A 72,089-nucleotide genomic window follows, 5' to 3' on the forward strand; every position below is an offset into this window, starting at 1 on the left:
ATAACATTAAATTAAAAGTCAAAATTTTACATATTGAATTAGTGCATAATCTCCACCCAGTTGAATGGGATCTCTTTGACGATAAGATTAGGAATTATGTTTCAATAGAAGCATTCAAAAACTGGGTGGAGATTATGCACTAATTCAATATGTAAAATTTTGACTTTTAATTTAATGTTATTTCTTTGTTTATATGCATTAATTAAATCTTCTTTTAACCACGCCGTTTTACAACCGTTCGGAATACAACTCTAAAGTGCACAACTTCATCAGTAATGACAATTTCGAAACTCTACGAACTGACCCTACTAATAAGTTTCAACAACACATCAAAAACGCATTAAAAGTTTGTAAATCCCCAGTTTTTCAAGATCTGTCATATGATAATGTCAAATTCCTCACGAAAAACCCAAAAATCCCAAGACTATATGGATTCTTAAAAATCCACAAAACTAATAGCCCCATTAGACCTGTAGTATCATGCTGTAATTCCCCAAATTACAAATTAGCTTCATTTGTGACTCACTTATTTAATAATTCTAATGTATTTTCCCCTGTGTATACAATTAAGAATTCTTATGAATTAGTCAATAATTTAAAAGATTTGACTCTACCCAATAACTGTAAATTAGTTTCTTTCGATGTTGTAAATTTATTCCCAAATGTACCTGTACCCGAATGTAGAACTATACTGTCTAATTTATTAACAAATTCAAACCTACCAAAAGATCTTTCTGACGATCTTGCCCGAATGTTTAACATCTGTCTTAACCAAAACTACTTTAAATTTAATGATGCTATAGTCCAACAAAAATACGGACTACCCATGGGTCTTCCTACGAGTCCTTTATTTGCTGACATCTTCATGGATAACTTGGAAAAAAATATTTTTAGTTCTAACTCACCTCTTTTAAATAATGTTTTTATGTGGAAACGTTATGTTGATGACGCTTTTTGCATATGGAAAGGTACAGAACGTCAACTTAATTCCTTCTTGTCCCTCCTTAATTCGTTCCATAAAAATATTCAGTTTACAGTAGAAATAGGTACTAATTACAGTTTAAATTTTCTAGACCTATCCCTTTCCATTATTAATAATAAATTCAATTTTAATATTTATAGAAAACCTACTTTTACCGATACAGTCATTCATAGTACTTCAAACCATCCCATTTCCCATAAACATTCTGCCTTCCATTCTATGGTCCACAGACTTGTCACTATTCCGCTATCTAAAGTTAACTTCAATATTGAACTCTCTATAATCAAATCTATCGCCATTAATAACGGATATACTCATACCTTAATTGATAAAATCCTTGCAAAAAAACAACGACTCATATTTTGTAATAAATTCCTGCACAATAGTATCCCCAACATCGCAGTAAATAAAAACCACGGTTGGCGTAGAATTTTATACATTAATAATTTCTCGTCCTCATGTGTTTTAAAATTTCCAACAGAAATCAAAGCCGCTTTTTATACCAATAATAACCTAGGTAAACTTTTAATTAACTCAAAAGATAAAGAAAATAATTTAAGCCATTCTGGCATCTATAAACTTAAATGTAATGACTGCGAAGCATTTTACATTGGTAAAACTGCAAGAAATGTTCAAACGCGGGTAGTTGAGCACTTGAGATGCTTAAACAACATAGGTTTTTCGGAATTTGCAACTCATTTAATCAGAGGCGGATTAACTGTTGAGAGCGCCCTAGGCAAGCACCTCATCGGCGCCCCTCTAGCGACCACATATTATAAATCTTAACAAGTACCTAAAGTAGCCGAATTTGTAGTTAGGTGGGTTTTACGTGAAAATAAAAATTTCGTGGGAGGGGGGGGGGGGTGGCTAGAGAATTTCAAGAAAATAAAATTTGTCCCGAAAAAAAATTCATGGGGGGGGGGGGGTGGCTAGAGAATTGTTTAAAATTGATGTTTTTACGTGAAAATTATGTTTTTAACTTGACTCCCAGTCGCCTTTTAGATTTTTTCAGCGCCGATTCTCGTTCTGAGTAGCCTAAATGGCGATATGGCGATATATCGCCCTCGTTGGCAACACTGCCAGCTATCTTTTTTTTACATACCAAGTTTCATCACAATCGGTTCAGTAGTTTTTTTGCATGAAGAAGTAACATATACCTATACAAACACACACATATACACTTTCGCAGTTATAATATTAATAGGGATAATCAATAAAACATAAAAAATTTAAATGATCAATTATTTATGTAAAGGAATAAGTACTCACTAATAAGTACCTACCTAGAAATGCCTAGGATCCCTTTTTGTTTAAATTACGAATTTTATTTTATGCACTTTTCAAATGTCACTTATGTGTTGTCTTGGTTACACTTAAACAGCATTTATTTATGAACAGCATTGTGTACTCGCTATGTGGCTGACTGAGTGACTAATAAAAATAATGTAATTTTTTAATATAAAAAAGGACGACAAATAAACTTTAAATGTCGTTTCTTTGTACTTCAGAGCAACGCATTGTTTTATTTGTCTTATAAAACGATATTTTTAGTGAAGAAAAATGGAAAAGTTACGATTCACATTTACAGTGTTAGCAGCATTGGGTGGAAAAACCGGTGTGAACTGCATAACTTCAATCGAGTCACCCGATGAACATTTATTTGATATTCCTGATGATTTGAAACTTTCAAGAAAACACACCGCCATAACAACTACGGACGTTTTTACTAAAATTCAGAATTCTCTAAAGAAAAAACATCAAACACGGAAAATATTTACTAACCGGTATTTCAATGGAAGATGCTCCAAGGAACTAGCATCATTGATCCCCTCGGCACCGGTGCATAGTCGGGAAACACACCAAACGCGCGCCCAACATATGTACTCGGTTGACATTTGTCATGTGACAAATGTCAAACGGGTTGCTTCTACGACTCGTTATTGTGTTCAACAGCTCGGCTGTGGAACGATTTGCCGGGCTCTGTGTTTCCTCCTTCCTACAACATGGGTCTCTTCAAGACCCACGTTCACTCCTTCCTCTCCTCAAAAAGACCCTCCACACAGCATCTTCAAAAATGACAGAGGCCCTGAGGGAAATTATTTTCCTCAGAGCCTCTTGTGTTGGGTTAATGTAAAAAAAATATAGGAATTACCTTAACTTTTGAGTTTTAACTTTAAGTTTTAATTTTAACTGAATTTGAGGAAAATTTACTTAGATGAAGGTGGGAATTTACAATTTGGTGAACAATACCTGGACGAAATTAAACATGATACGAGACTTTCTGAAAATAATAATAGTAAGGGTGGTGAAAATAAAAATCTAGGAAAAACAGCAGAAAGATTTTTACTCGAAAAGTTTTCAGGAAAAACATCAAGTGTTAACCAATGGATCAATGATTTATTTATTTATTGTTTGAAACACTTACAGAGTGTTAACTTATTAAATTATTACATTAATATTATTGCGTGGGAATGTGCACAGATATTAACACTCCAATTAAAAATGTTCACAGCATGCGTAAACAAGGTTCAGTTGTTACTAGGCGAAGATGCTAGTAGTGAGAAAAAACAGAAATAATAATAATCAAAAAGAAATATAAAACATGAATATAAAACACGAATATAAAACATGAAATATAAAATATAGTGAGTGTACAGAGAAAGATGAGGAAGAAAAAAAGGAGAATAATAAAGCTAATAACTGTTATTAACAAATTATAACTGTTCTCCATGACATATTATGGTAGAAGATTGTTAATTTGTTTTTTAAAATGTGCGAGACTGTTTGCGAATATATTTATAAGGTCGCATTCAACTGTGTTGTACAGACGACACATTCGAGACAGTGGATTGAAGTATGCAATATTGTTATTAATTATTTCAATATGGAATATATTTTGACTCCTTAAATTAGGTATGTCTATTAGGAACTTTAATATGTATTTATATGTATATATTTTTTTAACCTTACTTATTCACATTTCTTTGTACATATAATGTATAATAGAAAATAGTATATAATAACATAATATAAAATAATAAATTGTATGTAATAACATAATAAGAAAACAAGAAATGAAAACCCACTAAGGCACTGCCTGACTTACTTATAATACCAGTGATGTGTACATCAAATTTATGATTTTGAGAATGAATGTACACGTTTCGAGAAATTAAAGGAGACAGAAAAAATTGAGGTTTTAAAGTATTTACTTGAAAAACAATGCCTAGATTGGTACACTCGTATGTTAATAAAATGTACATTAAACGCACGATGAGCAATATGGAAAACATTTTTTTGTGAAACATACGGAAACAAAGGTTGGTCACAAGTTAAATATGCATTTGCATTTAAATTTCAAGCAGGTTAATTACGGGAATTAAATTTAAAAATTGGTGTATACTAATCACAAAAAAAATTAAACATCTCTGCGTCTACATTTTTGTTTTGCGAAGTTGTCAATAACATCGTCATAGTTTAAAGAGAGCAGTAATTTGGATTCAATGTTAAGTATGGCTAACGAATTTAATCTCCTGTCTGTCATGGTTGAGCGAAGATAATTTTTCACTCTCTTTAGACAGGAAAAACTCCGCTCGCCACTGCAATTGCTGACTGCCGTCGATACGCACATTTTTAAGGCTATGTCAATGTTTGGATAAATTGTTTCAAGTTCTTTTTTTCTTAGAACCTGTAAAATCGCTTTGGTTGTTCGGGGCAGATCTCCATCTCGAGCTATCGTTCTTAAATAAGAACGTAGATGGATACATTCATCAACAAAGCACTTTTCTAAATCACTAGAATATATTGTTACTAACATACTAGCACTATTTTGAACTTCTTCGGTGTTCAAATTGACCAAATTGCTTAAAAACGAAAATTAGGTATAGCAATTTTTTGCTGTACGCATCTCGTCTCTTTTGAAGTTCAACGACAAGTCTGTCTATAATTACTAAATATACTGTCACTCTAAATGTTTCCCGACCAGATAATGAAAAAGTAATATCTTCGGCAGATTCATCTGCTGTGAGTTTTCTCTTCCGTATCCTCTTGATGTCCTTTTCATATTCTCTGACTAATGCGAATTCTAAGGCTTGCTCTTCATATTTATTAAAATTTTCCCTTTCTGAAGAAATTATTAGAATCAGACTGTCATACATTTGAATAACTGTACAAATATCAATATCAACGGACTGTAATTTTTTATTGGTTTTATTCATGTGAACTAAAATAAAACCCCAAAACACGATCATGAAAGCAGTTTCTAGTCGTTCTAATTTCAATCTTATGTCTTTAGCTTCACATACAACAGAACGTTTTTCCTCTGTATTGCTCTCGATAGCAATTAAAGCATTGCAAATTTCTGGAAATGACTCTTTCAAACTTTTGCAAGCATCTGCTCGAGCTGACCAGCGTGTGTCAGATGGATTTTTGACAGTAGTTTTATTTTTTTTATCATTACCTAGGATTATTTGTGCTTGTAGAGTTTGCCATCTTTGAGTTGAAGCTGTAAAAAATGTGTAGATTTCTTGAAGGAGACCAAAGAACCAACAAGCTTCTTGAGCGCATTCAGCGGCACATTCACCCACTAGGTTAAGTGAATGTGCAGAGCAGGGTATATATTCTGCTAGGGGACATATTTCTTTTATTTTGGCCTGTAATCCATTGTAAATGCCTGACATATTTGCGGCATTATCATACGACTGGCCTCTACAGTCTAATATATTAATTTCAATCATGTCCAATGTTTTAATAATAGCATTTGCTATGTCTTGTGATTTGTGACCGACATTTGCGATAAACTTAAGAAAACGTTCAACGGGCGTACCGTCGGTTTGAATGTATCGGATCACGAAAGTTAATTGGTCAATGTGGGAAATATCTGGTGTTGAATCCACTATTATTGAATAATATTTTGGTATCTTGATTTCATGTTTTATTTGTGTTAATATTTTGTTTGCCATCAATTCAATAAATTCGTCACACGTTGTAGAACTTAAGTAATTGGTATATCCCTTTCCCTTGCCGCCATATTGAGCAATATGTTTACTTAAAAACGGATCAAACTCCGCTATGAGTTCCAGCGTCATTAAGTAATTTCCGTTATGAAGAGAGACAAGTTTTTCGTCATGTCCTCTAAAAGGTAAACCACGCGATGCTAAAGATTTTACAGTGGCAACCACTCGTTTTAAAACTTCACGCCAATAAGTCATCTCTTCTAGAAATTGAGCGGCGAGCTCATGATCGACACGACCGTCAATGTTAGATCTACGTTGCAAGCTCAAAATACATGTTTTATGTTCACATGAGTTTTCGTGGCTTTCTAATCTATTCGATGCGTTCTTTCAATCATTAAAACCAACATCTTGTTTTCCAAAACTAGTTCCACCACCGAATAATAAACAAGGTCCACAATAAACTTTACCTGTGCTTGGAGAGTAAATAAGCCATTTCCTTGGAAGTTTTTCTCTATTTAACAACTTTCTTTCAAACATTGTTTTTGTTAAAAAACGTGAGATTTTATCTTCATATATTCTCTTACTCAATGAAAAATCTGCATTTTGATTTTGATTAAATCCATTAATTGCAATGTATTCTTGTGTTTCGTTATTGATATCCCACTTGACTGGGTCACATCCCACGATAAACAGTCTATTTTGCGACTGCCTCACAACTTCTACGGCTGACGGAGTAGGCAGCATGGACAAATCGTGTTGTTTAGAACTAGTAGGAATTTCACATTGAATAGACTCGGTAGAAGACGCACTGTGAATTGCGTTAGAAAATTCCGAATCATCACTTTTTAATTTAGAAAAAAATGTCTCAATATTTTTATTTTTTTTATTTTTTTATTTTTTTTATTTATTATTTAACATTATAAATGATAACAATATGCATATGTTTCGTATGCTTTATAATATTTTGATTTTTTTCTTCTTTTTCCTTAGCCTTCCTTTTATAAGCTGCACCACTAGGTTTCTTCTTCAATTCACTCATTATTTGGGTAATGAACTAAAACGCAATGTACTAATTAATTCACACAAATACCGCTGCGAGTACGTAATCAATAGAAGCGCGCGTAACCGGCGACATCCAAGCTGAAAGTGATGAGTGTGACTGTCACCCCGTCATCCGTTCGGAAGTCCGGTGCCGGCCGCTTATCCCCTGCCCCCGCTGCGCCCTTTGCCCTGCAATCTAGCAACGCCCGCGAACGAATCCACGAGCGAGCGGTCTTCTATTAAAAAATCATGCGATGGAGGCATGGAGGAATAATCAAGAAGGCGAGTATGCTTTGGAAGCTCTGCATCTATACAGAAGTAAATAATCTTTTATATTGTGTAAGCAGGTGCATACTTACTTACAAAATTAAGTTTATATATTTTCATTTATTATTATTCAGTTACAAAGGGGCGCCCGCCGGCGCCCCTTTGTAACTGGCGCCCCTAGGCACGTGCCTACTTTGCCTTAGGGTTAATCCGCCACTGCATTTAATAGATAAAGATCACTCATTTGATAAGCCTTCAGGTATAGAAGTATTACATAGAAACGGGATAGGTCTACGCCTCAACAATTTAGAAGCACTCGAGATAAAAAAATCCCTTAAAGTCAATAAAATCAATTTATTAAATAAACAATTAGATTTAACAAACAGCCCCATTTTAAATATATTTCCATTTCCTGCACCTATGTTTACCCCCTCTCTCCTACCTAAGTCTTCCACCCCCACCAAAGTTGATGTTCTCTCTCCCTCTTCCAGCTTAACTATAAGTACCCATACACCTCTGTAATTAATTTAATATGTTTTTATTAACCCTGATGAAGGTTCGGGTTGAACTGAAACCGGTTGGTTATAAGCATATATTTGTAGTGTAAGTGTAGTATAGTTGGTAGAATCTCGAAAAACGTGTTTACTTATTATACACTTTTTATGGTTGAGTTATGTTTGGTTTGGAGTTATTATGTTTTCAAAAAATAAAATATCTTGGTTTTTGATCCAGGCTGTGATATGTTTTTTGTGAATGTTTGCGGATGAAATCCAACATTCAGTTAGTATTATAATTTTGAATTCTGTTTTAAAGTTGTATAAAAGTATGTCGAGTTCGTTATAGTTTTGATTAAGGGATCTTATGTTTTGGTTAAGTAGTGTAAGAGAGTCCGCAGTGTTAAAAATAGAATCACAATGCTTGGTTTCGTTGGTTATATGATGTTGGTGTGCACTATTTAGGTTAATAGAGAGGAGTTCAGCCATGATGATATGCAAATTCGTACAGTGTTCTAATGAGGTCTGAGTGACCTATATTAGTTATACCATTTTTTTTAAGTCATTCTCATGTTTAATTTGTGCAATTTTTTGTCCCGGTCCTTTACGGACGAGTAATTTGCCGGCTTTAAACCATACGAATTGATAATGTTTGTCTTTTGCAGATTGTTTAGTTTTCCAAAGTAATTCTTTGTAATATGGTGATGTTACTTCACTTATGTAGATTGGTGAGTTTGAATTTAATGTCTTTGCCGCGTTTTTTAAAGATAAAATAGAATCCCTAGTTTTTAGGGTGTGGAAGGTAACACGAAGTTTGTCTGGGGTGTTCTGTCTCCGGTCCTGTGTCTTGGTCACCAGTCGTAGGTCCTGTTGTAGCAGGGGCATTCCTAGGGAGCTGGCTATCCGAAGTACCGCTTCAACAGGTGGTTCTCCCGGCCGCAAATCCACGCCCGCCATCTCTAAACTGTCGGAGAGCTTTTCTTGTTCCAGGTCTGCTAGACGGGTTTCCAGAGAAGAGATTCTAATGTTTTTGTTTTCGTTCTCTTCGCGTAAGAATTGTGTTTCCTTGTGGAGATCCTGTATGTTTTTGAAGTTTGCGAGCAGATCTTCATATTGATTGCATATAAAATCATTGCTTCTCTTCAGATCATTTATTTCTTCCGCAAACATTTTTTTCATTTCGTTAATTGTTTCGTCGAAATGTTTTGTAAGACGCTCAAATAGAATGTTAATTTCTTGATTAGGTTTAGATCCGTCACTTGTAGTACTCGTACTCTGTGGGGTGTCCTTGATTTTCTGTTTGGAAGAAGTATGTGGTTTCTTTGAAGGTGTATCATTTTCATCTGTGTGCAAAGATGTCGTTGTTTTTTTTTGTCTACTCATTTTGTATATTTTAAGTTAGAAATGTGATTTTTGTTTTTAGATTTGAAGATAGATGGGGCTATTATTATTCCAAAATTGTATTAAATTATTAATATTAATAATAATAAAATATGAAAATAACAAAAATTGTCTTGGATTCTCAGGGTTTCGAACTGAGGTTGACAGAAACCAGAGTCCGATGCACTGACCACTACACTAACTGTTGATGTGCCGGAGTCGCGTATTAATCACAATATAATCTATACTGAACTGTAAATGTTATTAACAATTTTGTTGCACCGATCGAAATGTCCACGCAATGTATAATTCTTTAATTTTTCACTTGTAGCAAACACTTTGTGGGTATACATAATTATAATAATTAAAATAAAATAACTTTGTTTAAATACCACTTTATTGTATATATTTATAACCAACCGGTTTCAGTTCAGCCCGAACCTTCATCAGGGTTAATAAAAACATATTGAAAAAATATGTTTTTAAAAAATATGTTTTTATTAACCCTGATGAAGGTTCGGGCTGAACTGAAACCGATTGGTTATAAATATATACAATAAAGTGGTATTTAAACAAAGTTATTTTATAATTCTTTACTTTATTTTTTGCACACTTAATCTAGATTCACTACACTTAATTAGGAATTCACTCAGTTATTGTTTATGCTTCGAGGTTTTCTCAGCCACAGGTATAATTATGATTTGTTAATAGTTATTTTTTATTAATCACTGAGTTTGCAATTTTTCATTGGATATCACCAATTATAATTTATGAGTTTATGCAACTGAATCACTTTTTTACTAAGAAATAAATACGCGTAGACACCCACGGTAGTAGGTTTAATATTTTATGAACCCTTTATTACTTCACTACAGCTTTTAATTATGTTTATTTTGATTTTGTTTATCTCTGTTATGAGTTCGCCTGACTGTCACGTAGGTAGATTGTAACTGTAGTTCTATAGTTATAGTTTGAAAAATTGTCACAATAAAGGTATTATATTATTATATAGCTTATGACTTATCAAAACTGATGGATAAGTTGAGACGCTTACAGTAAGTTTTGACGTCACTGTCGGGATGGTAAAACAGAAATCTGCAACACTGACAGGTCTTTCTGCGGTTGCTCCTCGGGACTTGTTTATTTGTCGCCATGAACAGCTTTATGAAATAATACACTGCAATAATCTATGGAGACTAACATAACATTATTTGTCATTAACACAATGTCATGTTTAAAAAATGCCTGTGTAAATGTGTGATAATGATTCTAGTATTCGACTTCACGAACTGATGAATCAGCTATCAAACTTCACAACAAATTAATATCTCCAATGAATGTATACAAAAATGCAATATAAGAATACATAGAAAACATTACTTGACGCCAAAAATCTAATAGTCACCATTAATTTTTCTAACTAACTTACTAACCATCACACCGTTTCCCCGCAGGGGTAGGCTGAGAGGACGGACCGCCAAACAACTCGGTCTTGGCACACACTTCTTGCCTCATTCACATTCATACATCGTCTAATACATACTCTTCTATTATTCTGACTCTTGACATGGCCTGACTCAAGTATCTGATTCACTTGGTCGTGCCATGTCTTCCTCGGGCGTCCCCGACTTCTGCTACCATTCACATTTGCTTCGTATATTCTTCTTAAACTCCTTTCTTCGCTCATTCGCTCTACATGCCCAAACCATCTAAGAGTCCCTTTCTTGATCTTACTCATTACACTTACATCAGCCTTGTACTCTTTGCGAATCTCCGCATTTCTCACACGATCGTACATGGTGTTACACACATACGCCTCAGGAATCTCATTAATTTTCCAGCTGGTGTAATAGCATTCCGAAAACGAGTATCATTCTTTATTAATTAACGGTCCAATCATTTCCAATATGTACCTATTATAAGTCAGTTGCTATAATTTGGATAAAATTAAAGATTTTTTGTTGATCCTCAATTCTTAATTCTGCCGTCAAACGAACGAAAGCCTCATCAGTACTTCTTCTTTGAAGCCAACTCCTAATCCAACACACTCTGCGGGCCCTTACGTTTTTGTTTGACAAAATTGTGCATATTACCGCAGCGGCAATCCCATGGCAATCCGTTGTGTGCGGAAATGGGTATTATATGGGAATCCATGATCTAACCGTAAGTAAACAAATCCCTGTTGTCAAATATTACTAACTGACAGCTGTCAAAGTCGGCGGCAACGCGTTGTTGTCACGAAGCCATCTTACCAAAAATAGAATTACTGGTGTAGCGGTCTCTGTGAGAAGTTCGTAAATTAAACTTCTGAACAACTTCCGTGAGTTTTTTTGTTATTTGTTTTTGGGGTGTTATGCCGTGTTGCGCTAACTCCTTCTTTAGCCAACGTTTCGGACAGCATTGCAGTGTCCATCATCAGGGCAGATGTATTATCAAAATAACACATCTGCCCTGATGATGGACACTGCAATGCTGTCCGAAACGTTGGCTAAAGAAGGAGTTAGCGCAACACGGCATAACACCCCAAAAACAAATAACAAAAATACTTTTGGCCGTGAAAATCTTTAATCAACTTCCGTGACATTATTTACGATAAGTTGGATGCATATATTGCATATGTAAGCGCTCCTGTGAGTAACTTATCAAAAATTTACGTAAGTCGTAAATTTTACTTACAAGTGTAAACCCAGCCTTCGACTCATCAGCAAAAATCGAAAGAGTACAACATAAGTTTCTAAGGTTTATTAATTACAAGCTTGGAATACCAATCGAATAACTTAATTATACATGTCTAATGGAATTACTAAACCTAAGCGATTTAACTACAAGACGCACAGTGAGTAACTTAGTTTGCCTTTTCAATATATCAAATGGCTGCCTGGACGCCCTCGATTTAACGAGCTTAATTAATTTGCGTATACCTACCCGCGATACCCGTTCAAATGCTCTATATTTTGTTACCAAATCTGCCAATTCAAAGGCTTCATACACTTGGAAACAAATATAGTTCAATCGATGTCTATCGTTTCCAATCGGTTTCCAAATATAAAACCAATATATTAGAACTTTTATAATAAAACAATAAACATCTTGCACCTCTTATCGAATTATTTCCTCAAGATTGACACAATTATAGGTGTAGTCTTCTTACAATTACTACAACTGCATTATTATTTCACATGTAATTACTGTAATCATTTAGTAAACATGTTATTTTTATTTATTTATCAATTTACGAACTGGCTGGCTTATGGAGCCCACTAGTTCGTGAATAGATAATTGAATGAATGAATAAATATATACACTAGCTTTTATGTGTCGCATAGATATTATGTTAATACAACTACTACCTAGTATTACTAAACTTAACATTTTTAAAAACAATTTTCGTCTTTATACTTTAGAAGTAGGCATATTCTTATTTTCTTACAACTGGCTTATACCTACAAACTATCATGTTTCCATTTGCTTTTTGCTTGCTTTTATATGTCAACTGGTGAAGGTTATTTACTATTCTATATTTATAATCTTCACAATATTTTTTTATATAAACTATTTAAAATATGTATGTAAAATGGCAGACCGAACGCCCTCGATTTAACAGGCCACGATAACCAGTCAAACTCTCTATATTTTGTTAACAATACATATTCTTATTTTTGTACAACAGGTTTATACCTACAAATAATTATCGAATGCATTTACTATTTACTTGCTATTATAATATGTCAAATGGATATGGTTATATGTATTATTACTGTTACTATTGTGAACTTACAATCTTCAGAATATTTTTTTTTATGAACTATGTATGTAAAAGCCCAATGGGCGTATAAATAAATAAAAAAGTTGCTCGGGTCTAGGAGCGTCCTTGTTTCATGTTTTTGCGGATGGTACGATGAGACCAATTGAATTTGCGTCAAGAAGTTTAACGAGTGCGGAAAAAAATATAGTGTCCTTGATTTGGAAGCGTTGGCTATTGTTAGAAATTGGAGTTTGTTGGCTTTGCATAGATGTCTCTGTGTGTAGATGCTTGCCTTTCCAACGGACTGAAGTTAATAAATAAGTTGATAGTTTTTTCAATAGATGTCGCCATAAATGCTCCCCTGCTAAAAGTCAATAAATAGGTTGATTTATAATTTTCTTCCTCTTCTGCAATAAACATTTCTGGCGAAATAAGTGGTTTAAATTTCTACCTGGATCCAAAATTATACATTGGTCCTTCGAGCCGGATCCGTATTATCGATTGAATCGCGGATGATAAAAGAACCAGCAAACATCTTCAACATCCAACATCAGAGGGGATCTTCAGAAAAACGGGCAAGTGACCATATCCCATATACCTACCTTATTTTCCCAGGCAGGAGAGCATGATTTATTACACAGCCGTATTTCTTTGTTTGTTTTAAAATTGAATCGGGCTGATTGTTACCAAGTGTTGTTTGAATTGATTTCATACCCATCATCGAAATTGTAGTAAGCAATAATAATTGTTACAACAATATAAAAAGAAGTTAGAATACAAAGCCAGTATTTTAAATTTCTTAAAAGATTTATTACGAGCGGTTATATTTGAAAATCCGTTAGTTTAAATTTCGAAAGTTACCGCGAGTCGGTAAAAACACCAACCCAGCCGCGAAGCAAGCTGACGCATGCGCGGTGGAGATTGTGGAGAGAATAACAATAGTGTCAAATTGTTTTCTTTTTGACAGCCATCGAGCTGTTGCATTTATAAAATTCAGATAAAATTCATTGTTTATCGGTTAGTTAGTAAAGTTCTGTGATCAAGGACAGTGCACGTGTAGTGATTGATTACAAGTGATTATCATTTGACAATACGTTCTGTGAATACCTCCTTTCTTGATATTTAAAAATGGATCTCAAAACTTTGATTAACCAGCGTGGAATTTGCAAGGCGAAATTAACTAGGTTCAATGAATATATAAACGGTGATAATTTGTCGCAATCTGAAATTGAAGTCAGATTGAAGAAACTTGAACCAATTTTAGACACTTTCGACTCATTACAAGATAACATAGAAGCAATTTCGCCGGAAGAATTAACCAAAACAGAAAGGCAAGCATTTGAAAATTTATATTATAATCTTGTTGCTAAGGCTAAAGATAAATTGTTAAATAAAGTTCAGAATACAACATCACATAACATACGTTTGCCTATACTTGAGTTGCCAAAATTTAATGGGAGTTACGAAAATTGGTTGAATTTTCGGGATACCTTTGTTGCTTTAGTTGAAAATAATCCATCTTTAGAAGTTATTCAAAAATTGTATTATCTGCGATCATGCCTCGAAGGTGACGCAGCTAAATTATTAACCTCACTTCCAAACAACCAGGAGAACTATCATACTGCATGGGAAATGTTAACTTCTCGCTATCAAAATATAAAAATTATTATACATAAGCACGTTGAAGCATTATTTAAATTGCCTGAAATAAAATTTGAAAATTCCGTAGCATTAAGGAATCTTATCGATGAATCCGAATTACATTTAAAATCGTTAAATAAGTTAAATATACCCACCGAAAATTGGGATATCATGTTAATATATTTATTGTCGCGAAAACTAGATAGTGAAACTCGACATCATTGGGAAGTATTTGCCACAAAAGAGAATCTACCCACATATAAAGAGTTTATAAAATATTTATCAGATCGAGTTCAGATTTTAGAATTTGCTGGGATTACTGAAGGAAAATTTAATCAAAATAAAACTTTTCCTTTCAAATACCGAAAAGAAGCTATGATTTCTTTAACGCCTCAAATGACAAAATGTATTATTTGCAAAGGCGATCATAAGGTTTATAATTGTAAAAAATTTTTAATATTAAATACTAAGGATAGAATTATAAAGATACGTCAAGTAAATGCGTGTTTGAAATGTTTGTGCTTGGGTCATAAGCTAAAAGAATGTAAAAGTAAATACAATTGTCGTATATGCGAAAATAACTCGCACAATACTTTGTTGCATTTAAAAAAGGAAACAGATAATTCGAAGTCTCAGGATAAGGATTCACCATCAACATCAAATAATGAACCTTTAGTTACAAATCACTCTACGAAAATATCTAATAGTTTTGTTTTGTTATCTACCGCCGTTATTAAAGTGTTGAATAATAACGGAAATTTGATTAAGGCTAGAGTTTTATTGGATAGTGGTTCTCAGTCCAATTTTATAACAGAAGAATTTGCAACAAGGTTGCAATTAAAACCCAAAAGGGCAAACATACCGATTACCGGAATCCAAAACAAAATATTGAATATTAAAAATAGCATAAATTTAAGAATTTTCTCGAACTATTCACCGTATGAAAGAGACATAGAATGTCTCGTTTTGAAAGAAGTAACAAGTCATCTGCCGCAAATTTCTTTACAGAAAAAGGATGCCAACATACCTGATGGTCTTCAGTTAGCGGATCCTGCCTTCTATGAAACAAGCTCCATAGATATGCTACTCGGAGCGGAAATCTTTTGGGAAATTATGAAGCAAGATCAACTTCGAAATGGAGACTCAGGACCCATATTACAGAGAACTGAATTCGGATGGCTGGTGTCAGGACCCATCGTCACAACAAAAATAAAAAGGCCAGTAAAATCTTGTCAACTATCATTAAATATAATCCATAAACAGATTGAAAACTTCTGGAAATTAGAAGAATTCCAACCGGTGAAGCACCGGAGCCATGAGGAGCGAGCGTGCGAGGAGATTTTCAAGGACACTTATAAAAGGAATGACAATGGTCGTTTCATGGTAAGCTTACCACAGCGCCCCTGTGTTAAACAGTTGGGAGAAACGCTGCCCATGGCGGAAAAAAGACTTTGCAATTTGCAAAGGAAATTTTCTTCAAATCCTGACCTGATGAAAAAATATAAAGAATTCATGCAGGAATATATAGACTTGGGTCACATGACCCAGTGCGAAGCACCTTCTAATGAAGATTGTTATTTTTATTTGCCACATCATGCAGTATTGAAAGAATCGAGCACTACCACTAAGACTCGAGTGGTATTTGACGGTTCAGCAAAATCATCCAATGGTATATCGTTAAACGATGCTCTCATGATAGGACCTGTTTTACAGAAAGATTTAGCCGCACAATTGATATGTTTCAGAAAACACCAGTACGCGATAACAGCCGACATTGAGAAAATGTACAGGCAAATATTGGTGCGACCCGAAGACAGAGATCTACAGCGAATAGTATGGAAAAATTTCCCGGAGGAGGAAATTCAGCATTATCGACTTAACACCGTTACCTACGGTCTGGGGCCGTCATCATTTTTGGCAACTAGATGCCTCCAACAGCTGGGAAATGAAAATATATCATCAAACCACAAGGTCAGTCAGATTATAAAGAATAATTTTTATGTGGATGATTTAATTACTGGAGATGAAACTGAAGAAAACTGTTTAATAATTAAAGGACAACTAATATCCATCATGGCATCCGCTGGGATGAACTTAAGGAAATGGCGGTCGAATTTGCCCTCGTTATGTTCGAAGGAAGAAAACATGTCAGATATGATTATTAGTACAGATTCAAATGACAACAAAATATTAGGCCTGTCTTGGAACAATCAGCAGGATAATTTCCTATACACAGTGAAGTTATTAAAAAATCCAATTAATAGCAAACGACAAATACTGTCATGCATTGCGTCCATATTTGACCCGTTAGGATTAATAGGTCCTGTTACTGTTATTGCTAAATTATTGATGCAAAAATTGTGGCAGGCAAAGCTTCAATGGGATGAGCCTATTCCATATGATATGTTGAAGACATGGGAAGCATATGTGAATGAACTGCCTCAATTAAATAATTTAAGAATAGGTAGAAAGATAATATGTCAAGATCATGTAAATTTACAGCTACATGGATTTTGTGACGCCTCAGAAAAGGCATATTCGTCCTGTGTTTATATGGTGTCTACTGACAAATTGGGTAAGAAGTACTCCAATTTGATAATGTCCAAATCACGGGTAGCGCCTTTGAAAAGTGTTTCTCTACCCAAGTTAGAATTATGTGGAGCCGTATTACTGACAAGACTAGTGAATTACATTAAAGATGCTCTATGTACTCCGGATATACCTACTACATACTGGTGTGATTCCCAAATAGTACTGTGCTGGATCAGGGATCAGCCGGTAAGATGGAACACTTTCGTTGCTAATAGAGTGGCGGAAATCCAGGAAACCAGTCAGCCGGAGCAATGGAACCATGTACGGTCGGAAGACAATGCAGCAGACGTGCTTTCCAGAGGAATCGGCGTTTCACAGTTATTAATTTCCAGCATTTGGTGGCATGGTCCAGATTGGCTGACGTTGGATTCAGCGTGCTGGCCAAATTCCAACTCATTTTGTATTGATCCACCAGAGATCAAAACAAGCTCGGCACTGTTGTCTGCTGTGAAACAGGACTGGGACATTTTTGATAGATATTCCAATTTTTCCAAATTACAGAGAGTAACAGCATACATTAATAGATTTATTTTTAATTGTAGAAACCCTTCGCAGCGCCGCTATAGTAAATTGACAGTTAGTGAGTTGGAAAATTCAGTAAACAAATTAATATCTCGGGCGCAATCATACTGTTTCAGAGACGAAATTCGAGCTTTAAATAATGGAGGTAATATACCTAGGAATAGTGCACTAAAGTCATTAGATCCTTTCATTGAAAGGGATCTAATTCGTGTGGGGGGAAGGCTCTCCAAAGGTAAAATGGTAACCGAAGGCCAGCAGCACCCAATTTTGTTACCTTCGCATCATAAATTAACAGAGTTAATTGTAAAACACTATCATTACTTGAACTTACACTCGGGAACGCAGTCATTATTGGCGTTGATTAGAATGAAATTTTGGCCGATTAAAGGAAGGAATATTGTAAAAAAAATAATAAAAAAATGTATAATTTGTTATAGATGTAATCCCAAATCCGAACAGCAGTTGATGGCCGACCTGCCAGCTGAAAGAATAACTGAATGTAGGCCATTTCAGATAACAGGAGTGGACTACTGTGGACCAATATTAATAAAGTCGGGTATTCACAGAAAATCACATAGCGTTAAATCATATATTTGCTTATTCGTATGCATGGTCACTAAAGCCGTGCACTTAGAAGCTGTGCTGTCCTTGAGCGCAGAGAGTTTTTTAAACTCTTTGAAACGGTTTATCTCGCGTCGTGGTAGACCAAGCAAAATGTTCTCGGACAATGCAACCAATTTTAAAGCGGCTAATAATGAACTAAGAGAAATTTATAATTTTTTAAATATGTCTAATGATAAAATTGATAATTATTTATCCACATTAGGAATACAATGGCAATTTATACCAGCTCGTGCGCCGAACTTTGGGGGGCTCTGGGAGGCTGGGATAAAGTCAGTTAAGCATCACTTAAAAAGAATAACCAGTATCGCTTCATTAACTTATGAAGAGATTAATACGGTGTTGTGTCAAATTGAATCTTGCTTAAACTCCAGGCCACTGTCTCCCTTATCAAATGATCCTTATGACCTTAATCCCTTGACTCCCGGTCACTTTCTAATAGGAACTAGTTTGGCGGCGATTCCAGAACAAAATTTGGAACATATCACATTCAATCGATTAAACAATTACCAAAAACTAATCCAGATTGTACAATTTTTCTGGTCGAGGTGGCGGAAGGAGTACTTAGCAGAACTTCAAACTAGAAGCAAATGGACCAATAGGAATCAAAGGCAGATGCGGTCTGGCGACATGGTCGTAATAAAGGAGGACAACGTCCCTTCTTGCTACTGGAGGCTGGGACGTGTGAGCGCCGTTCATCCTGGCGCTGATGGAAGAGTTCGCGTGGCGACCATCATCACGTCGAAAGGCATCATCCAGAGGGCCATATCAAAGATCTGTCTGTTGCCAATAGATGACAACGAGGAGTTGAAAATGTCGACACCCCCACCCAACGGACCAGACGCTGAGTAAGCGCAAAATAAAAAAAGGTTTTGTGCAAAACAATATAAAAAGTTTCGTGATAAAAACAATATAAAATTTTTGTGTATTATCATAAATAAAAATAAAAAATAATAATAATAAATTAAAAGAAGATAAGGAAGAAATAATAATAAATAAAAGGTAAAAACAGTGCATAAAAAAGTGGATAACAATAAAACTTGCGAGTTTGATAAAAAATGTACAAAATAAAAAAAGGATTGTAGATCCGTATATACCAAGAAAAAAAAAAAACACTTTAAAAATGAACGCTTATAAACCGAGATAGCCTGCTGGCTATATGTAATTTCAAACTACACAAATACATCTGAAGAAACTAATTATAAATGTGGTAATGAACTATAGAAAAACACAAACCCTTAAGAAGGATGACCAGGAAACCAGCGCTCCATGTTGTGTTGTCTATATTATTTGTTTTATGTTTGATTATTGTTATGATTTCTGTTAGAACAAGGTTATTGGAATTATCTTAGTTGTTAAATTATAGTATAGAATAGCTTAGTGAATTGCATGAATTTGATTTGAACGAAAGTAATAATTTTAATCTCATAATTAATTTGTATAATTTTAGTTAGTTTGAAATTGTCATTTCGTTTTTAGAGTAGTCTTATGTTTAAACTTATGCTTAGAAATAGGTTACCTATTATTTCAAATATTTATTGTTAATCAATTTTTTTTGTATTAACAGTAATAGTAAATAATTACTATTTTTGTTTCTTCCAAATTAATTTTGGCATATATGTAGATATTTAGCTGCTTAATTTTTATTCTTATGTTTTGGGGTTTGTTTCAGAAAAAATGACCTCCAATCCTTTTTTCGGGGGGAGTTTATGTTAGAAATTGGAGTTTGTTGGCTTTGCATAGATGTCTCTGTGTGTAGATGCTTGCCTTTCCAACGGACTGAAGTTAATAAATAAGTTGATAGTTTTTTCAATAGATGTCGCCATAAATGCTCCCCTGCTAAAAGTCAATAAATAGGTTGATTTATAATTTTCTTCCTCTTCTGCAATAAACATTTCTGGCGAAATAAGTGGTTTAAATTTCTACCTGGATCCAAAATTATACAGGCTATTGTTTTTGGATTGAACTAGTTTTTTCGGTATTTGTTCGGAAGGGAATTTACGCTTTGTGTAGACAATATGCCGTTAATGAGAATTCTAGGAGAGAATAAACATATACCTTTGTTAGCAGCAAATCGATTACAACGTTATGGGATCATTTTAGCTGGGTTTTTATTTTTTATACAAGATCGAGTCCGTCAAATCAGCCAATAATCATGCAGATTTTTTATCGCGGATACCGTTAGAAACTTCTGAGGAAAAATTTGAAGACGATCAAGGGACGGATTTTGTATATTATATAGAGAAGTGCGAGCACTTAGATGTTAAGCGTATAGTCGCTGCAACAGAGTCCGATACAGAAATTCAAGAGATTTTACGGCATCTGCGTGGCGGATGGCCCAAGAGAGTTAATCGGGATAGTTCCTGATGGAAACTTTGGGTAAAAGAACCGAATTATCTACTGTCAACGATTGTTTGTTCTGGCAGCATAGAATTGTAATTCCTAGTTCGCTACAAAGTAAAGTGTTAGATTTACTGCACAGGTCACATTTAGGCATAGTAAAGATGAAGGGCCTAGCCATGGGTTATTTTTGGTGGCCGTCACTGAACAAGGACTTAGAAGGAATCGTTCAAAGTTGCAACGATTGTGCAGCAGTTAGGCCGATGCCGGCTAAGAGTCATTTGTCAGTCTGGCCTAACTCAGAATCAACATGGAGTAGGCTTCATATTGATTATTGCGGTCCGTTTTCAGGGAAAATGTTTCTTGTCATATGCGACGCATTTTCCAAGTGGGTAGATTGCATTGAAGTTCCCAAAGCAGACTCAGTAAATACCATCAATGAATTAAGGAGAATTTTCTCAAATTTTGGCTACCCGGACTGTGTTGTATCTGATAACGGAACCGTTTTCACAAGTCAGGAGTTAGCAGATTTTTTAAGGAGTAATAATATCGAACTTTTAACTACCCCAGTTCGGCACCCTCAAAGTAATGGGCAGGCCGAGAACTCGGTAAAAACAATAAAAAATATTCTGAAGAAGATTGTCGTTAATAATGTACTTCAATCAAATTATAAAAATAGATTATATGAATTTTTAAGTGATTATCGGAACACCCCACATTCTACGACGGGGGTCGAACCGTCCGTCCTCATGTTTGGAAGAATGTTAAAATGAACTTTTAGTAGACTAATTCCTAAAAGGATCGAGGAAGTCAGAGCATCCTCAGTAGAGCAGTAAGCAAATAAGAACATTGAAAAAAGCCAATATAATCAGGTTAGGAATTTTGGTGGGGTAATTTGCAGGAATTTTCGGGTAGGTCAGGAATGTTTGGCGAGAGATTTCAGACAACCGAATAAAGGTTCCTGGGCTAAATGTATTGTCGAGAAAAGACTTGGGAAATAATTATATATGATTAAAATATTAGGAAGTCCTCTTGGAAAAGACACATAGATCAGCTGAGGAAGTGTTCTGTGCATTGGAGAGATGAAACAACAGCAGACCCTACCGCATCTGATATGTCGAAATGCTGTGCAGACGAACTGGAGACGTCATTATTATTGAGGGGTTTTAACCGATGTTCTCCTGATTTCAGGACTCCAGAGGGAATCAGAAGTCCTCCACAACTTCAGCCAACTTATTGGGTTGGAAGGCTTCGTCCTAGACGTCCTTGAAATTACCCCCAGGAAAAATACGGCTACTTGTAAATACGATAACATTGATAACATATATTTATTTTTTTGTGTGTTTATGTATTATGTAAAATATTTAGAGTCACCTGTTGTAAATTGTATAGACTCTTTGTTTTTGGAAAAAGTATGTATTAAATAAAATATCTTAGCCAGGTCTTGAGTTAGCCGGGGGAGGATGTTATGAAGCTTTGTAGATGCACGCACAGATGGCAGTGCATAGAGCTTGCGGGGAAGTCCGCAAGATGGAGCCAGTGGCCAGTTGTCGCCATGGACAATGCGAAGGCTCTCACTAGCCCAGATTCCAATCAGCAAGCTTCTAGTTAGGTTGACTATCGAGTCACCATTATAATACGTGGAGTATTAATAAATCCCTCATTGATATAAAGAATCGTTTATTATTAAACTCCTTCCAAGACGCGTTGGAGTCCTGTTTGTGCGAACACAACATTTCTATATCTAATATAATTAACTTTCATGGTCTCATCTTGTGGCTGTGTTTTACATAACATGTGCATCTTCTCTCGTTTCTCAATACATTTGATGAAGCTTATGTTTTATTAATCGATGATTAATGTGGTCTACGCAGGCATTTTCCCGTGTTGGTAGGAGAAAGGCACTTTTTAGACCTTTCTCCAAGTACAAGTAGTCTATAGTATTTGGATGGTTTTCGTTCAGCAAATCTATATTAATATCTCACATTAATTCTATATTAATTACAAAGCAGAACTTGTTTATAAATAAACTGTTTTTTATAAATCAAATAATAATATGATTGAGTAGGTATATAATAGAAATAAAAAAAAAATAATATCTCCCGTTATGACAACATTTTGAACGTCATTTACTTTTGAGAGAACTGAATTTAAAGAGATTTTTCTGAAAGATGGTGAACGGTATAAGTGACCTTATACATAATATTTATATAATTTCCTATTTTTATTAATAATCAATTTCCTTCTGCAAAGTTAGGCTCTTTAACTGTGATTTTCACTTTTTCCATAACGTAAATGACAACTTCATTATTTTGATAATCGTTTTCAGTGCGATGAACTTCATTTGAGGAATTTCTAATAGTTGGTATCTTTCTTTTATCCAGCACTTGTTATCAAATCATTACACATTTGAAATGGCGGTTTGTTTGCACTCAATCTGTGTATACACATAATAGTTTAAAGATTACAAATCGTGAGTATATTGTTTCATTATAATAGTAATTACATTAAAATATGTTTTATACCGTACCGTGGGTTGACTTTGGCCCTAGGGGTATTCTTTGGCCCAAATTAAAAAATAGTTTGATTGGTGACATCTGTGTCCTAAGTCTCATATAGGCGCAATTTTGATATTCAATCAATAGATGGCATTAGTGACATCATTTGGAGATTTTTTGACTAAACTAGAGTCCATTTTATAGAAGTTTCTAGGTGAAGACAGTCGCATGCGAATTTCGATAAAAAAGTTTCTTCATAAAATCTGTTTGCATCCACTACGTGTTATCACTTAAACAGGTATGTTAACACTTAATATCCGTAGAATATATTGAAGATATGATAGCATACAATATTTTTGTGTTAAAATGTCAAACAATATTTTAAATATTTTTTATACATGATGTTGTGTGTTTTTGACAGAGTTGGGGTTTCTTTGTCCCAACATTGGCCCGGGCCAAAGTATCCCCTAATCAAAAATAGATGTTTTGATGTTGTGAACAAGCTACATTTTATTAGAAACGGCTATGTTATATTCAGTCCAATTGAAAATAGATCTTTTACGTTTTATACAGTAAGCTTTCTTTATTTTATTTTGCAGTTGAAATGCCCAGAAATTACGTCAGACTCCTGGGAGCTCGTAAATATGCAGATTACACCAAGGAAAAGTTGCAAGCATGTTTAAATGCAATAAAAAATGGTGAATTGACGCAGAGAAAAGCGGCTGCAGTGTATAACATACCTCGAAGTACTCTCAAGAATAAGTTAAAAGGATTGCACTCTAATAAGCCCGGCCAACCCCCAATTTTCACGCATGACCAGGAGATGAAATTTGTGGACTGCTGTATAACCATGGGTGAATATGGATTTCCTGTGGATCCGTTTGAACTAAGATGTATTATTAAGCTATATTTAGAACGGCAGGGAAGGAAAGTTAGAAAGTTTAAGAATAATATGCCCGGGTGTGAGTGGATTCGCTCATTTTTGAAACGCCATCCGAGGTTAACGTTACGATTTGCGAGCAATATATCGCAAAAGAGAGCAAGCACCGATGAAAACACCATAAAAAGTTATGTGGCTAACTTATCGAAAGTGCTTAAGGATATTCCACCAAGTAACATATGGAACTTCGATGAGACCAACCTCACCGACGATCCAGGTAAGAAGAGGGTGCTTATCAAGAAAGGCAGCAAATATCCTGAAAGAATTTGCAACACTACAAAAACATCAACTTCTTTAATGTTTTGTGGTAATGCTGATGGAGAACTATTGCCGCCATACATAGTATATAAATCCGACTGTCTTTGGGATTTGTGGACTGAAAATGGACCACCAGGTTGCCGCTACAATAGGTCTAAATCTGGGTGGTTCGATGCGGCAATTTTTGAAGATTGGTTTATTTCCCTATTTTTACCGCATCTGAAAAAGCAACACGGTAAAAAGGTAATCATTTGCGATAATTTAAGCAGTCACATTAACGAGCACATACTTAAGCTCTGCCACGAAAATGAGATATCGTTTGTGTGCCTTCCACCTCATTCAACGCATCTCACTCAACCTCTGGATGTTGCCTTTTTTCGACCGCTAAAAGGCAACTGGCGAAAACTCCTTTCTGAATGGAAAGAGTCTCCTAATGGAAATTCCGAATCAACCCTCCCAAAACGACATTTTCCAGGCTTACTAAAACAGTTGATGGAATCTATTGAGCCATCTAAAGCTGAAAATTTACGAGCTGGGTTCAAAAAATGTGGCGTAGTACCTGTTGACGTAGATATATTATTAGAGCGCTTGCCAAATACTAACCAAAATGTACCATTTGATTCAGTGTTACTTGAACACTTGCAGTCAAAAAGAGTAAGTACATCTGATAATAAAAGAGTGCCACGAAAAAAGAAGATTAATGTTGAAGCTGGAAAGAGTATTTCGATTTCTGATGTTAATAATCCCGTCCAAATTCAACTCGCCCCCAAACGAATTGCTACCGGGATATTAAGTACCTCTTCATCTGAATCGGACGACAACAACTATTCATTGCATGATTCAAATGATTCCGACGGCCCGTTACAATTTTCTGACGAAGAACTGGATGGCGAAGGAAGTCATCCTCAAGCGTCGACGTCAGCTGCCATGGTAGCATCAAACAAATCACCCTATGAAGTAGGCGACTTTGTAATATTTGTGTACGAAGGCGCCTATTTTCCGGGCAAGATTTTGGAAATACGAAAGAATGGTGCGATTGTTAGCTCTATGCAAAAGACATTAAAAAGCTGGAAATGGCCTGACAAGCAAGATGCAATTTTGTATTCCTGGGTTGAAATTGTGCAAAAAATTAACCCCCCCGAGAAGTGTCGTTCCAAAAGAGAATTCTTTCAAGTTCCAGAAATATTAAAATATTGGGAAATTTAGTTGTAATTTTCACCACTGTTACTAATTTTCACCCACAAATTACTGAAATAAGTAATTTAATTAAAAATAACATAGTTGTATACCAATTGTTTCATGATTAATAAAATTTCTTTAAAATAATTCATTGTTTTTTTTATAATTTTTTTTTCCGAACATCCTATGTAAATTTATTATTGTTAAATGTTGACATTTTATGTAAGCATTAAGAATGATCACAGTGATTGCTGCGTTTACTTTAGCCCATTATGAAAATCAATAATACAGCCTTCAAAAAAAAATGGGCCAAAGAATCCTCTCAGAATGGGAAACTTTGGCCCAAACTTCTTTTTTTTTTTTTTTGGTTAAATTTATACTAAAATTTTTTAAATTTATTTAAAACAGTTCATTAACTCTATTTCTATCACTATTCAAAAATTCAAAGCGCTCTCTTAAGAAAGTTGGATTTTATTGAATGTTCTTTGCAATCGGATGATATTTTGGGCCAAAGTCAACCCACATTACGGTAATGAGTTGTCGTAAATTCATATTTCAATGCATAAATATACAGTATATCAAAGTTTCGAACGTCACCAAGTTAATTCACAATCTCGACCAATGCCGGGTACACGCAATCCCTCCTATGTCTCAGGGGTAACGGTACACGTAAGCTAGTTAATGCACAATCTAGAGCAACGCCAGGTACACGTCAGCTAGTTAATTCACAATCTCGAGCAACGTCAGGTACACGTCAGCTAGTTAATTCACAATCTCGAGCAACGCCAGGTACACGTCAGCTAGTTAATTCACAATCTCGAGCAACGCCAGGTACACGTCAGCTAGTTAATTCACAATCTCGAGCAACGCCAGGTACACGTCAGCTAGTTAATTCACAATCTCGAGCAACGCCAGGTACACGTCAGCTAGTTAATTCACAATCTCGAGCAACGCCAGGTAAACGTCAGCTAGTTAATTCACAATCTCGAGCAACGCCAGGTACACGTCAGCTAGTTAATTCACAATCCCGAGCAACGCCGGGTACACGTCAGCTAGTTAATTCACAATCTCGAGCAACACCGGGTACACGTCAGCTAGTTAATTCACAATCCCGAGCAACGCCGGGTACAAGTCAGCTAGTTAATTAAATAAAACCTACTTTATTGCTTATTTGAATTCACACAATCATCAGTTCAGATTTTGAAATTTTCAGAGCAAATTTGAGTTTTTACGCAAGAACATTTCACATCTAAATTTTTTTATATATTAAACGCCCATATGGGCTTTTACACGCATGTGATTAAATTTACATAATCATTCAAATGAATAGTCATAAAAAGCACGATTTGCATTTAAAATTATATTGAACCCATGTAATAATGTAATGTAGAAAAATATGCTAAACTTAGTTATTATTTTGGAGGTATTTATTATAGCTTGCTTGCAATATATTGTAGAGATAGGATAAAAACTTTCGCCAAGTAATATTTAAGGTAAAAAATTGCTTGTGCGGCTCTGAAAAGATTACTTTCATTTATATTTTTTTTAATTTTTTTTTTTTTTTACTGTTCTAATTTTCAATAATGTAATTTTTATACATATAAATCTTGTAATATTGTAGACTGCCTGCTGGATTAAAAACATAAATAAATTATATTAATTTGATTTTGAACAGGTACCTACTAAATAATTTCAAAGAATAATCGCATAATTTCCGAAATATGGGACTTCCCGTTTTCTTGTTGGCATTATTTTTTTTACACCTTAACCTCGAAATATCAAAATTGCTATCAAACTTGCGGTAGTGTCTTAGTCGAAGTTTAGTTTATTCGTTATCAAATCATTACACGTTTGAAATGGCGTTTTGTTTGCACACAATCGCGAGTATATTGTTTGATTATTAGTAATTATGTACAATATAACATGTTTTACAGTGTGTTGACCGTGGTTGTCGTAAATTCATCTTTCAAGTCAAGAGGTGAAGGAGTTTTAATTGCAATAAAACAGAAGTTGTCAGCAAGAAAATTAACCACGAAACACAATAATATCGAACATCTTTTTGTGCAAATAACGACTCCTCTCGAGAAAATTATATTTGGAACGGCCTATCTACCACCACTTTCTGACCCTCAGTCATATAGAAACCACTGTCAAGACATCGAAACAATTTCATCAAAATATCCTCACTCGAAAATTGTTATTCTTGGGGATTATAACTTACCAAACTTAATATGGAAAGCAAATAACTGTGGTCTCATCATAAACGAAAGTGAAAACGATCTTGCACGTGAAATTTTGGACATTGTAAACTTTCTAAACTTTCATCAACATAATTTTATATATAACAGTAACAATCGCTTAATAGACTTAGCTTTATCAAACTATCCTAAAATGTCTGTTGAACTCTCAAATGATCCACTTCTACCTATAGATAATCATCATCCTCCCCTATACATTAAATATGACATGTGATAATGAAAGAAAACCTTCACAAAGCGTCCTAAACTTTAAACGAGCCGATTTCGACTCAATTAACTGCCATCTCTCAAATACAGACTGGTCTTTTTTATCCGATGAAAGCGTTGATGAATCGTTAGATAAACTTTATTTATATTTAGAAAGAGTCACGGAAATGAGAGATCTTGGAATTATTTTGGACGAAAAACCGTTTCACCAATCATATCCATCAAATTGTGAACAAAGGTATGAAAACAATAGGTTTCGTATTAAGAACAACTAAAAACTTTAATTCTTTACAAGCCATTAAACTATTATACGTATCTCTAGTAAGAAGTCTAATTGAATATAACTCAGTAGTTTGGTCTTCATCTTACAAAATTCACATTAACAACATTCAGCGAATACAATAAAATAAAAATTTCTTATTAAATACTCTAAAAATACATACATTAGAACAGAGGTTCCCAAACTTTTTTTCCCCGTAGGCCACTTGCCAAATATTTTTTTTCTGTAGACCCCCCCTGCCGAATATTGAATTTTCCTAAAAGTATTAACGTCCCATGTAATAATCATTTATTTTTTTTGTAAAAAGATTCCCTTCCCTTGCTTGCCCTACAACCGGGTGGCGATACAGTTCCTCTGTTTTTGCATTGTGCTGGGGCTCTATTCTGGAAGCGTCGTCGCTCGTAATCGCCGTCGAAAGTACGTCCGTTGGTCGACTTGGTTATTCTTGAGCTTGGTCGAAGGAAGATTCTTAGACGCCAAACGTCAAAAGTCATTCCACATAACAACGAGTGGGGTAAACCAGTCGAAACGGGCAGCGAGCGGTAGGTTGTTAGCGTATCTATGCAATTAGCTGTCAAAATCTGGCATTATTGTTTTCTCGCGCGAACTTTCGCACCCGCAAAGACATCGTCTATTTTTGTAAAGCCATTTTGCAATTTATAATGGCTGATTTACCAGCGATGTTGGCTGTGATTCACGATGTTGAGCAAGCTGAAGCAGCTGCTTTGAGACCTGCACGAACGTTTCGTCAGAGGGTAGATTCCTTCGCCAATACGACCGATGAAGCCTTCATAAGGAATTTTAGGCTCAACAAAGCCTTAGTGCGTCGGCTGATAGTCCTTGTGTCTCCATTTATTCCACCCCCATCCCGTTCTTCAGCTATAGATGTCGAAACCAAGGTGAGTACAAAAATGATTTAAAATAAACTTTTAATGGTTTCACACGAAAATTAACTTGCTAATTAATCTGTTGCAACTTTGTTTTGCAGTTGTTAGCAGCATTAAATTTTTTTGCCACGGGGAGTTACCAGTTGCCCGTGGGTTGTAATCTGCACGTTGCAATTTCGCAACCCTCCATGTCACGTGCACTGGATGAAGTAGTAAATGCCCTAAACAAACCCGAAATTTTCAACCTATGGGTAAAATTTCCCCCTAATATCCAGGCACTAAACCAGATGAGGATGAAGTAAGTTTATTATAGGAACATTATGATTTATATCACATTTAATACAGCTTTTACACGCACATATAATATTTTTTATTCTAAAATTGTTATATTTCATTAAAGAATGAATTAATTACTGTACTTACTAAAGATCACATTTTGTACTTATTTTAAGATTGGCTGTATCAATAATATTTGTTTACTATTGGTTTTTCGATAAATACAGATTCCCAGGGATTGTTGGGTGCATCGACTGCACTCACGTAGCCATATTCCCGCCAAAGGTGAGGGATCCCGTACATCCGGAATATATATATGTGAACAGAAAGGCGTATCATTCAATTAATGTCCAACTGATTTGTGACTTGGATCTCCGAATCTTACACGTGGATGCACGTTTCCCTGGGAGCACTCATGATGCCTTTATCTGGAGGTCATGTTCTGTGGAACCCGTGCTGAAGGAGCTCTACAGGAGGGGTCAATCCGGGTATTATATTCTGGGGGACTCTGGATACCCATTGCGGCCATGGTTAATGACCCAAATCGATAGGGCTGTACCTGGATCTCCTGAAGACCGATTCAATGCAAAACTAAGATCAATCAGGTCTACTGTTGAGAGATGTAACGGTGTTTTAAAAATGAGATTCCGTTGCCTTTGTAAACATAGAGTTCTTCATTATGCTCCTGAAAAGGCGTCCAAAATTATCAATGCATGCATAGTGCTTCACAATATGTGTGTGGAAGATAAATTTGATCTTCCGGAATACCTGATTGAGGTCTAGATTTAGGGCTGATTGCTGGAGGAATGGCTCCTCTTGAGCCTGGGGCTGTTAACAGAATTAACCCAGATTTAGCGGCTGGTAGAGCTGTTCGAAATACGATAGTTCAAAATTATTTTTAAATTCTTTGTGTTTATACAAGTCTTTTTATCCTTTTATTATTCTGTTCACTGTATATTATTTGTCAATTATTTTAATTATCTGCCAAGTGTCTGGATCGTATTATTATTAACTAGCAGACCCGGCCACACGTTGCTGTGGCTTACCCAACCGTTACAACCAACGCCATCTGTTAATTTGCATACACCGCCCGCTGCCTGAATTGAATCTTTGAATTTCTCGACTTTTCTCTATTGAATAAAATACTATATATTTACACGCATGTATTATACATACAAACCTTCCTCTTACGTTTTACACACAAATATTAAGTGGTGAGGTGAGGCTATATGAGGCTGCGTTACAACAAACATTTCAAATACAATATTTACACGTGATTATAATAAGTGATTTTGAAAGCATCACCATTTTTTGGTTGCAAGCCAACTAATTTATTTAAGGCCGACATAATACCATCTATGTTTTACACTGGCCGTGGCTGATTACCTGACACAAAGAAGGTTATGTTGGAAACTAGACATTTTAAACATTATTTTGAATCCAGTTGCTGTAAAAAATAATAAGCCCCATCTCTTTTGGGTGGGTCTCGCCCCACCTTCAGTATTGTATAATTTCAAAAAGTTTTATATATTTTCTGATAATATAGTAATGTAAAATGTAAGAAAACAATGGTGTGATCATAAAAAAATGTATTTAACATTAAGAATATCATAATTTTTTTAATCAAATAATACAGAAACAACACAGTTTTCAATATACAATGACAATATATTTTGTAATAAAAACTAAAAATAAATAATTAGTACCCTGATAGAACTAATCAAGTCTGATATTTTTCTAATAAATTACAACTCTGGTGTTAATTAGTTAAACATTATAATTATCCATGATAAAAATCGCATTCATTATGCTGATATTGATATTGTCTACTAAATATCTTTGAATAATTTTAAAGAAAAAACATTATATTTATCTCCGATAAAACTAAATGCTACCAAATAGTATCACAATTTATATAACGCAGGAAACATTACACTTTCAGTTGTTCAATTACAACGCTTTCATTATCCTGCTATTAATATTGTCTACCACATATCTTTGGTTAATTTTAAAGAAAAAACATTATATTTATCTCCGATAAAACTAAAATGCTACTAATAGTATCACAATATATTGTATGCTAACCATCTTTGGATAATTTTTAATAAAAAACATTGTCCGATAAGACTAAAATGCTACTAAATAGTATCACAATATATTGTATGCTAACCATCTTTGGATAATTTTTAATAAAAAACATTGTCCGATAAGACTAAAATGCTACTAAATAGTATCACAATATATTGTATGCTAACCATCTTTGGATAATTTTAAATAAAAAACATTGTCCAATAAGACTAAAATGCTACTAAATAGTATCACAATATATTGTATGCTAACCATCTTTGGATAATTTTTAATAAAAAACATTGTCATATAAGACTAAAATGCTACTAAATAGTATCACAATATATTGTATGCTAACCATCTTTGGATAATTTCAGTTTTTCAATTACAATTTTAATTATTTCAATGTATGTTATATTACAAGCTAAAACTAAACAATTAGTATACTTTACACTTTCAGTTGTTCAATTACAACGCTTTCATTATCCTGCTATTAATATTGTCTACCAAATATCTTTGGTTAATTTTAAAGAAAAAACATTACATTTATCTCCGATAAAACTAAAATGCTACTAATAGTATCACAATATATTGTATGCTAACCATCTTTGGATAATTTTTAATAAAAAACATTGTCCGATAAGACTAAAATGCTACTAAATAGTATCACAATATATTGTATGCTAACCATCTTTGGATAATTTTTAATAAAAAACATTGTCCGATAAGACTAAAATGCTACTAAATAGTATCACAATATATTGTATGCTAACCATCTTTGGATAATTTCAAATAAAAAACATTGTCCAATAAGACTAAAATGCTACTAAATAGTATCACAATATATTGTATGCTAACCATCTTTGGATAATTTTTAATAAAAAACATTGTCCGATAAGACTAAAATGCTACTAAATAGTATCACAATATATTGTATGCTAACCATCTTTGGATAATTTTTAATAAAAAACATTGTCCGATAAGACTAAAATGCTACTAAATAGTATCACAATATATTGTATGCTAACCATCTTTGGATAATTTTAAATAAAAAACATTGTCCTATAAGACTAAAATGCTACTAAATAGTATCACAATATATTGTATGCTAACCATCTTTGGATAATTTTTAATAAAAAACATTGTCCGATAAGACTAAAATGCTACTAAATAGTATCACAATATATTGTATGCTAACCATCTTTGGATAATTTCAGTTTTTCAATTACAATTTTAATTATTTCAACGTATGTTATATTACAAGCTAAAACTAAACAATTAGTATACTTTACACTTTCAGTTGTTCAATTACAACGCTTTCATTATCCTGCTATTAATATTGTCTACCAAATATCTTTGGTTAATTTTAAAGAAAAAACATTATATTTATCTCCGATAAAACTAAAATGCTACTAATAGTATCACAATATATTGTATGCTAACCATCTTTGGATAATTTTTAATAAAAAACATTGTCCGATAAGACTAAAATGCTACTAAATAGTATCACAATATATTGTATGCTAACCATCTTTGGATAATTTTTAATAAAAAACATTGTCCGATAAGACTAAAATGCTACTAAATAGTATCACAATATATTGTATGCTAACCATCTTTGGATAATTTTAAATAAAAAACATTGTCCGATAAGACTAAAATGCTACTAAATAGTATCACAATATATTGTATGCTAACCATCTTTGGATAATTTTAAATAAAAAACATTGTCCGATAAGACTAAAATGCTACTAAATAGTATCACAATATATTGTATGCTAACCATCTTTGGATAATTTTTAATAAAAAACATTGTCCGATAAGACTAAAATGCTACTAAATAGTATCACAATAAAGTATGCTAACCATCTTTGGATAATTTCAGTTTTTCAATTACAATTTTAATTATTTCAACGTATGTTATATTACAAGCTAAAACTAAACAATTAGTATACTGATGGAACTAACCAAGTCTGATATTTTCTATTACAATTACAACTCTGGTGGTAATCAGAAAAACATTTTAATTATCCATGATAAAAATAAAACTCGCACTCATTGCGCTGATATCGTATACTAATGTATATATTAAAGTTTCATATAAAAATGTAAAAAATATTATATATACATATAGTTACTAAATAAAAAAAATAAAAAAAAAACTATCTTTGGTTAATTTTAAAGAAAAAACATTTTGCAATAAGACTAAAGTGCTACTAAATAGTATCACATTTTTATCATATAACGCAGAAAACATTTCAGTTTCAGACTAAAATGCTACTGAATATGTAGTATCACAATTTTATCATATAACGCAGAAAACATTTCAGTTTCAGACTAAAATGCTACTGAATATGTAGTATCACAATTTTTATCATATAACTCAGAAAACGTTACAATTTCAATTTATACAGGAAATGATGTTGACAAAAAATGATACATATTTTGAATACAAGTTAACCACCACATTTAGTTTTATTTATCAACCCAGTGTTGATTAAGGTGAAATGTCACGTAAGTTATAATCGACGCATTCACAGATGGCGCCAATTAAATTATTATCATCTGATTGTAACGTATGTGACGTTTAACCTTAAGGGCCACACGGGAGTTGAAGAGTCGGTGGAGGCTCATGGGTAGGAAGTTCCACAAGGGGAGGTGTGGCCTCCGAGAGCAGTGGCACCTCAACAGACTGCCAGCTACTGCAGCCAGCAACAGGCTGAGGTCCTTCGAGAGATCCGTGTGTCCCGTAATCAACACTGGGTTGATCACTTGGAGAATGAGCTCGTCAGTAGCGTTGAGGCTGACTGCTGGCGCTGGTGGTCCGCCTCCCGTCCCGGCCACATGCCGCCTCAAGGAGGCATTCTTGAGTTTGGCCTTCGACCTTAAGTCTTGCCATGTCTGAAAATATTTTAATTTCAATATCATGATTTTAACATAGAAATCAGGCTAAACGAAACACTATGTGAGCGGTGACTGGACAACTCGGAACCTCTTCAGAAAAGTGATGATAAAAAAAAGGTTAGGTTAGGAGGGCTATTTTAGAATTATTTTTTTCATAGCTTTGACTTTTCAAAGAGGACTTGATTCGGCATGGAATCCATGTTAGATGTGAGCACGGTGCTCGTTTTGTTGAATAGAAATTTGTCATAGGCAGAGCTTCATTTGAACGAAGTATGAGGGTAACAAATAGACATTTTAAGTGTACAATACACACAAATTAATGGAAATAAAACAAACCTTTCTCCAGTGTTTGAAATCTTTATTTGCCCCTGCCATGGCATTCAATTGTTCGGCAATCACCTGCCATCTCCGTCGGGATTCCGCAAAGGTAAAAGATGACGAAAATTTGCCACGCATTAGTTCAATATCTGAACTTACCAATTGAATTAGTAATTGTTTTTGATTATTAGTAACGTAACCCGCGGCCATATCTGTTTGTTTGGTTTCACTGTTTGACAGTTTGACAGTCACACCATAGAAATCTGAATAACATCAAGAACATAGACAATATTCACAGGGCTGCCAATATAATCATCTCTTCGATCGTTCGACGTTCAAGAATACGTAAAATTGAAGGATTCGACAAAGTTGGTCGCGACGACGAGTAATTTTTGGTCGCTGCGAGGAGCATAACGAGTAACTATTGTTCTTTGTTCGGGAATAGAGACCCAGACAGGGGCGCCCTTGTGAGGTATTACACCAAATGAAAATGGAGCAGGATAAGCAACGGGAATTTCTTTCTGTAGCTGGCCCTACAGAACTGCCCCTTAAGTTCTTTGTTAGCGCTTATTCCGATCAGTTCTTCTTGTCATATAATATCCGATTCTTCAACATTCCATTTCCACATTCAAAATGTCCTCAAACTTAGGACGGGTTGTTTCGGAGAATTTGAACAATTCATCAAATTTCAACGTTCATTTTCGGGTTCTGTGAAAGTCTAATTCAAGTTCTGTTATTATATCATTAAAGGCTAGTTGCTTCACAAAACTGAAATAAAAACAGAACTTGAAAAATCTTTCACAGAACTTGAAAATGAACGTTGAAATTTGATGAATTATTCAACTTCTCCGAAACAACCCGTCCTAAGTTTTGAAGTCTGTGTGAAGTATATCTAAATGTTGAACGTCATTATTACCCTGGACGATTTTCAAAAACAAGTTGGGGAACTAGGAAAATTCGCGGCTTCCAATGTGCAATGTTTTGGTTCAATATATTGATTCTGACGAGAAAGGAACGTAGACTCTATTTATATACCTCAATAAACAACTTCACGATATATAAACATACAAATATCAAATAAGTAATTTCTCAGTGTATTATTAGTATTACGTAGACTGTGTTATTTGTGTTAGGTGTATTGTATCATTTGCGGAACTCCTAAATGTTGACTTAAGGTAAATGGGGGTCCGCTCGTATGTACCCCCATTTGAATCTCGTGGACCCCCAATTTTTTTTCTTGCTGACATAGACCCCCAGCAAGCCGATATCGACCCCTGGGGGTCCATATAGACCACTTTGGGAACCTCTGCATTAGAAGATAGACGTAAAATAAACGATTTAACGTTCTTATTTAAAATACTTAACTCTAAATTCGACTGTTGTGAACTCCTGCAACTTATAAACATACATACACCGACAGTAACAACACGACAAAATACAATATTCTACAGCAGCACACATAAGCGTAACTACATTGCCCACTCTCCGATACAACGACTTCAAACCATGGGAAATCATTACTTGGGCGATGTTGACATATTCAATACCAACTTGGCAAGTTTTGTGGATCATTTAAAACATTTATTTCAACAATACTCCTAAACACATCATGTAAACCTCTACAAATAGCTGTAATTTTCTGTTTTTGTTTCTTGTGTTTGTATGACTTGTTGCATAGCTTTTATCAAATGTAATTTTATTCTTATTTTTTATGTTTCAAAGTATCTGTCAAATTAAAATTATACTACCAACCATGTAAAAGCCCTCTGGGCGTTAAATAAATAAATATAATAAATAAAATTACTCGTTGATAGAGATATAGTATATCAAAGTGTCAATGTCTATTTTACTAATGGTACAATCGAGTCATTTGATCTCTTGTCTCACTGCTACGCTGACGATCAGCAAGTTTATTTTTACTGCGCTCCAAATGAAATCAATAGTCTCAAGATCCGTATAACTGAATGTCTAGAAGCAATAACTCGTTGGATGTCTTCAAACAAGCTGAAGCTCAATCCATAAAGACTGAGTTTCTCTGGGCAGCCACAAACAAACGTCAACATTTCATAGACAATTCACCTATTACTATTTCCGGCAGCGATATCATCCCAAAAACAACAGTCAAACTTCTCGGTGTCAATTTAGATTCAGACTTTTCGTTTAAAAGTCAAATAAATAGGACTGTAAGCACCGGTTTTTTTCACCTAAGATAACTCAAGTCTGTCCGAAGAAACCTTCCTTCAGAAGCAACAAAACTACTTATCAACTCTTACGTAGTCTCACGTCTCGATTACTGCAACGGCATTTATACCAACCTTCCAAAATATCTAATTGACAAACTTCAATCAGTGTTTAATGCAGCAGCACGGCTCATAACCGGGGTTTCAAAATATTCACGCATTTCAGAACACCTTCGTAACCTTCACTGGCTCAAGTGCCTTGAAAGAATCCAGTACAAACTGTGCTGGATGGTGTTTAAATCCATCAATGAAATGGCCCCACCCTACATCTCTGAACTATGCTTCCCGGAAAACACTGGTCTGAGGCAGTCAACTCTTATCTCTTAGATCTGCAACATCAGCAGCTGTAGGCAGACTGATGGAACCTAAGCGCAAGCCAAATACTAAGTTTGGTGATCGCGCTTTCGGAGTATCTGGGCCGAAGGCTTGGAATATACTTCCTCCGGAACTAAGATCCATAACAAGCAGAACAGAATTCAGGTCTAAACTAAAAACTTACCTTTTTAAGCTGTCGTACCCTTAAATTAAATATACCAATCCTAAGAGTAAGTCCAGTTATATTCAATTTTTCAATTAAGTCCTAAATCCTGTATCTAAATTTCGCCAATAAACAATTAGATAATTTTAATTAAGTGTTAATCTCAAGTGACCTACCAGGTAAGTATTGTACTGTATATTTTCTCCATAAATAGTTAAGTAATAACTAGATCACTGTAGAAATGTATTATAAGTTTGTACAGCGCCCTTGAGGTGTTTTTGCACAAAAACGGCGCTATACAAGTCATCCAAGTATTATTATTATTACATAATTGATAGATTTTCTCTGAAATGACTTCATGTTATTGCAAAATAAATATTGTAATTATGATTTGCTCAAAATTTAGTGTTAAATTCAATGTTTCTGTGATATTATGACTAAGTTATAGGTGATTTTTCCTGTTAATTTTATTAGTTAACTAACTGACGTATACCCGGCGTTGCTGGGGGTTATCCTTGGGAGGTAGACATATACTATAGCAGACTTTTCTGTGGGCTTTTTTAAGATGTACCCGTAGTACATTATTTTTATGAATTTCATGAGATTTAGCCAGCGTTAGCAATAAAAGCGCCTGAAAATAATCTTTCTACGACTTGATTGCAAAACATGGGCTTTTCTCTACATTCTATAAATATAATATGCATTATTATACATATAAACCTTCCGGAAGAAATTCTCTAAATGATAGTGAAAACCCTATGAAAATCAGTTGCGTAGTTTAGAAGAACTAAGCGCACAAACAGACAGTCTCGGATAGAGATTAGCTAATCAAAATAAATCAAAGCTCGCCGTCCCACGGTCCGGAAAGGAATCGATCTAAACCGAGTGCTGTGGATCCTGCGCTGAAAAGTAAAGTTCGCTACGGTTTGCAGTCAGCCATTGTGGGACTTTGACTCTGTGTACGGTTTTCAGTTTATGTCGATTCCTTATCCTTACTTATCTGATGAGACAACGGGCTAAAGTAAGAAGGATTGGATGGTGTTTTATATTTTATTAATTAGTGTCCACGGAGATTTATATTTTTATCATTGAAGAGAAGAATATACTAATAAATCTAAAAGAAACCAGAAACAGAACAACAAATAAAAAGATAACAGTCACAACTAGGAATCGAACCCAGGATCTCTTGTAATAGCGGGCGTCTTAAACCACTTGACTATTGGGACCTATTTCCTGGGTTCGATTCCTAGTTGTGACCATTATCTTTTTATTTTTCTGTATCTTGTTCTGTTTCATGTTTCTCATGTATTAGTATTATTTCTTCTTCAATGATATATTACATTGATGGATATAACCTTCAAATTAAGTTAAAGAAAAAGTTGTTCTTGAATATGTATTTTTGTTTGTGATGAAGATTTCTTGGATGCCAGAGTAACTATGATGTCCATATTAATATTACTGTAAAACCAGCTCGTTGAGTAGTGGAGCTGGCAACACGGTATCGCAAACACGTACTTAAGCACACATTTCACTACTATCAAATTACACATCTGCCCTGATGATGGATACTGTAACGTTGTCTGAAATGTTGGCTAAAGAAGGAGTTAGCGCAACACGGCATAACACCCCAAAAACAAACATCTAAAATAAACTAGTGCCATCTATGGGTGAGATGTTTGACAAACTGTTATCTCAATTTGTTACTGTGAAAAATGTATTCAAAGTTCTCGTTATTATTTACTCTCGTTCACGTGTACACCATCGCTTCCTTTTATAATTGATCTAATTATAAGTAACACAATTATTTGCAAATGTTTATTTTAATCAATTCCATGTATTATTTCTTCAGTCCTCCAAACCGGCGCCCGAATTCTTGTTAACCCCTCAGGCCTCTGCTATATTCTATCAGAATTTCGGAGTACTTCCGCTTTGCAATAAAATGCAAATAAATGGAATATTTATGAATGTATCGGAAAACTAAAAATTGTTTTTGAAAGGTGATGAAAAACGTTTTCCAATTGCAGTCGGAACCTTTGGTTTCATATAGGTGTTTATATTTTAACTGTTCTTTTTATTTATATTTTATTTTATTTTATTTAGGAAACAAACAGTCATTTATATATTTAGCATAAAAAGCAATTATGTATTTACAATATTAAACCAATAATGTTCCATTAATTCTAGTCATTGATTCAATATTTACACCCATACAATATATTTATAAATGACAAAGAAATATAAAGAATATACATTATAAGGAATTACAAAATGTTATAAAAACAATTAAAGACAGTTAGTAGTAATACAGTTTTCGCATGATTATAATAAAAACAATAAAATATACCAAGATGATAGGATTATTTCACAAAATAAAAAATTAAGTCATCAGTTTAGTAAGTTGCATTTTATATGTTTTCAAGTTACACTTGAAAATGTGTACATCTCTAGAGACATTGTGAGTTTTACAGATACGTCCTATTAAAGAGTTTTGCGCATATTCGGCTTTACAGTGTGGTGTTCTAAATAAGTCGTTCGATCTGATGTTGTGTTCAGGGCAACGAAATGCTATCTTTTCTAACAGATATGATGAATCAACAAGACTATTCACGATTTTGTATAAGAATAGGGCATCAGAAATTTTTCTTCATTTATATAATGTGGTAGGGTCAAACCGATGATCGCTAAAGCGATACGATAGGTGTTTAATAAATTTGTATGGAATATTTTCAATACAATCAATGTATGTTTGATATTGAGGATTCCAAATGACTGAGGCAAACTCGAGTTGTGACCTTACATATGACATATATAGCAGAATTAGTGTGTGTGCTATAGTGAAAGGCTTTGTAATGTGTATTATAAATCCCAAATGTTTGTAAGCTTTTTCTAAATGTTCAATATGGTCCTTAAATAACATTTTAGAATCTAACAGTACTCCAATATCTCTGATTGATTTTACTCTTTGTAGGGGTACATGGTTTAATTTGCAAGTATAATTAATCGGCAGTTTTACGTGTAAATCTAATAATGTTACACTTTACTGTATTTAGATGAAGTTGATTGTTATTGCAATATTGTTTATTCGTCTTCTTGTAACAGGTTGCAGTCATCTGTGGAGTCAATAAGTTTATGTAATTTCATGTCATCTGCGTAAAATAGGAAAGAAGAATGACTAGTAACACATTTTATGTTTTATTTTTATTCTGTTTTTAACATCTAGATTTGAATATAAAGCATGGCGTTTTATCTTTCTGATACCGTTTAGATTATATTTCTCACCATGACATTAAGGGAAACAAAATGATTTCAAAACCAGACCTGACGGATTAAAGTACTAAAATATGATATTCATTGAAAGATCTTAGCTAATACTACATGTACTACTAAACTGTTTTAGCTAATACTATATGTACTACTATACTGTTTTAGCTAATACTATATATGTACTACTATAGAGATCTTATATAAGCTATATAGCTAAAGATATTTGACCGGTCAGTGGTTGAGTGGGCATAGCGCTTGGGTCTCACCCGAGCGTCGCGTGTTCGATTCCTCGGCTGGCTAAGTCCTCCATCACAACACAAGCAACATTTTCGGCTTTCTGTGGTGGTAGTAGGAGATTTTCAAACATTGTTGGGTTATTCGTAACCCGGGAATGTTTGTCTTACTTTTAAAAAAAAAAAAAAAAAAATTATATAATAATAATAATAATAAAAACGTTTATTTGACAATAATTTTTACATGTTTGCATATAGTTAGTATACATACATTTAGATGATTATATTGCCATATGTACTACTATACTGTTTTATTTAAAAAAAAAACTAAAAATATCTGAATAATCCATTGACCAACATAAATACTCAACCAGGGCATCAAGTCAAAATATAAGTAAAACTATACAGGGTGTCTGGGAGTACTCGGAGAGGTGATTCTAGATGATGGTAGAAGTAACTATACAGGGTGTTTGGGAGTACTTGGAGAGGTGATTCTAGATGATGGTAGAAGTAATTATACAAGGTGTCTGGGAGTACTTGGAGAGGTGATTCTAGATGATGGTAGAAGTAAAAAAGATATATTATAACTCTTCAAAAATTTTCAAGTGTAAATGCGATAACTTTCCGCACTCTAATTTTTTCCATGTTTTGAATGTTATGATTTGAAATGTTCGTAGGGAGGTATTTGTAGTGATTTTTAAAAACATGTTTATTATTCTGGTCTCTCTGTTAATTTTATTTTTTATTTTTTTCCAGAGTTGCTTTGGGGACTTCAAATAATAAAGGAGGAGCAGAAAAATTACAGGTTTGTCGCCACTATCATTTTTAAAATATAAGAATGGTGCTGCAAAATAATCTAGAAATTAATTCAAATGGTACATTTTTAAAAATTACTATGGCAACACTAAGCTACTCACTCTGTCTTTGAACCTTCAGGCCTCTGGCATATTGACTGTCGGAGAATTGTTGTGTATTTCCGCTTTAAATATTAGAATTTTGAAATAAAACATAAAAAGTTTTGAAAATGACTCACCTTACGTTTTTTTCATCTAAATACTGAACTAAAGTTATTGATATAAAAAAATAAAAAAAATATTCCGTTAGATAAATGTACTATAAAAATTACTGCCACCTCACTTTTTTGTCATTTCACACAAAAATAATCAATTAAAAATTCACAAAGTTTCATAAATTTTTCTCAAACTTCAGTCCTTTGGTTTCATAGAAGTGTACATTTTAATTATTCTGTGTTTATCTTCTATATTTGAATATAAAGCTAAGTATCTTTTCTTTCAAACACCGTTTAGTTTATATTTCTAATTAACACGACAAGGATTACTATGACATCATATTATTTATTTATTTAGAATTTACGGCACAAGTGCCATTTACATACAAAGTTTTTATTTTATTTTTTTACATATACATAGTGCAGTATTAAATTTTGATGAGAAACATTAAAGAATTAAATTTAGTTAAAACATAGCAAATAAAATAACAGTAAAAAAAGAAGCAATGACAATAGCCTGTTATGTAGTGACCTCATTAAAACAAGTGGCGTTAAAATGTGTTATTAGTGCAGCTTTATACTTTACAAGGGGTATATTAAAAGTATCTGCGATTTTAGCATAAAAGTTCCCAAGTGTGTGCAATCTATTTATAACTGAGTTATATCCTGAGACTGTGGTATAACTGTCACAATAATACATACTAGAGGACCTTGATCTAATGGTAGGTACATGAAATTGAATCATCATTAATATGTCAGGGCTATCCAACCGATAATTTATAATTTTGTATAAAAATATAAGATCAAAAATTTTTCTTCTATGACTTAAGTAAAGCAATTTCAATGAGTATAATAAGAAATCATAATCTATTGTTTCTAAAGGAATTCCAAGCCTAAAATTAAAACACCTCAAAAATTTGCGTTGGACTCTTTCAATGGTATTAATGTGATTATTAAAGACAGGTGACCAAATTGTAGAGTTGTATTCTAGAATACTTCTAACGAGAGATGTAAACAGAATTTTTAATGTGTTGATATTTTTAAAATCCTTGGAAATTCTTACTATACAACCTAACATTTTCATAGCCCTGTTAGTGATAGAAGTTATGTGAGATACAAAGCAGAGTTTCTGATCAAACATTATGCCTAGGTCAAGTATTTCGATTACAGCGAATTTAGTCAACATTACACAATGAATAATTATACATTATGTATTGGTTGTTTGATTTTGTGGAACCTCATAACTTGGCATTTGTTAATATTTAGTTGCAGTTTATTACTAGAACACCATTTGAAAAAGTTGTTAAGGTTCTCTTTTTTTTTTTTTTTTTCCAACTATGGTACAATTTTATTAAAACTAACAATACATGTACATAATTTTGCAAGAATCTCTTGCAAGATTATGCAGTCGTACACATCATTAATGACCCTAAACAACTTCATATCGTCAGCAAAAAGTAAAACTTCGACATTGTAGAAAATGCTGGTAACGTCATTGATAAATAGGATAAATAATAAAGGTCCCAGGTGTGAACCTTGTGGGACTCTGAGCTGAGCTGTGAGTTGAGCTGTTCCGAAAAGCGAACCAATTGACTCTACGGATCATAGCTGTTTGTTCAAAAAACCAAATAATTTACCCTAATTAATTATTGTTCTTCATTCAAATTTCAGTTTGACAGTTTGTTGTAAACAAAAGTCAAGGTGTAAAGAAAAAACAACTCAATTGTTTTTTTAAGTTTATAATTTTTATTTACAATCGTATTTTTTGGAAATCACCTCTTCATCAATGACATGACAAAACATATAGACACGCTGTAGGGCTCAAGGTGGTGACAAAAGATACGGTAATTGCTGTACTTTCGATTTAGTACTAAACTGTCACGAGTCGCTTCAGTTTATATGCCGTCTTTAACTTTGCCCAAGTAAGACGCAGTACCGAATTGTGCTAAAAAAATGCCCTCACCAACAACAAATAAGCATAAGAAGGATAACCTACTGGCAGTACGCAATGTCTATCTTTGTCATACCTAACTAACCATATCAGTAGGCTACTCAGTACCCTTTGATCCGTGGCATATTGAGTTAACCAAACTCATCAGTATCCTCGGTGTTTGCTCTGATGCCTTAGTTATTAAATCATTAAATGTATAGTTTCCATTCTAGCTATGGCGCTGCTTTGCCTGCATTGCCGCCACACCATCGCCGTGATGGCCGATCTGTCCTTCTTTGTGGATGTTCGCAACGGCTACCATCTGGGTCTGGGCACCGGGGCGGCCACCGCGGACCATTCAGAGCGCTTCAATTGTCTCCCAGACACTAGCAAGAAATTCTGCACGCATAAGTTAGTCTGCAGCAAGTGCCTGGGACAGGTAGGAAGAATTCTCAAGGTGGACGGCTTCCCCGAGTCCGCCATCTACTTCAGCTGCGACCGAACCCTGCTGCCTCACGCTTTCAATGATCCAAGAGCCATGTCCAAAAAGTGGCGTAATATTGTCCATTTTTATCCCAACATCCCCAAGGTTACACCCGAAATCAACACCGACATTGCTCCCAAAGGCGACGCCACTCTTGGCTTCGATCCAAACAATGTAAAGGAGATGTTGGAATACGGGCGCCCGCAACATCAGATCCCCCGAGAGCACCAGCTGCATTCATTCTTCTTCGCATGCCTCAACGATACAGTCCTCTACCTTCACACCGGTATGGGCAAGACCCTTATAGCTTGCATGGCCATCCGCGCCTTCTGCCTGCGCAACCCCAATAAGGGCGCTTACTTCCTCGTGCCCCGAGTCGTGCTCGTGGACCAGCAAGCCAAATACCTGGCCGAAGAGGCCAACCTCCAGCCTCTCAAGCGCAGCAGCCAGCACGGCAAGGACAGTTGGACGCCTCGCGATGTGGTCGTCTGTACGTCTGACACACTGCTCAACGCATTACTGAGTAATAGCGTGTCTATTTCCCAAGCGTGCATCATCGTATTCGACGAAGCCCACGAAGCCCGCGGAGACTCCTCTTACCAGAAGATTCTTCCCTTCGTGTTCGCAACACCCGAGAAACTGCGACCGCGTCTCCTGGGCCTGTCCGCAACTCCTCTCGTGGGCAATGCCGCCACCGACGGAGATATCGCTATCCAAAACCTGGTCGATAAGTTTCACGCTAAAATATACTCGCCGTTCCTAGATGCTAAATTAGACCTGCCGCAAAACAGCCACTCTATCACCGACAAGGTGATACGCAACGTGTCTCAGTCAGCCGATGAGGCGCGATATCACCGATTTATCGAAGAGTGCATCGTTAAACTTGCCGTCGCGCATCCGCCCATCGCTGGTCCCTGGTCAGCTTGCGGTGGCATCGATAACTTGGGTCAGGCCAGTGGAATTATCCGCAGCATCGAGGAGAATGCGCATTACCGGAAAGACGACACAACCTATTTAATGGCCAGGTATATAGAGAAGTGGATGGATGCCCTGGAGGTGTTGCGAATAAATGGGCCGCAGGACCTCCTCCTCAACATCAAGGACCACTATGAACGTGCCCATGGTGATGACGCAAAACTAATACCCCTCCTGTCTTCCTTCAGAATCTTCCTGGGACGTAGCATCGACAACTTCATGTCCACCACTATGCAAAAGAACTCCACATCTCTGGAAGCCCTATTGCCGTGCCTTCGTGAATTCATCATTTCACATGAGAAACAGAAGGTAATAGTGTTTGTGACTCGCAGAAAGACAGCCATACGGTTGTGTAAGCGGCTGTGCACCGAAGATGACCTCCAAGAAGAACTTCATCCGTCGTATATCCTGGGCAGCAGTAACAGTGGTGGATACTCCAAGGAGCAGCAACAAGACACACTCATCAAGTTCCGAGATGGAAAGTGTCGATTGATCGTGGCCACCAGTGTGCTAGAGCAGGGACTGGACGTGGACTCTTGCGGCCTCGTAGTCTGCTTTGACGGAATCACCTCCCTCACTTCCCTCATTCAGTCCCGCGGCCGGGCGCGAAACTCCAACTCCCGCTTCGTGGTGTTCACCTCCAACATCAAGAGTGTAATGAGTGTCGAAGAGCAAGAGATCTACCTGAATGCTCACGTGTCCAGAGTGATGCAACGGCAGAGCGGCTGCATGCCGGGCCCTGTTGGGGCGGACATATTTGAAGAACTGGTTCTGCGCCAGGGGACTGAACTCAGTTCCACTGATAATGAGAGCCGCAAACAAGAAATTGTTTACGATGAAAAAAGTCTCATTCTTAAATTCAGCGGAGCCAAACTGGAACAGGTTACTCGAGACGTGTGCGACGCGGCTAATGAAGCAAATCTGCAATTCCAAATGTCTCCCGTCACCAAGGCCACAATGTTTGCCTTCGCCTGCACGGAACATGAGCAATTGTTTGACCACCTCCTGGCTATTATATATTCCAAATGTTGGATTTCCATTGTGCATCCTCTGAGTCCTTGCCACACATTCAAAGTGAGATTCGACTTTCTTACAACTTTCCACTATTTTTCCGAGTATTCGGTGGGCCTCGATGCTAAACCCATTTGGCAGGGCGCTTACGATCTGCACATCAATCAATCCGTGCTACACCTTACCAAAGATGACATATCCATCCGCCTGGATATCGCAGATATGAACGACGCAATAATCATTCACAGTTCTCAGAATCACGGCTTTAATGTGTTTCTCAGTCTGCGCCAACCTCCGGCCTTCTTTACGGGGAACACGAAGATGCCTTACGATTTCAATTCGCGGACATTCAATCTGGCATTGCGTGCAAACGATCTGCCTGATGGCAGCCGCTGGGATTTGCGATGCGCTTTGAGGAATTTCAACTCGTTCAATGTCTTCGATGTGCCTGTGATGGAGTATAAAGAAAATGTCCCAAATCAGAGAGAGCCAAAGCGGGATTTTAGGAAAGAGTATCTCGTGCAAGCCTGGAGAAGCAAGCACGCTCACGTTCTGCCTCACTCCGTTCCCATGTCCATACTCAATCGCCTCCACCAGTTTGATCATCGGGAACTAAAGATCGTGTTGGATCTGTTTGTGCCGGTTCGGTATCAGCCCTTGAAGCTCCCTACGCTAGATCTCCTGGAGAGGCACGACTTCCCCTCTGTGCCCCTCCTGCCCGACTACCGAGAGGTGGGACGGGTGACCATCACGCCATACCGCACCATCCTTCTGCCGGCCGCACCAGTGCCGGGGAATCGCATTCTCCGGCACTTCGGTCACCCGGATGACTACTTGCTCGCCACCATTGCGGATGAACATGATGGAAATCCTTGGAGCAAGTGTACCAAACCCCATATTTTCGACACTCTGTACCACGGAGTCACCATTGCGGGTCGAGTGTTTCGCTTCCTGGGATGCTCCAATAGCCAACTGACCGAAGGCCACTGCTGGCTCTCTTGCCAAGAGGCTCAAGCCATCCATCGGAGAATAGGCTCCTTCAAGGATATGAAGCCAGAGCGTAAGCTCACTCGCCTCGCAATGGCTTTCGCCGCTAGCACCGAGACTGTGCTCGTTCCCCAGGATGTTCTGGACAATGTGGAGCAGGATGTGATAGGAGGGGATGTTTGCTTTAGCGAGGGGATAGGAAAGATCTCCGAGTCTCATCGTCGGAAGATAGCAGACTTGATGAAATTGCGCGAGCCTGTATCTGCCTATCAAATCCGTGTGGGCGGTATCAAGGGGGTTGTGTGTGTCTGCAATCAGAAAGAAGATATTATCTTTAGAAAGTCCATGAAGAAATTCTCTTCCATAAACTATCTGTCCCTCGAGGTTTTGGCCTATAGCAGGTCGCTCAAACTATATTTAAACCGACAATCCATTCTTTGCCTGCAATCTTTGGGCGTTCCTACATCAATCTTTCTGGTCATGATGAAGACGGCTTTGCAAAACTGTCTGTCATTTCTCTCCAATGATTCGGAATCTATAAAATTCCTCCTAAATAGCGACAACTTCATCAATTGGCGCCTATACCCCCCTCAGATGGTATCCGACCCGCTGTTCCGCCGCGTCCTCTATCGCTGTGCCCTGAAGCGCGTAAGTACCATAGTGGATCACGCTCAGGTCTATGTACCCGAGGCACGCGTCCTCATGGGAGTTCTAGACGAGACAGGTACGCTGGAATACGGACAAGTATACGCCCATATTGTGGAGGGTTCCCTGGACATGGAGTTGGACCGAGATGTCACGGTGTTCCGCAATCCCGTGGTGCTCCCTTCGGACGTGCGAGTACTGCGTGCTGTCCGGGATGTGTGTCCGGAGATCCGCCGGCTCTATGTTAACTGCCTGGTGTTCCCGAGCCGGGGACCGAGTTCGCACGCGGCTGAATGCTCGGGTGGTGACCTGGACGGAGACTTGTTTGCCGTCATCTGGGATCCCAACCTTATTCCGCCAATCCCTAGTCCCGGAATGATGGTTGAACCCTATGAAATTAACAATAAGATTTGTAAGGATGCAACCGGCACCCAATTGGAAGAGATGCCGGCGATGGTAAATTTCTTCTGTGACTACGTGGCTAAAAGTCGACTGGGGGCGATAGCCAATGCGCACCTGGTTCTGGCCGATAAGTTGGGAATGATCCACAAGGATTGCATCGAGCTCGGGCAGTACGTCGCCGCCGAAACGGATGCCCCCAGAAAAGGATTGACTGTCGCAGATCTCCCGCAAAAGTTTGTTCCCAAGCAATTCCCCGACTTCATGCGCAAGGATGACAAAGTCTCTTACAAGTCACAATCGGTGCTCGGCATAATGTACCGACAATGCTTCCCCATACTGGAGGCCCTGATGGAGAGGGAAGTGGAAGATATCCCCGGAGTGTGGCACATCACCGGCACCAGCCAAGTAGAGTACTTTTACTCAGAGTATGTGACGCAGCTCCGACACATTCTGCAGAGTTTTCAGCTAGACACGGAGGCTGACTTGTTCTCGGGCGAGCCGCTATGGCGGAAGACTTACATGTCCAAGTACAAGCAAGAGCAGCAGCTGCGCACGGTGGTCCGGGAGCATGGCGAGCACTTCTGGAACCGGTGGACCGACATATACCGAGATTGGACGGTAAATCTGGATCCCTCCTGCAAGGCTCGTGCCATTTCTGATTGGTACCACTTCCCTAAAAAGAGCAAAAAGTCGCCCCCGGCATTCAGCTTCTCTTGGCTGGCTTTCTGCGACCTCGAATTCATGGAGAGCACTCAAATTCCCTTGGAAGAGAAGCTGACGCAGTCCTTAGTGATGTGGGTACAAGCCAACAAAATAGATTGGATCGATGATTTGACTCGGAGGAGCAATGCAGCTCTCAGGGCTGGCCAAATCCTCTCAGACCTGGACTGCCGGCTGTACGGATCCTCGCTCTTCGGTTTCAACGAAGACGAGTCCGACATAGACCTGTGTGTGGGTGACAAAGACTATGACTTGGAAGCCACTCTCCGAATCATCAAGCGCGCAGACCCAGCAGCCAGCCAACATATGAAGCCAAACAGGCGGGTGGAATTCACCCTGGATAAGTTCGCATTCGAGGCGACCCTTTTCGGAGACGGGGTAGTGAAGTCTAATTTAGTGACAGACCGATTTGACGAACATCCTTCAATGTGGATATGCCTGCGGGTACTGACGCAATGGGCACGTGCTGTGCGTATCCTGAAATCGCGTGGAAGCCGGGGCCTCATGCCCCTGGTGGCCTTTGTGTGGCTCTACATCTTCCACCTGGAGCATCATGCGGAAGAAGCTCCCGGGCCACGGCGAAAGCCGAGTCCCCACAATATCTCCCGCTGGGCGAAGTGGCTGATGTTACCGTCCACCGATCACTGGGGAGCGCATGTGTTAGACTTTTTGCACTTCCTTGGTGACGATACATCGGTGCAGTGGATAGCCGCACAGGTAGATCCCGTCAGCGGGGATCCCCTACTCCAGAAAGAGCTCATCCCCGAGCTCGCTACGCAGGCGCAGGTAGCTTTGTTCATCCTCGCCGTGCACGAAGGCTGCATTGAAAAACTCTTCGAACTCTCTTCTAAAAGGAGACTGTTCAAGATAGATTATCGTATGTCTTCTGACAATCCGCAAGTTAGAGAGCAGTATATCCGGCAGATCACGGAAATGAGCGATCCCAACAAGGAGTTGAAAATGGAGTTTGTGAAGAAGAGTGAGACCTTGTTCCTGGAGGTGTCGGGCGACCCCAAGATGTTTGAGTCTGTGGAGAGATGCCTCCAAGTAATGTTCTCGCGGATGCGCAGCATCAAGCTGTTGATGCGCTCGGCGCATCACGCCTGCGGCTCCACCTTCATGCTGCTGGAGCAGAGTGCCGGTCGTAACACCCGCGTCCAGTTCCGGGCCTACAACGGCGACTATAACTACCAGCACATGGGCACTGTGCGCCGCCGTATTCAGGCCCTGCTGGACCACCCCAACCTCTTGTGGAAATCACAAGGCAAGACTCGCTTCTTGGAAATCACCGCCAATCAACTGGAAAAGTATGTAGCCTCGAAGGGAAAGCACTCGGAGATCCAGAATCGCTTCTTCGGTGACTTGTACTGCACCATCAGGACGGGCAGACATTACCTGTTCAACGTGCCCAGCGATATCGATAATACCTTTGACACGGTGACTCTGGGTGACGTGGAGACATCCATACGGCACCAGGAAGAAGCCTTCATCCAGGAGGAGGAGGAAAATATGGAAAAAATTGACCGAATGAAGGAGGCCATCGATAAAGATATTGAATTGAAACAGCTGGAAAAGCAGAAAGCGGAAAGTTCCCAGTCCCCGCCGGTTATAGAGTTGACCTCCTTGAGCCAAGTGAAAATGCGGGGGGCCATCAACAGGTGCTTCGCCCTCAGCAACACGTCGCAGACTCGCATCCGGAACTCCTTCTTCCCATCGTGGCGCTATTCCCTGGAATCGGCGTACACATTTGCCGAGGAGCACGGATTCCGAGAAACCGACGAGAGGCCGTTCAAGTTCGGGATGTACCATACCGTGTCGGTGGTGTGGAAAGGCAGGGAAATGCTCCTGCGGCTAGATGAGAGGGGTCATTTCGATAACTTGCGATATCGCAGCACCCGCTGGGTGTCCACCACCATCAAGGCGCACAATGACAATGACGACATCCGAATATACGTGGAAAGTCGCCAGTTGGTGGAGGAAGCCTGCCCGCTTCACGCGTTTGTTGCAATCTACAAAGAGAGGTCTATACTGACTTCGATGGATACAGATGAAATTCCCGACAAGCCCTTAGTGCCGGACATCTTTGAATGCGACTGGGGTGTCCGCAGTATGCGACGCGTTCGCAATATCAAAGCCTTCACGAATCAAGATGGTGCAGTTATCACCCTGAACGCCATCAGTGGGGGTTCTTTCGACCTGGACAATCACCGGTTTGAGCGTAGTCCCCATTACGTGGAGATGGAGCTGATGCAGCCCGTGGAAGGGATGGATGCAGGGGCCATATTTGACATTGGGATTGCGCTTTACGATTACATGGCAACGCTATTTCCCAACTTGCACAACCAACCTGTAGGTTGATATGTCTTTAGTCTCTGTTCTCTGTAGAAGAACCCTTAACGTAAGCTAGATGCATTTACATGTTCCACATATTTAATATATCGTCGCCGTTCGAGCAAAAGTCACCAACTCTTGAGATATCTAAATCCAATGCCGTTTCACCACAGGGGTAGGCAGAGTGGACGAACTGCCAAACAACTCGGTCTTCATTCAATTCACATTCATACATCGTCTCATACATACTCGTCTATTTTTAAATTTCTGTTATATAAACTTTAAAACAGTATTTTAAAGATGACTTTTGCAACGAACAGTGACGAGACGATATTATAACTAAGCAAATACATCCAGACTCATTAATATTTAATGTAATTGAGTTTATTAATTAATGTTTGTTGTAATGCGTACTTTTTGCATTTATATTTCTTTGTTTAATTATTTTTTTATGTTACCTGTCTAATATTTTAATATAATATGTAAAACACATAAGGTTTAAAAACTTTCTGGTGACAACTTGAGGAACATTTTAAATATTTGACTAACCCGCAGGAGCCGGTAAGAATATTCAATAAATAAAACCAATTCCGTACTTGATAAAGTGACATTGTGATTTTGTGTTTAACAAACCCAGTAGAAGTAATATCCAAAGGCAAAATGAATGTATAAGGTTGACACTGCAATTCTGGTCTCACATTGGGTCGGTAAGGGTAAGGAATCCACATAAACAAAAGTCCCTGTATAGAAAACAAAACTTCCGTACGGTTTGCAGCGTAGCCATCTCTCTAGGGCCTCTTCTGCCCAGGGTCTTTGGTTTACATCAATTCCCTATCCTATATGACTCAATAGAACCACAGGCTTACATTTAAACATTCATACCTATTAGCTATTACAGATGTTGTGGTTCTTTTTCTCATGAAAATACCATGGTAAAATGCAATGAAGATACTATATAATATCATTGCCGTTCAGCCAAAGTTACAAACACACATGCACAACTTTTGAGATATCTTAACTTAAATGTTATAAAATCATTTTATTTCAATGTTTAAATTTTTTTTCTATTATGCAAGTAGATAATATTATAACTTGGAAATTTCGACTGAATAAACTTATTTTAGCTTATTATATCTCAAATCAGCGACAATATACTCACAGGGAGTGTCATTTTTATTGTAACTGATTGATATTATATAACCCGTTATAAATAATTAAAAAATGCCGAGACCTAACTAACGTATAATGTAATAATAATAATAAATATGTAATCAGATATAATAACAATATATATTTATTTGAATGGTGTTTTCTCTTAACGGTAAGGGGATACAACGGTTTATATGAGACAATATGAGCTGTTCCAAAAAGCAAACAAACTCTACTGACTCTACGGGTAATTCCTGTTTGTTCCCAAAACCGAACTAATTAGCCTTGGGAATTAAGTAATTCTTATGTATAATATATATTGTTAATTACTGAAATGTTAAAGTGATTTTTATATATTTTTTTAACCCGTGTTGATTTTAGGTAAATTTACAGCTTCGAACTATTGTAATATGAATATTAAAAAAAAAATGTGTAAAGGTTTAGGTAATCCTTATGAAGGTATGTTTTTAGTTTAAAAAAGATTTTTATGTTCACTAGACCACTACATATTAGTTAAATGTTGACGTAATTATTCTATTTTTTTAATTATGATAAAATATATGTTTTGTAAACAATATTGTGGGTCCTTTTATTTTACCTGTGTCTGTAGGCATATTTGCATGTTAAGACTACATAGTAAGCGTTCAAAAAGAAGATGGTTTAAAGGGAGGTATGTTAATACAAATGTCAGAGAGTGCGTGCTAATATTAAAAAAAAATAATAACCACTTATACTTGCGAAAATTGTGAAATTTTTTAATAAAGTTGTCTAATGCACAGTGTTTCTCTATTATCAATAGTCATACAACTTCCATATCTGACTTAACTACTGAATTTCCAAATGACATTTTTCTAGTAATAAGCGATTACAATATGCCAAATGTGAGCTGGAACTCTACGTATCAGCCACGTAGTATTGACCTCTGTGCCTCTACCCTCCTTAGCTGCCTTTCGTTCTCCAATTTAACACAGTATAACGAAGTTTATAATACTCACGGACGAATTTTAGATCTCGTGCTTTGTAATACTACAGTCATCGTCTCCACGGCTGACTCGCCAATAGTAATCGAAGATGCACAACATAAATCTATTATAGTTGAACTAAATATTCCTCTCCCTGCTACCATCCTAAAACCCCAGAGAGTCAAAATGTTCAATAAAGTTAACTATGAGGTAGTTAATGATGCTCTCCGAAACAGTGATTGGTCCTCTGTCGTTAATGAACAGGACGTTGATGCTGCAGTACATTATTTTTATGGTATTATTGATGCCCTGATAGATATCTGGTTCCAAAGAAAGTAACCAAATCAACCATATTCAGAACATGGTATTCGGCGGCTTTAAATAATATAACTAAAGAAAAATTTAAGTTTTTTTGTGCCTGGAAATGGTACAAGAATCCTCTAGATCAGTGTTCCGCAAAGCGTGTGCCGCGGCACACTGGTGTACCGTGGTCATCAATTGGTGTGCGGCGGAAAAATTCAAGGTACTTTGAAGATAATAAGAAAGCAAATGGGAGCAGATCATCAGACACTTCTGTTCATACAAAAGTACGATGGCTTTCTGAAAAATGAGTCCCAGACATAGACATATGAATATTAGTAGACCTGCCCTAAGTGATTAAAAGCGTATTATTCCCCACTCCCCATACCGGTTCCATTGGAGCCGGCTGTGCTCGCGTATGTCCTCAAGTGAATTTAGAAAACGTGACGTCATCATTCTTGTGCAAACTATAGTCGAGGCATCATCGGTTCATTTTACGAAATAACACGGCAAAATGGTGGCTTGTGGTATGAAAACTTGTAAAAATAGATGTGAAAAAGAGAATAAACCCAATTGTCATATTACATTCCATATATAAGCATTATTTTAAGCTTATTCACGTCGTATAATATGACTCAGTTGTAGAAACATATACTATCACATCGATAAACATCTGGACGCGAAACACAAAGCTGGTTGGTTGCTGGGAAGTAAATTATGAACATTTATAAAAATGTCTAAACTAAATACGTAAACGAAATATTCGACTCTGAAAAAAGAAGAAATTTATTTTCCGAATTTGGACTTCATTACGTGGCGAGTAATTTGCGCTCCCATGTAAAAATGTCTATTCATTCAAAAGCAGATTTTACTTTTAAGAACTAAATGGTGATATTATAATGCGAGATGCCTATATACTGTCAGATTGATTTATTGACGAATCACAGTCAGCTTTACCCCCTTCGTTCTTCAACAGTTGATTTTACCCCTCATCTTTAATTTCTAGTCTATATATTCATATGTCTGTGGTCCCAGACGTTTTTAGAGGCCCAGGGCTTAGATTTTGCTTCTGTGTTTAAAAAATTAGAATTGGTAGTAAAACTTGCTTATCTGGCGGACATATTCGCTCATTTAAATGAGCTCAACAGAAAAATGCAAGGTAGGAATTCTTATATTTTAACGTCTTCGGATAAAATTGAAAGCTACATTGGTATTATGGATCAGCCACACTGTCAATGGTAGTAATGAATTGTTTCCAAATGTCATGATTCAGAAAAAAATGCAGGCTTTGATAGTGAAACACTTGGAGCTATTAGCAGAAAAAATTAACTGTTCTTTTCCTAAGTGTGACCTACAACCTATGGACTGGGTACAAAATCCACTCTCGTATAACAATTCCCTTGACACTTATTGATAAATAAGCAGGAAGATTTCATGGAGTTAAAAAGTGATCGGAAACTTATTAAAACTAAAATTTTACAAAGAAGGTCTACCATATTTTTGGCTGCATATAAAAAATGAGTATCCACTGCTTTCAAAGCATGCTGTTGAAAATATATTACCATTTGCCACAACCTACTTATTCGAATAGGGATTTTCAACTCACTACTCACTACTATTAAATGGAAACAAAAGAGAACGCCCGAGGACGATCAATGAAGAGATGAGTGCAGCCTTATCAACGATTGCTCCAAATTTCGATCGCCTGTGCTCAGTTTAACAGGCTCACATTTCTAACTAAACATCTTTTTGTATTAGTTATATTAATTTTAGTAATAAATAAATATAAACATTGCTTTTTTCTTTGGTGTACCTCTAAAATTTCTTGATTTGATTAGTGTACCTTGACAGGGTGGCCACAGACCTGGAAAACCGGGAAAACCGGGAATTATCAGGGAATTTTACCTAACCGGGAATTATCAGGGAAATGTCAGGGAATTTCAAAATATTCTTAAAATATCAGGGAATTCCAAAAATAAAACGAAATTCATTATTTACGATTTGTGAAGTCCCAAAGTTGTGTTTTATTACTTTTACTTGCGGCGTGTGTAACAAAAGATATGCTGACAAAGACAAACATAAGTAGGTATTTTTTATTATTATTTTCGTAAATAGCCCTTGCAACACAATCATGTCGTAAACCACCCGCCTTGGCTTTTCCCCTATACTATGTAGGTGCGAAATCTGTAAAGAAAAAGCTAGCAAAGTTACAACAAAGTGTCAAAAGGGTCGGACAACCCAGTACGGTCGTAATAAAATTTAAAGATCATCACTATCAACATTTTTACAAAGTGTCAATACAGTAGAACCTCGTTATTTCGAAATCCACGGGACATCAAAAATCAAATTTCGAATTAACGAATTCCCACGTAATTCGAGATTTTATGAAAAAAAAAAAATACGCCGAAAATCGATTTTCTCGGCCGCCTCTTCAAATCCGGGTGGTATTTAAGTTGTAAATTCGTAATTATTTCTTTATTTTCGCGGCCGATTACCGTAGCGGCGGTCCCTTTAAATTCAGATATTCGCAATAAATTCGTAAAAATGCTATATATTTACGCGTAAATCGAGATTTCGCTGCCGATTTCGGTCGCGGCCTACCCTTTAAATTGAGATATTCGTAAAAATACGATATATTTTCGCGTAAATCGAGATTTCGCGGTAATTTTCCGTCGTGGCCGGCCCTTTATTTCAAATATCTGAATTTAAAATCGTAAAAATACGATATATTTAAGCGTTAAACGAGAATTCGCGGCCGTATTCCGTCGCGGCCGGCTCTTTAAATGCAGATATTCGAAATAAATTAGCAAAAATACGATATATTTCCGTCTAAATCGAGAATGCGCGGCCGATTTCCGTCGAATACGATATATTTCCGTGTAAATCAAGAATGCGCGGCCGATTTCCGTCGCGGCCGACCCATTACATTAAGATATTTGATGTAAATTTGTAAAAATATGAAATATTTCCGCGTAAATCGAATTTTATCGGCAGTTTTTCGTCGCGGCCGGCCTATTAAGTTCAGATATTTCGAGTAAATTCGTAAAAATACGTCATATTTCGGCTTGAATCGAAATTTTTCGGCCGATTTCCGTCGCGCCGTATTTTTTAACTCGGATATTACGAAAGTTAGTAAAAATACGATATATTTCCGCGTAAATTGAAATTTCGCGTCCGATTTCCGTCGCGGCGGGCCCTTTAAAATTCAGATATTCGAAATAAATTCGTAAAAATACGATATATTTACGCGTAAATCGAGATTTCGCGGCCGAGTTTCGTCGCGGCCGACCCTTTAAATACAGATATTTGGTGTAAACTCGTAAAACTACGACATATATCCGCGTAAAACGTATTTTCTCGTCCCTTCAAACTCGGATATTCGAAATAAATTTGAAAAAATACAACATTCCAGTGGAAATCGATTCAGATTTACAAAATAATAATACTAATTAGGACGATGTATAACCACGTAAAAATACATTTTCGGCGTTTTACCGCCACGGCTGACTTTTAGATTCAGATTTACGAAATATTATGATTTATTTTCGCAAAAATCAAATTTTTTCGTATTTCACGAACAAATTTTCGTGCGCGGACAAAAATAAATTACGAATTAACGAATTTCTAATTAAAAAAAAATTTTGTATGAAAAAATTTTTCTGCGGAAATTTTTTTGGCGAAAATTTGGAATTTTTTTCGAATTATCGGGGTTCTACTGTACTTACTTTTGTTTATTTGTTTATTTTTGTCTGGTCTTTTCATTTGTACACAAATTGTCTTCAGGCGAAATATCTTAAATTTGTAATAAGTGTATTTTGTTTTGAATAGATCATTATGGTGCAAGGAAATAATAAATGCTTTAGATGACGGAATTCCCTTTATTTATGTATCTGTTCTAATTTTCTGGCGTAAATGAAAATAGTGTTTCAAAAATAAAATTTTGAACAATATGTCCTTATACCAAATAAAACATATCAGGGAAAAATATAGAAACTGCCCTGGAAAACCTGGAATTATCAGGGAATTTTGAAATCCGTTTTTTGTGGCCACCCTGCTTGAACACAAAAAGTTTGCGGAACACTGCTCTAGATTACCAATCTTTCTCAATACTTCGCAAAAGATGAACAAAATTTCTAGTCATACTCATAACGTCTACATTGCTCGATTGGAATCAGATATACAAAATAATGTTATATAAAAAATATGGAATTATGTTAACACACTTTGATCGGGTTATTTTTTCGCCGGCTGACCGCTGAAAACGGGCGAAAATAAAGGTCCCGCGCGAATTTGTGTAATTTGTTTTAAATCGCTATATCTTCTTAAATAATGGAAATATTTCAATAAAATTTTCTACATACTAACTCAGCATACCCAAGCTATAAAATTTCTAGCCGAAAACCAAGTATTATTTCTAATGCAACATAATAAATCGAAAACAAAGTCATTGTTGTGTCATTAGGGCTCAATTTTTTAAGTATAAACTAGGTTTCAATTTAATAAAATTACAAATTATTATATTTTCACCAAGCCCAAATCATTATAAAAACAAAAACAATTGCCACTTCTCTAGTATCGTCAAAGTAACACATTATTACCCATTGAAATACCACGTGTACAATTGCTCCTCGCACGGTACAGCGGACCAAAACCATCGGAACATGCTAATAATATTGGTTATTTTTTCAAATGAAATTTAAAATAATCACTTACGGTAGAATGCTTCTCGTATTGCTCACGTAATATTGTTTATTGTTTTTCACCATACACTATTAGGTTTTAGTTTCTAACCACTTTTATCTAATCAGTTTCAGTTCACGTCTAAAAATTGTTCATCTAATATTTGGATACGGTGTGATACTTAGTGAAACATTCCCCCCTATGAAGAGGGACGTCGCAAAATTGACACATATAACTCGTCAGACCTTTCGTTTTGTGCGCAGAACACACGCGACATTGTCTCTGGGGATATTTCTTTTTACCGCCGGTGACAATTTTTATCGCTTTATGTTTTTTCGTGTCCATTGATAATCTCCCTGGAGGATCTTTTTTCAAGACTTTCCTTTGTAATTGTGAAGTGGATGGTCTCGGTTCCTCAAAATTTGCATCAGTTTCAGAAATCTCGGTCATTATCCAATATTTGGCAACATTAAGTAAAAATTGTTTATAAGTCAGTCTTTTGGTTGCATTCAAGGCCTTGTAAACTTTGTAGGAATTAAACAGAGCACAATTCAATAAATACATCACAGCTCTCTTAGTCCATTTTTTGGTTCTTCTTATTATTGAGTAATACGAAAGATACTGATCTGCACGATCAACTCCTTTCATATATTTGTTATACTCAATAACACTCTGTGGTTTCCAGATTCGTAGTTTCGTCTTCCAATCGATATTGCCGCTTTCAAGTATGATCGAAGAATGTATAGTTGAAATCATTCTGACGTCCCTCTTAGATTTCCAAATTTGCAATAACACATCATTTTTTCGACGGAAAATACTTTGGCCTGGATTGAGTTTTACGTTTTTAAGGCATTCGGGAAAACCTCGATTAATTCGCATTGTTCCGCACGTTCTTATTTTATGTTTCAACAACACTTCACTAGTTTTAACGCTATTATAGTAATTGTCCATATATACATGATGCCACAAATTTAGGTATGGATTAAGCAATGTTTCAACTGTATCTATTAGTCGCTTTCCTTGCCCACAGTATATTTCCAAATTGCAAATATATCCCGTAGGGGCTTCACTAACCATTCGCACGAGAATACCATATCTAATTATTTTTGACGCATTGTATACTTTAAATGCTAGCCTTCCCCGCCACGGTATGATGCTTTCATCTAGAGAAAGCTCCCTTTGAGGCTTGTAAACAGAATTAAATTTTGGGATGAGATATGTCAAAACGGGTCGAATTTTTTCAAGGCGGTCGCTGGAATCGGTAATGTTTTGGTTATTTGAAAAGTGCCAAGATCTCCAAATTTGATTGAAACGATCACGGCTCATTGTTTTTGAAAATATGGGCGTCTCGATACATTGGTCTGAAGACCAATAATCTTGTCTCGTAGTTTTTTGCACTTGACCCATAAGCAGAATCAATCCTAACATTTTTTTCATATCTGGAATGTTTATGGGCTTCCACTTGATGGATTTGTTCGTTTGTTTGAATCTTGATTCATTTTGAGCATGGTAACGATTGCTTTCTTCTACCATCATTTCAAACAAATCATTTCCAATAAATAGTTCTACTACTTGCATAATACTTTTGGAATCAGCTGGTGTTACGCAAACACCAGGATGACCTAAAAATGATTCGATATTTGGCGGATTATCTATTCGAGACCACTCTTCTCCTTCTTGCTCCATATCACTTTCTTCAGAATCACTAAACTGTAATGGCATCACTGACATTCTTCTCCTACAAGGAATTTCTTCACTTCCACTAGATTCTTCACTTTCACTATCGAATTCAGGCAAATAATTACTAGAACAGGCAGATAAATTATCTGCAACGATTTCGTCATCACTTTCGTAATTTTCAGAATCCATTTTGAAAGGTTTGAAAAAGCTAATATAAATATTATCTCCTCAGAACACAACCGTACGACAATTTGCGTTTTAAAAACTGACATGCACTTGTCTTGTAAATATTTATTAGGGTCCGCCTAACTGTGTTTGCCGATACCTGCTTTTGTTAGTCGCGTCAGACACTGTGCGCTCGCTCGCACCTAGGAGTTGAGTGGGTGCGGAACAGAGATAGAGAGATTTGTTTCGGGTTTCATGGTCATAAAAACCCTCATTCCAAGAATTGAATTATTAGAATAACAGAATATGTCATCTAAATTACTTATTTCGTTGATCTTCAAATGAAATACCTATCAAGTGTCAAGTTTTAAATAATATAGGTCATTTTAGTTGAAATATCGATGTACACAAAAGACTCCAAGATAAATATTAAAAAAAGACTTGCATTACAATTTGATAATTATGTACGTATAGTTGGGACCTTTACAAAGAGATTGGTATATAATATTCATATAAAGACATCGGATAATTTCTTCTTTTCTGCCATTGAAATGAGGCGGGCGCAGAAGGTAGAACTACCCTTCCCGACGTTAAGCATCAATCGACCGAACGGGTAGAACTACTCTTCCCGATTAAAGTGTGTTAAGACGCAAAGAAAATCTCCCACTATACCAGAACATATGACCTATCATTCGACGACAGCAAAGAAGTTACAGACTTGTATGCTGATTACTTCTCAACGGTCTTTAGATATGAATTTCCAACACTCAATGTTAATAATAAGGAAGATCCTCTGAACAACACAATCCTCAATTAGAATAAATGAAGAAATCACTTTGAAATACCTTTCAGGCATAGATATTAAAAAAGGACCAGGAATCGATAGGCTACCCGGAGTTTTTATATGCAACTTTAGTAAGTATATCTGTATTCCGGTTTGCGTTATCTATAAAAAATCACCAACAGAAGGAACATTTCCCCTCAAGTGGAAATCAGCCGTTATCACACCCATCTATAACCGGTGATAAGCATGACGTTATAAACTACCGTCCAATTTCCCAACTTCCTATTTTAAGCAAAGTTCTAGAAAAAATTGTCTTTGATCAATTATACTCGGCTATTTCCACAATCATTACACCGAATCAGCACGGATTCATGAGAGGTCGGTCTACGACATCCAACTTGGCCCTTTTCATTAACTTCTTGCATATCAAGATGGATGACAAAGAGCAGGTTGATACTATGTATACAGACTTCTCTAAGGCTTTCGATCGCGTAATACACTCAACTAGCAGTTAAAAACAAGCGGGGCGGGTTTTTTTCTGCCAAGCCCTGTGGGCGGCACTTAGTTAGAGATTTATCAATACTAGCAGTTAAAAACCCGCTCCGCGGGTTTTTTGCTGCTAGGCCCTGCGGGCGGCACTTCGTTGGGCTTCGCCCAGTTTAACTGATACTAACAACAGTTACATTTAATAGGTAGATATTAGGTCATTCACAGAGAGAGGGTGAGTATATATATTGTAAATAGATTATCACAATATAGCGCCCCTGAGGTGATATCTCACAAAAGCGGCGCTATACAAATTGTCCAATAAATAAATAAATGTAATGTTTACATTTTATTGCGTACGTATGCATTGATGTACAACGGAAATAGATTAAATAATGTAATCTTATTAAACTTTATTTCATTAAAACACAAAAACTTTGTTTACATCACTTTATAATAGAAATATACCATCGGAGACTTTTCTGTATGCCTTTTCAATATGTACAGTTCCATAGTACATTATTTTGACGTATTTCATGAGATTTAGCCAGCGTTAGCAATGAAAGCGCCCGAAAATAATCTTTCTACGACTTGATTACAAAATATGGGCCTTTCTCTACATTCTATAAATATAATATGCATTTATTATATATATATAAACCTTCCGGAAGAAATTCTCTAAATGATAGTGAAAACCCTATGAAAATCAGTTGCGTAGTTTAGAAGAACTAAGCGCACAAACAGACAGTCGGGGATAGAGATTAGCTAACCAAAATAAATCAAAGCTCGCTGTCCCACGGTCCGGAAAGGAATCGATCTAAACCGAGTGCTGTGGATCCTGCGCTGAAAAGTAAAGTTCGCTACGGTTTGCAGTCAGCCATTGCGGGACTTTGACTCTGTGTACTCTGTTTTCAGTTTATGTCGATTCCTTATCCTTATCTGATGAGACAACGGGCTAAAGTAAGTAGGATTGGATGGTGTTTTATATTTTATTAATTAGTGTCCACGGATATTTATATTTTTATTATTGAAGAGAAGAAAATACTAATAATTCTTAAAGAAATGTGAAACAGAACAGAAGTCACAACTAGGAATCGAACCCACGATCTTCTCTTGTCATAGCGGGACAGGCGTCTTAAACCACTCAACTATTTAAAGAAAAAGGTGTTCCTTACTTTAAATTAAAATGCACATTATTTTATCATTTGAAGAAAAAGATTAAGTAAGATAAGATTAGTTGTATTACTTTGCATACAGATAAATACGCCCAAATTATTCAGTTCAGTCATTGAGTTATATATAAAAGTTTTGTTTCAGTGCTGGCAACGTTTATTTTGTATTTTTTTAAAGTTATATAGTTGAAATAAAACTATGTTTCCACCAAATTAGTACAAGAGATTGTAAATACATCTACTGACACTGTTAATACACACTTTTCATTAAAAAAACCTTTGTGTATCAGTTAGATAACAATGAAAAGTAAGTATTTCAGTTTCCCCAATTGAATATATTGAATGTTTGTAGCTATTTCGTAAAAATATGAATAATTTGACTTCTTTTCTTCACGCCATGTTTTGATATAATAAATTTAAATAGTTTTTTTTTTTGGCTAGCTTTTTTTAGGCCCAACGTTAGGCGTCAACTCGCCAACGTGTGAACGCTGTTGCCAATAATTGTAATGTCGTTTAGGCGGCAAATCTATAATGGCACATTTTAAGTTGTTAGAAAATTTAAATACATATATAAAAAAGAAATACTTTACATTGATTATCGTAATTTTTTTTCGAGAGTAAAAAAATACAATTAAAATACCCTATTATGCGGTGGCCATTTGATCTTCTTTTTTTAATGTAAATACCGCACCAGAGTCTCAACTGCTCCTAACCGTTTGGAGCCAGTGTGACTACGGCATCCCCGATTTGGGTATTTTGTGAGGCTGAAGAAAGAGAAGGAGATGGAGAAGAGCAAAGTTTGGGAGTACCTGGCTATTCAGAACTGGTCACCAACATGGCTAAAACCATTTCAAGCAACCTTTCCTCACGGTGGTCTTAAACCAGAGTGATACTGAGAGTATCTTCCATTCTGCTACGTGCCACAAGAATACTATATATTATTTATAATTTGAACCTGCGACCTTCGGATTGCTGGTCGAGAGCATTATCCCTCGACCGCAGAGGAGCTCGAATCTAGACGAATGTGAAAATTATCGCAGTTACGACAATTTATTTGTACAGCATGTTTAATTATTAAACATCGTAATTCGTAAATGTAAATAATCATTTGTGCAATAATCAACACAATTGCGTATTGCGAATTGAATACTGGGCCAACGTGTGAACTTCAACTCTGTGTGTAGAACTAACTATACAGGATGTCTGGGAATACTTGGAGAGGTGATTCTGGATGATGGTAGAAGTAACTATATATGGTGTCTGGGAGTACTTGGAGAGGTGATTCTGGATGATGGTAGAAGTAACTATACAGGGTGTCTGGGAGTACTTGGAGAGGTGATTCTGGATGATGGTAGAAGTAACTATACAGGGTGTCTGGGAGTGCTTGGAGAAGTGATTCTGGATGATGGTAGAAGTAACTATACAGGATGTCTGGGAGTACTTGGAGAGGTGATTCTGGATGATGGTAGAAGTAACTATACAGGGTGTCTGGGAGTGCTTGGAGAAGTGATTCTGGATGATGGTAGAAGTAACTATACAGGATGTCTGGGAGTACTTGGAGAGGTGATTCTGGATGATGGTAGAAGTAACTATACAGGATGTCTGGGAGTACTTGGAGAGGTGATTCTGGATGATGGTAGAAGTAACTATACAGGGTGTCTGGGAGTGCTTGGAGAAGTGATTCTGGATGATGGTAGAAGTAACTATACAGGATGTCTGGGAGTACTTGGAGAGGTGATTCTGGATGATGGTAGAAGTAACTATACAGGATGTCTGGGAGTACTTGGAGAGGTGATTCTGGATGATGGTAGAAGTAACTATACAGGGTGTCTGGGAGTACTTGGAGAGGTGATTCTGGATGATGGTAGAAGTAACTATACAGGGTGTCTGGGAGTGCTTGGAGAAGTGATTCTGGATGATGGTAGAAGTAACTATACAGGATGTCTGGGAGTACTTGGAGAGGTGATTCTGGATGATGGTAGAAGTAACTATACAGGGTGTCTGGGAGTACTTGGAGAGGTGATTCTGGATGATGGTAGAAGTAACTATACAAAGTGTCTGGCAGTACTTGGAGAGGTGATTCTGGATGATGGTAGAAGTAACTATACAGGGTGTCTGGGAGTGCTTGGAGAAGTGATTCTGGATGATGGTAGAAGTAACTATACAGGATGTCTGGGAGTACTTGGAGAGGTGATTCTGGATGATGGTAGAAGTAACTATACAGGGTGTCTGGGAGTACTTGGAGAGGTGATTCTGGATGATGGTAGAAATAAAAAAGATATACATATAGTTATAAAAAAATTTCAAGTGTAAAATGCAACAACTTTCCGCACTCGATAAATTTTTTCCTTGTTTTGAATGTCCCGTTACTGCGTTTTTGAGGTTATGATTTGAAATGTTCGGAGGGGGGTATTTGTAGTGATTTTTAAAAACATGTATATTATTCTGGTCTCTGTAAATTTTTACCTTTATTATATATTTTTTACAGAGTTGCTTTGAGGATTACAAATAATAAAGGAGGAGCAGAAAAATTACAGGTTTGTCGCCACTACCATTTTTAAAATATAAGAAGGGTGCTGCGAAATAATCTAGAAATTAATTCAAATGCTACATTTCAATTAATTTCTAGGCCTCTGGCATATTGACCGTTAAATTACTATGGCAACACTAAGCTACTCACTGTGTCTTTGACCCGTCAGGCCTCTGGCATATTGACCGTTACATTTCTCAAAGATGCTGTCAGAAAGTCGGAGAATTGTTGTGTATTTCCGCTTCTCACTAAAATCCAAATAAAAGGTATATTTCTGAAGGTATCCAAAAACTAATTGCTATTTTTGAGAGGTGATGTAATATGACTTCAAATTGATGATTTGGAATATGTATTATTTTGATCTACAATTGTACATTTTCAAAATACAAAATATCGCCATTTAATCAATTTCATTTCAAGACATATAGACATGCTGTAGGAATCTCAAGGTGGTGACAAAAGATACGGTAATTGCTGTACTTTCGATTTAGTACTAAACTGTCACTAGTCGCTTCATTTTGTACGCCGTCTTTAACTTTGCCCAAGTAAGACACAGTGCCGAATTGTACGAATAAACATTTTAATTACTAACTAACCAACACGTCGCACAGTGGGCTGAAAATCGCCTTTCATAGACATAGAGACTTGAATTTTCAAGGGTTTTTTTTGGCTAGAAATGGATTCTGCGGATCATTACTATGCTATAAAAATTGTTATTTCTTAGACTGTTTTGGTATAGTGTCAATAAAATATTGTAAACTAGACAAAGCATACTCATATGTAAAGCATGCATTAAAATGAATCATCTACATAAAAAGTATTTTTTCCTCTTTGAGGATTTTTAAAAAAAAATCGCAAGTTGCTCCACAATACGAAGTATGTCAAAAAATACAAATAAATAGTAGTATATCTGTGTGTAAGGACAGAATGGCCAACCTTATGATTCCAGAGATAGCCTCATTTTTAAAGTCAGTGCTATACAATATTTCTTAAAAAAAATGATAACTCCTTCATTTGTACACGCAATAGGCCACTTGCATCATATTTTTTAATTTTTTTTTCCGGTTAAGGAAAATATTCTAAGACATTCTGTATTATTATTATTTTTTAATCGTATTTTTGAAACCCTGGGGATTTTTTGAAAATTTCAATCCGAAAAATCAGACCTTTTTTTATAAACCGGAAAGACGGGACATAATTTTATAGGTGAGAAAAAACAATGATTACATAGCCGAAAATCACTTTAAAAAAAAGAACGTTTTCCACACGAATGACACAGCAGAATAACGAGGCATACCAAAAATATTACATCTCATAAATATTTTTTTCCTTGATCCATCTTATTGATCATAAATCATTATAATGTACAACGTCTATATTCATAAATCCAATGTAATATACGTGTACTTGTAAATTATAATAATAATAAGAATATTATAAAATTTGATTTTGATAAAATCAGCACCATAACCATTATACCTCTAAAACACGTACCGACATCTAAATTGTACGGGGTTCTCTTCACATCTGTCAAAAATTCAAACCAAATGAAAAGTTCGCAGAGAACAAACAATAAATCTAGTGAACGAATTCAAAAGTTCGCCTGAAATCAAAGTGATGCCATATAAAAAAATTAAATCAGTGTGGAATTTTACAAAATTAATAGGAAAATTTTCAGTAGACGGGACATTTTCATGTAGTGACGACACGAGCCCAAATAATGGGTTTGTTTATTTAAAAATAAAAATAAATGTACATTTCTACAAAATTTTGCTAACATTTTCGTAATCTTAGTAAAAAGATCTATCCACACGATTTTTTCCAAGTCGTTATGAAATCCATGCAAGTGGCCTATTGCTTCATACGAAATTTTGTAGTATAGTAATGATCAGCAGAATCCATTTCTAGCCAAAAAAATACCCTTGAAAATTCAAGTCTCTATGTCTATGAAAGGCGTTTTACAGCCCACTGTGCGTCATTTCGCTACAGGGGTAGTCAGAAAAGATGGACCGCCAAACAACTCGGTCTTGGCACACACTACTTGCCTCATTCACATTCATACATACTATTCTAATATTCTGACTCTTGACTCAAGTATCTAGTTCACTTGAACGTACCATATCTTCCTCGGGCATCCCCGACTTCTACCATTCAAATTCGCGTCATATATTCTCCATACGCTCTTTTCTCAGTTCATTCGCTCTACACGCCCAAACCAACCCTTTTCTTAGTTCATTCGCTCTACACGCCCAAACCAACCCTTTTCTTAGTTCATTCGCTCTACACGCCCAAACCAACCCTTTTCTTAGTTCATTCGCTCTACACGCCCAAACCAACCCTTTCCCAATGTCCCTTTCTCAAAACTTACTCATTAAGCTTACATCGGCCTTGGATTCTTTGCGGATCTTCGCATTTCTCACATGATCATGCATTGTTTTACCACATATGCGCATCAGGAATCTCATTTCTACATCATCTACTTTCATCCTTCCTCAGCCAGTTCCATGCCTCACTGCCATATATCAGGGTAGGTACCAGCACTTCATTGTGGACTGCTAGCTTCGATTCTTTGGACAGTTTTTTGTTATGTCATTGCTTTTAATGTAATTGCATCTACCTACATATTCCTACAAGCGTTAAAATTATGAAATAAGTTCAGATATAAAATTGTCTTAGAATATAATGTGGAAACTTATCACTAATTTCCTTTTTTGGTTAAGGCGATGCCATACGTAGTAATTCAAAATCATGTGTTTTTGGTTTGAAAATTTGGTCGCCTAGAAATCTTTCAGATGCTTTAATTAAATACTGCGAGTAGAATACATCTTGGCCTTTGAAATAATCAAGTATTTTTTAGATAAGTCTTTTTATAAGCCCATAAAAAAATAATGTATAAGGCCAATGAAAACTGCTTTAAAGTTCAAAATCTCCTACTTACGAACCCATTTTCGGTTATGATTTTATTGTATAATGTGGCAAATTAAGTTTTTTTTTTTTTTTTTTTCCATTATTTCTGGCTTTCACCCTTCAAGGGTGTTCTTGGCCATCATTTAAAATTATTGAGAAAGGTGTATTGAAAGGTGAATTTAAATATTAATTTTATTTAAATAGGCAAATTTCAAAATTATAATGAAAATTGGAGTCGAGTTCAGACTTAAAAGAGATGAAATGTTGAATGGAGGGGAGGCAATTTTAGTTAAGGCTTGATAGAAGAGAGGATATTTGTTTAGAGAGGGACAACCAAAAAATATGTGATCTAAAGTTCCCACTTCTAGACCACAGAATGTACAATCTGGGGAGTCAAGGACGTGAATTTTAAAAAGATGGGAAGGAACGGAACAATGACCGATCCTCATTCGAATGAGTGAAGAAATTTCTTTTTTGGAAAAATGAGGGAATTGCTGAAACCACGGTTTTGATGGTATAGTCCTTTGTATTGAGGCATAGCAGGCTCCCTTGGATTGACTAGCAATGTGCCAATACTCTGACCAAACATTGCGGGATCTTTCTTTGATGATGGAAAAAATGTCAGATAAGGGAATGTGGTTTACGAGGGTAACAACAGGGTTGGACGCTCCTTGTTTTGCCAAGGCATCCGCAATATCATTACCCATGACACCAACATGTCCAGGAATCCAAATCAGAGTTACAGATTTACCAGAGCTTTGAATGGATGCTATCATCTCTCGAATAAGGCATACAAAATGATCATCAGGATGAAGAAGAGGACTGGATTTAAGTTTTTGGAGGGAACTGAGAGAGTCAGAGAGAACGAGGGAATGTTCAAAATTATTTTTGATTATATATTTGAGAGATTCTATTATTGCAATGCACTCAGCTGAAAATATTGAAAATTGATTTGAAATTGAATGAAATATTCTATCATTAGAATTATTGTGGTAAACGTTAATACCTATACCACAGTTAGGAGAGTCGGGAGATTTGGATCCATCAGTAAATAAAAGAGAAAAGTTGGGCCATTTAGATAAAATAATGTCATTGAACATATTATTGACAGTTCGGGCCGGGAGATTGGAATGACTTTTAAAGATTCCGATCCCTTCTAATATTGTTGGGGATAGGGTGACGTGACTATATTTTAGTTTGTATAAGGGAAGTAGATCATTTTGGATGATGTGGAGCTCTGAGAGAGACTTAAAATTTTTACAGATGTCAGGAATAGGTTTAGTTGAAGCTCTGATTGTAGATGAATGGGTTGAGTCAATGAACAACGAGACGCTGGGGATAACCTGATGACATTTAGAATTTAAACATTTAAGAACAAATTTGTCAGCAAATAGTTGACGCCTTAAATAAAGAGGAGGATCAGAACATTCTACTTGAAGGGAATTAATGGGGGACGATTGCATCGCTCCAGTTATAATTCGCAAAGATTTAGATTGAATTTTGTCTAATTTATCAAGTACATTTTTTGAGGCAGTACTAAAAAGTGGGCAGGCATAGTCGAGATGGCTTCGAATAAGTGCATTGTAAAGCAACTTAATGCAAGTAGGGTGAGCTCCCCACCAAACGCCAGATAATGATCTGATGATATTTAAATTTTTTTCGCATTTAGTAACTAAATTATTAATATGGGAAGACCATTTAAGTTTCCTATCAAATGTTACTCCCAAAAATTTTACTTCAGAAGCGTTGGAGATTGGAGAATTTTTAAATAAAATTTGAACGGGGGGGTTTTTATGGCGGTTTGAGAAGGTGACACACTGAGTCTTTTGGATTGAAAGTTCAAGACCATTTAACGTGAGCCATGTGCAAAGGGCATTCATGGCTTCGTTAAGATATTTGACGGCAAGAGGGATGATTTTGGATGACAAGAAGAAAGCTATGTCATCTGCGAACTCGATAATTTTTATTTGTGGGGGAATAGTGACATGCATATCATATGTGTATATATTATACAGTAAGGGGGACAATACATCGCCTTGTGGTAAACCCTTCCAAATAGACCTACTTTGAGGAGAAATATCTGGAAGTTCAATGAAAATTTTTCTATCTAGAAATAGATTAATAATTGATTGGACAAACATGGGGGGAAGGCCAAGGCCTAGAAGTTTTTTTTTCAGGATTGGGATGGAAACATTGTCAAAGGCGCCTTCTATATCTATAAAGACGGCAAGACAAACTTCCTGTTTAGAAATTGATAAATTAATATCAGTGCTGATGATGGCAAGGTTATCCTGAGTGGATTTTTTTTTCCTAAATCCAAATTGAGATGGAGAGAGAAGCTGTTTACTCTCGACAAAAAATTCTAATCGGTTTTTAATTAATTTTTCATAAAGTTTACTGAGGGTGGATGAAAGAGCGATTGGCCTGTAGTTGGATCCGAAATTTGGAGATTTGTTTGTTTTTAAAATAGGGATGATTATTTGACAACTCCAGTCATCAGGCATTATACCAGTCTGGAAGATTTTATTTAAGATGCTTAAGAAGTGGTTTAGAACATTATCATTACTATTTTTGATTATGCTGTAAGGTATACCATCTCTGCCTGGAGATGAGTCCTTGACTGTTGATAAACAATTTTTTAGCTCAATTAAGGTGAATGGAGAGTCTAGCCAATGATTAGACATGGGAGTATTATAGATGGGCGTTATTTCATCTAAGTTAGGAACAGAAGGGGGGGCAATTTTGTCCAAGAATTCATCTATCCATTTAGAATGGGACGCTCGAGGAGATGGTGAACTGAAGGAGGATCGAAATCTTCGGATCATAGACCAAACTTCCGAAATTGGAGTGTTCGGAGATACTGAACTGCAAAAGTTGTACCACCCGGATCTTTTTTTTGACCTCAATACCCTTTTGGCATTGGATTCAGCGTTTTTGTATATAAGATAGTTCTCCATAGTCATATTGTAACGATAGGAAAGAGATTTAGCTTTCCGAATTCTTACTACTTTGGAACATTCCTCATCCCACCAGGGAGTTGGAGGGAGTTTTTTGAGAGATTTAGTTTTAGGGGGAGGATTTGATTTATTTATTGCAGTTATGAGCATTGATTTGAAGTTATTATAATCATCTTTGACTGAAAATATATCGGTGGCGGGTGAATTTAGTAGGAACTTGTCCATATGAGAGTTAAATTCATCCCATTTGGTGTGTTTCGTTTTAATCTTTGTCGAAATATGAGACTTGTCCGATTGGAAAGAAGTTTGATAAGTAATGATGATCGGGAAATGATCACTGGAGCAAGGGTCGGGGGACACCACCCACGAGGAGAGAGAAGCCAGACTAGTAGAACATATCGAGAGATCCACTGCACTGGGGTTTGTGCTGGGGCGTGAGATCCTAGTAGGAGATCCGTCATTCAAAAGGAAAAGGTTGGATTGATCTAGGAAATCCATCACACTTCGACCATCTCGGTCGGAGAAAGCAGAACCCCAGACGGGGGAATGGGCATTAAAATCGCCTAATATAAAGAAAGGAGGGCTTAGTTGACTTACAATTTGCAACCAAGTTTGTTTATTGAAGTGGGCTGTTGGGGGAAGATAGACTGAAATAAAGGATGTGTCCTTTATTTTAGCTGCAACCATTTGGAAGTCAGCATTGGGGGGTTTGATATTATTTATTGGGGAAAATGATATGGATTTTTTAATAAAAAGGGCAGCACCGCCGCCCTAACCTTCCGGGCGATCGTCGCGGAGACAGGAATACCCTCCCACATTAAAGTGGGTGGATGGAGTAAACCAAGTCTCCGAGATAGCAGCCAAAGAAATAAAGTTGGAATTTAATAGGTTAAGGAGATCAGATTTGTTAGAAATAGCACTTCGGCTATTCCACTGAAGTATTCTGACATCCTGAA

General features: G+C 36.3%; 2 protein-coding genes across 5 annotated transcripts; both read left to right on the plus strand.

The window, feature by feature from the left end:
- The first annotated feature begins 13,103 nt into the window (after positions 1-13,103).
- Positions 13,104-19,606, plus strand: LOC149410380 (uncharacterized). 4 transcript variants are annotated; one of them, XR_016305033.1, is made up of 2 exons: positions 13,104-16,476; positions 18,789-18,821. XR_016305033.1 is itself a non-coding variant. In XM_089648534.1 (2 exons), exons 1-2 carry the CDS (start codon positions 16,451-16,453, stop codon positions 19,090-19,092), a joined length of 1,062 nt encoding a protein of 353 aa, XP_089504660.1. In that variant the 5' UTR covers positions 13,646-16,450; the 3' UTR covers positions 19,093-19,606. The 4 variants fall into 4 exon arrangements, 3 of the variants coding, with proteins under 3 accessions (XP_089504660.1, XP_089504658.1, XP_089504659.1); XM_089648534.1 differs by having other exon boundaries at positions 13,646-16,476; positions 18,057-19,606; XM_089648532.1 differs by having other exon boundaries at positions 13,646-14,195; positions 15,514-19,606.
- Positions 19,607-44,041: 24,435 nt separating this feature from the next.
- LOC149410381 (uncharacterized) lies at positions 44,042-51,388 on the plus strand. The gene has a single exon (XM_089649003.1). The coding sequence runs from the start codon at positions 44,042-44,044 to the stop codon at positions 51,386-51,388; it is 7,347 nt and encodes a 2,448-aa protein (XP_089505129.1).
- Positions 51,389-72,089: the final 20,701 nt, after the last annotated feature.

Source organism: Hesperophylax consimilis, chromosome 28 (assembly GCF_061612785.1).
Source record: "Hesperophylax consimilis isolate HC1 chromosome 28, BYU_Hcon_1.0, whole genome shotgun sequence".
Taxonomy (NCBI): domain Eukaryota; kingdom Metazoa; phylum Arthropoda; class Insecta; order Trichoptera; family Limnephilidae; genus Hesperophylax; species Hesperophylax consimilis.

Bases quoted from the DNA above. Each gene is read 5' to 3' on its own strand.
- LOC149410380 (XM_089648532.1), top strand. From the start codon at position 15,586: ATGCTACTCGGAGCGGAAATCTTTTGGGAAATTATGAAGCAAGATCAA.
- LOC149410381 (XM_089649003.1), top strand. From the start codon at position 44,042: ATGGCGCTGCTTTGCCTGCATTGCCGCCACACCATCGCCGTGATGGCC.